General features: G+C 35.4%; 2 non-coding genes across 2 annotated transcripts; both read left to right on the top strand.

Moving 5' to 3' along the window:
- Window positions 1–41,592: 41,592 nt before the first annotated feature.
- Window positions 41,593–41,699, top strand: LOC128284643 (small nucleolar RNA R71). The gene has a single exon (XR_008275065.1). It is a non-coding gene; the product is annotated as a small nucleolar RNA R71 (small nucleolar RNA).
- A 2,154-nt stretch (window positions 41,700–43,853) lies between these two features.
- On the top strand, window positions 43,854–43,960 carry LOC128284482 (small nucleolar RNA R71). The gene has a single exon (XR_008274907.1). It is a non-coding gene; the product is annotated as a small nucleolar RNA R71 (small nucleolar RNA).
- Window positions 43,961–72,089: the final 28,129 nt, after the last annotated feature.

The raw sequence follows: 72,089 nt of genomic DNA, 5'->3' as shown, positions 1-72,089 counted from the left end.
CCCACCCTAATGCACATGGAAGATGTCATACAATCTCATACATTGTCATGAATTCATTACTTTCACATTTCTTTGGCATGATCAACATGCCCACATATTATCAAATACTTTCAGTAAATAAGATCATTTATCCAACTTTCAATTCACCACTAAGATGGTGTCGTTCAACATATCACAATCTCATATAAACTTACAATGCTTTTTTGAGTGCAAGTATAGCAATATTTCAAATATTTCATAGCAAATCATTCATACAAATATATCTTGAATAAACCTTATTCTCAATTGGAAACATGCTATACACTCAACCAACATTAATCATATCAACTAATCGCCCACAACAGTTTCAATCATTCAGTCATGCTCACATTTTAGCTAACTTGCCAAACAATTAGGGCTCAAAACATAGCTGGTTCAACTACTTACAATTTAGTTAGTTAGCCATTTAGCCAAGCCCGACCAATAAGCTTAATCAACAATTATATCATTTAAAAATAATATTAAAACATTCAAGTTAATGAGTTAGGACCCATATCTTAATTACATTCTACTATAGGACACTTGCTAATCTCACGATATCTCCTTAAGACTTTATAATGAGCCTAAATTAAAAATCTTCATTTAACTAAAATAATATACCACTTAAACAACCCCCAATCACCCTCTTATGGGTTCAATCCAACCATTACAATTATAATGATCTTTCAAATCCAAACTTGTTAGGTTTCTTACATTGGTTTGATTCGAATCGTATGCGTGAACATCTATCAGCTTCAATGTTAATTTGGGGCATTTAAGACGGCACTTAACACATATAAATACTGAAAAATCAGTAGCTAATCCAAGACTAATATTTTTATCTTGATGCAGTTGTAAATGACTGAAAAATTTCTGGTGAAATTTTAGGCTTGGATTAGCTACTGATTTTTAGTCCTCGGCAACAGTGCCAAAAACTTGATGCAGTTTTAAACCAACTATAAATCTGACTAAGGCAACTGCACATATTTGTAACAGCCCAATTTAGACCCTATTCGAAAATTTAGTTTCGAGACCATGAGTCCGAGTTAGAAAAATATTTTAAAATTATTTTTTTGTTTTTATTATGTGTGAATTTGTATGTGTGAAATTTTTGTGATTTAATTTTATCATTTGAGTGCCCGATTAAATAAAAGGGCTTAATCGCGTAAAATGTAAACTTGATAGTTTAATGTGTAAGGGTTGAATTGTTGTTGTCTTTAAAAATGGAGGCATTTATAATGCAATATTACCATGTTAGTTTAAGGTGGACGATTATAGCCATTAAATATAATGGTTTTATTTTTGTATAAAGGCTATTTATGTAATATGTGAAATAATATATGTATAATAAAACATTAAAATTAAAAAGCCATGTTAATGTTCATATTTTGACCAAAACATAAAAAAAAAAAGAAAAGAAAAGAAAGAAACAAAGCTTAGGGTTCGGCCATTGTTGGAGCTTAATCAAGGTATGTAACTAGTTCAGTTTTTTATAATTTTTACGTTTTTGAGATCGTTTCAGTGTAATGTACAAAGCCAATGCTTGAAATTTTTATTTTGATGAATATTTTGAGTTATGCCATTGATGAATATTTGAGCTTTGTGATGCTAGTTGATGAAATATGAAAGATATGTTTTAGATTAACATGTTTTGCATTGGAAATTTTGATGATTTTGAGTAATTAGGACTAAATTGCAAAAATAATAAATTGAGGGACTCAAATGTGAAATAAATGAAATGTGTTGACTTGTACGAGGAAGATGAATATTCGGCCTAAGCATGATATATTGAAATTTTGCATATTTTGTGTTTTGTGCAATAGGGACTAAATTGTAAAAAGTGTAAATGTCAGGGTAAAATAGTAATTTGCCCATTTATGTCTTTTTGGACTAAAACGAGTGAAAATATGTTTGAATGAGTTTAATTTGAATATGTTTAGATCAAGAACCAAATAAATTGAATTTGGATCGAGGGAAAACTAAAGTTGTCGATTAGCTATCCCGTTCTGATTTTCATCGTCCGAGGTAAGTTTATAAGCAAATAGTTATTGTTAATTTTAAATAAATATGAATTTTATATGCAGAAATGAACTATGTGGAAATATATATGTGTTAGCCGAATGTAAATAAGCTTGGGAGTTATGTTTACAAATTCGTTTTGACTGAGTTACGATGTCTGAAAGCCCCGTATGAACCTTGGGAATAGCTAGGATACATATGTCATGACATTGGATTTCCGATATGTTTTTCATGTACGACCACGTCTAGGACGTTGGCATCGATATATATGGTTACGTGTAAGACCATGTCTGGGACATCGGCATCGTTTTTGATTCGTGTAAGACCCTGTTTGGGACAGTGGCATCGATATGAGTTAGCGTGTAAGACCACATCTGGGACCATTGTACGATATATGTGATTATTTGTGTATCCTATTCAATTCTGAATGGTTCTACGGCCAATGATAAGTTGTGATCGAAGGTGTAAAATGAGCTAAAACGACCAGGTATGAGTTAGTTGATTACCTATTTGAAAATAAAGTAAGTTGACCATTAGATATGTGATGCAAATTATATAAGTTACTAATGTGAACATAAGTACATTTGTGAAGTATATTCGGGCATATGCTATGTATATGCATGAAATGTTATATTTGATTCATGAGTATATGTATATGTGTGTAAATGTATTTGGTTAAAATATTGTTTTGGCTTTGAAATTGAAAGATATATATATGTACATTCGGCCATGAATAAGTTTATATGTGAAAGTATATGATGTATATGAAATCGTAAGTTTGAGATTTAATGTGATTATGATAATATAGTTTGGTTTGGTATAAATGAGTTGATTATGTTATTGAGTTGTTCATTTGCTTATGACTTACAAAGCTATGATAGCTTACTCTGTGTGTGTTTATGTTTTTCTCTGTTTTATAGATTTCAGAGATTAGTTACAAGCTCAAGGATCGTTAGCAAAGTCCATCACACTATCGACTATTGTTTTGGTACATTATAAGTTTAAACTTGATATTATGGCATATATAAGCTAGGTTATGTTTGGTCAAGTTTGAAAGATGTATATATTAAGCCATGCTAAAATGGCTAATATGTTATGTGAGTATATGAAATTTTAGTTAAGTTTATATGTGTTATATGCTTTGGAAATAATAGATGATTTTGGGTGTATATGTGGTTGATTTGGCTATGGTTTATGTATAGATAAAAGTATATGTGAATTTGGTTGTTATGTTTGATTAAGGTGTTATTATGTGAATTGGCATTAAATGATATTTGGTTATGTTTGAACATGGTAGGAGTTTATTTTGATATGTTTATTATATGGTATGTAAATTTTGTGTTTTGGATATATATATATATAAATATTTGATTAATGACTTATTAATGAGAAGTATAATTTGTAATATGAATTGGTTTGGAAATTGTTTATAATGTACTTGTGTATTCGGTTATATGATGAAATTATATGTGATGGTATAATCAACTTTGTGATTCGGCAATGATGGATATGTATATGATTCAATATTTGCTTTACATGTTTGGTTGCTAAATGGTAAGTAATGAATATGTTATATAATTGTTTTGGTTGATTATATGTGTATTATTTATGTGCATTCGTTTATGTTTAGACCAAAGGTGGAAATAATGTTTCATGGCATACATGTGATGTTTTATATATGTATTTCGGTTTGAGAAATGATATAACTTGGTATAGCCATATTGAAGTTATTTTCTAATAACTGAATGTTGGACAATAGTTTGATAGTGAATATGTAATTATAAGTATATTAATAAGCATGCAAAACAAATGTATGTTTGGTTGATATTTGTACTCAAAATGGTTCCTTTTGTTTTAGTAATATATGCATGAATTATGAATTGTAAAAGAAGTGTATTTGGCTATGTTGTGATATTAGCTATTATCTTTTATGATAATGAATATTTTGCCATGTTAAAAGGTGATATGGTACAATATACATATGTATATTGATTTATGTTTTCAAAGCCAATGCCGCATACATTATTACTAAATAAATCTTGTTGTATTATATGCTTAGTTATTAAGCACATGTATGTCTTTGAGATATTAAATGTTGAATTTTTTGGTTTCTTTAATGATAATAATAAAACATGAATTTTGTATGTATTTTAAAAGTATATTATTTATGACTTGAGATTTCATTTATATTTGTATTATGATTTGAATTTTGTTTTTAATGTTTAAACAGATTTACATTTTAGTTATGCAAATATAACATATGTGTATACGTGAATGTTTGGAATTTGTGTCTCATCTGGTAATGCCTCATAACTCTAATCCGGCGACGGGTACGGGTTAAGGGTGTTATATTTGATTGGTATCAGAGCTATAGTTTTGTCAATTCTAGGACTAACATAGCGCGAGTGAGACTAGCTATACATGCCATATTTTATACTGCGATTGTGTGATGTCTTCTAACATTTGAAAATGTGCTTTTGTATAGTAAATGGATCCCGACAGAGCCGTATCTGATGATGTTGAGAGTATAGCACCTGCTTCTGCATAAGGGGCAGCGCCAGTTGATTCTCGACCGACTTCGAGTAACCAAGTGGGAGAGGCTAAACAATCCTTTTGCTAAATGATGAACGACTGGTTTACTCAGTATATCCGGACTAATCTGGCTGCACAACAACCTCCACCCCCGATTAATCCTTCTCTGATACTTATTATACCTTAGATGAGTGATCTATTGAGATTACATAAGCCTCCTGTTGATAAAATCAGAAAACACGGGGCTGAAGAATTCAGAGCTACTGATGATGATGATGCTGAGCAAGCTGAATTCTGGCTTGATAATACTGTCTGTATGTTTGATGAGCTATCTTGTATTTCAGATGAATGTTTGAAATGTGCCATATCCTTGCTTCGAGACACCGCATATCACTGGTGAAATACACTGGTATCAGTGGTTTCGAAAGAACAAGTGACCTAGGAGTTCTTTCAAACTGAGTTCCATAAGAAATATATCATTCAGAGATTTATCAACCAGAAGCGCAAAGAATTTATGGAATTGAAACAGGGTCGCATGACTGTGACAGAATATGAATAGAAATTTTTGGGACTCAGCAAATATGCCTGTAAGTGTGTTTCGCCTGAAGCTATCATGTGTAAAAGATTCAAAGACGGGTTGAACAAAGACATTAAACTGCTAGTTGGCATACTTGAAATAAAAGAGTTCGTAGTACTAGTTGAGCGAGCTTGCAAAGCCGAAGTGCTCAAGAAAGAGAAAAGAAAATTTCACTTTGAAGCTAGAGATTTGTGTAAAAGATCATCGGGTAAAACATTTCAGAAGCATCAAAGAGATTCTGGGATGATTCTAGCCGTTCAAAGGCTACTTTGGGATATCCTAGACGAGATCGGGATAGACCACCTATGAGCTCGAGAGCTACTTCAGTAGCTAGTGTTGGTAATGTTAGATCAAATCAACATGAGTGTAAACATTGTGGAAAATGGCATCCCGACAGTTGTAGATTGCATGATTGGGCCTATTTTAAATGTGGATCGACGGATCATTTCATTCCTGAATGCCCTGAGTTAGCTGAGCAAAACACAGTACAAAATGCGAGACCGAGTAACATGTCAGCTCGAGGTAGACCACCTAGAAATACGGGTAATGTGAGTAGCAGTCAAAGAGGAACTAAAGACATGATAGTTCGATCTGAGGCTCGCGCACCTGTCAGAGCTTATGCCATATGTGCTCGTGAGGAGGCTTCATCCCCAAATGTTATTACTGGTACATTCACTCTCTATGATACTAGTGTAATTGCATTGATTGATCCTGGTTTGACTCATTCTTATGTGTGTGAGACTTTAGTATTCAGTAAGACTTTGCCTGTTGAGTCTACTGAGTTTGTGATTAGAGTACCGAACCCCTTGGGCCGGTGTGTTATTGTTGATAAAGTATGTAAGGATTGTCCTTTGATGATTCGAGATTCGTGTTTTCCGACTAATTTGATGTTTTTTCCATTCGACGAGTTCGATATAATTCTGGGTATGAATTGGTAGACTTTGCACGATGCTGTTGTAAATTGCAAAAGAAAGACTATTGATTTACGATGCCAGAATGATGAGATTATTCGGATTGAACTAATGATATGAATGGTTTACCGGCAGTGATATCTTCTATGTTAACTCAAAAGTATGTGGGAAAGGGTTGTGAAGCTTACTTTGCATATGTGCTTGATAGTAAAGTGACTGAAAGAAAGATCGAATCAGTACCAATTGTATGTGAGTATCCAGATATGTTTCCTTAAGAATTACCGAGTTTGCCACCTATTTGAGAAGTAGAATTTGGTATTGAGTTAGTGCTAGGGACGACTCTGATATCTATAGCTCCGTACAGAATGGCACCTACTAAATTAAATGAATTGAAAGCTCTGTTGCAAGAGTTCATAGATAGAGGTTTCGCGCTACCGAGCTTCTCTCCCTAGGGTGCACCAGTTTTATTTCTGAAAAAGAAAGACGGAACTATGAGAATGTGTATCGACTATATACAGCTCAATAAGGTGACTATAAAGAATAAATATCTGTTGCCAATGATTGACAATCTGTTCGATCAGCTGAAAGGGGCTACAGTGTTTTCAAAGAAAGGTTTCAGATCAGGCTACTATCAGTTGCAAGTTAAAGACTCTGATGTGCCAAAGACTACTTTCCGAATGAGGTACGAGTACTATAAGTTTCTAGTTATGCCTTTCGGACTCACTAATGCACCTGTTGTTTTCATGGATTTGATGAACCGAATCTTCAGATAGTATCTGGATCGATTTGTAGTTGTGTTCATAGATGACATTTTGATTTATTCATGTGATGAAACCAAACATGCCAAACATCTGAGACTTGTGTTATAGAATTTGCTAGATAAACAGTTGTATACGAAGTTTAGTAAATGCGAGTTCTGGTTGCGTGAAGTCAGTTTTCTCGGACATGTTGTATCAGCATCGGGTATTCAGTTGATCTGAGTAAAATTTCAGCTATACTTGATTGGTAACCTCCGAGAAATGTTTCTGAAGTTTGAAGTTTTCTGGGACTTGTTAGTTATTATAGACAGTTCGTGAAAGGTTTCTCTATGATTGCAACCCCAATGACGAAGCTATTACAAAAAGATGTTAAGTTTGAGTGGTTAGAAAAGTGCCAGAAAAGTTTTGATCAGTTGAAAGCCCTTTTGACCGAAGCTCCAGTGCTAGTTCAACCAGAATCGGGTAAAGAATTTGTTATCTATAGTGATGCATCTTTAAATGGTTTTGGTTGTGTTTTGATGCATGAAGGCAAAGTTGTAGCTTATGCCTCGAGACAGTTAAAGTCGCATGAAAAGAACTATCCAACACACGACCTAGAATTGGCAGCTATTGTGTTTGCATTAAAGATATGGCGTCACTATCTATTCAGTGAGAAATGTCATGTTTATTCTGATCACAAAAGCCTGAAATATTTGATGACTCAGAAAGATCTGAATTTGAGACAATGACGATGGTTAGAGCTGTTAAAAGACTATGTGCATGTGATTGACTACCATCTGGGAAAGGCTAATGTTGTTGCTGATGCTCTAAGCTGAAAATCACTATTTGCTTTGTGTGCAATGAATGCGCATATGGCTATGTCTGATGATGGTTCGATAATAGCTGAATTAAACACAAGATCGTTATTTATTCAACAAATTTGTGGTGCTCAGCGAGTTGATAATGATTTGTTAGCAAAACAGGTCCAATGTGATTTGTTAACAAATTTGCTCAGAAAGTTTCGAGTTGATGCTGAAGGTTGTCTGAGGTTCAGAAACTGAATATGTGTTCCAAAAAATCCAGAGTTAATTCAGATGATTTTGAATGAAGCTTATAGCAGTCGGTTATCTGTTCACCGGGGTAGTACGAAGATGTATAATGATTTAAAACAACTTTACTAATGGCATGGTATGGAACAAGACATTTCTGACTTTGTTTCGAAATATTTAGTCTGTCAGCAAGCAAACGCCGAGCATCAAGTACCTTATGGATCGCTTTAACCGATTATGATACTTGAGTGGAAGTAGGACAGAGTCACAATGGATTTTGTATCCGGTTTGCCATTGACACCGAGAAAGAAAGATGCAATATGGGTTATTATGGATAGATTGACTAAATCGGCTCATTTTGCTCCAGTTCATACAGATTACTCGCTTGATAAGCTAGCTGAATTATACGTTTCTCAAATACTGAGGTTGCACGGAGTACTTATTTTTATTGTTTCAGATAGAGATCCGAGGTTTACATCACGATTTTGGAAGAAACTGCAAGATGCTCTAGGTACGAAATTACATTTCAGCACTGCTTTCCATCCGCAAACAAATGGTCACTCCGAACGAATCATTCAGATACTTGAGGATATGTTGAGATGTTGCATTCTCAAGTTCGAAGGTACGTGGGAACAATACTTACCTCTGATTGAATTTGCATACAATAATAGCTATCAATCGGGTATCAAAATGGCACCTTACGAGGCTTTGTACGGTCATAAATGTCGTACACCATTATTGTAACAGGCCAATTTAGACCCTAGTCGGAACAGTGGTTTCGGGACCACAAATCCAAGTCAAAAAAATATTTAAAAATTATTTACGATGTTTATTATGTGTGAATTTGTGTATGTGAAATTTTCGTGATTTAATTTTATCGTTTGAGTGCCCGATTAAATAAAAGGACTTAATCACGTAAAATGAAAAACTTGTATGCTAAATGTTGAAGTGTATAATTACTTTGTTCTTTTTATTTGGGGTATTTATAATGTAATTATACCATTGGTTTTATAGGTGGACGGTAATTGGCATGTTATATAAGGTTTTCTAATTAAATTTATTATGGTTATAAAGGTAAAATATGAAATAATATATGTAAAATAAAACATAAAATTTATAATATGGTTTTATATTATCATGTTCTTGACTGAAACTTAAACAAAAGAAAAGAGAAAAGAAAGCTAGGGTTCGGCACTTGCTTAAGCTCAATCAAGGTAAGTTCTAACTCGGTTTTTGATAATTTCTACGTTTTTGAGATCGTTGCTTCGAGTACTAGTAAACCCATGCTTGAATTTTTTTTTATTTTGGTGAATATTTTGAGTTATGCCATTGATGAGAGCTTGTGATTTTTGTTGTTTGATGATGAAATATGAAAGATATGTTTTGGGTTAACATGTTTTGTATTGGAATTTTTGATGATTTTGAGTAATTAGGATTTGAAGGAATAAAATGTGAAATAAATGAAATATATGGACTTGTATGAATACTAGGAACATTCGGCCAGACATGGGTATATTGAAATTTTGCATATTTTGTGTTTTGTGCAATAAGGACTAAATTGTAAAAAGTGTAAAATGTCAAGGGTAAAATGGTAATTTTTCCATTTATGTGTTTTTGGACTAAATTGAACGAAAATATGTTTGAATGAGTTTAATTTGAATATGTTTAGATAAAGAACCAAAGAAATCAGATTTGGATCAGGGGAAAATGAAAGTTGCCAACTAGTCGTCTCGTTCCGTTTTACATTGTCCAAGGTAAGTTTATAAGTAAATAGACGTACTTAATTTTAATTAAATACAAATCATATATCTTGAAATGAAATATGTGATTTTATATATACAATAGTCGAATGTTAGGAGGCTTGGCTACTATATTTCCGAATTCGTTTCGATCGAGTTACGACGTCTGAAAGCCCCGTATGAACCTTAAGAATAGCTAGGATACATAAGTCATGACATAAGATTCCGATATGTGATGTGCGAGTAAGATCATGGCATCGATATGTGATTCTGATATATGTGTACGAGTAAGACCCTATCTGGGACAATGGCATCGATATGTGATTACACGTAAGACCACATCTCGGACGTTGGCATTGTACGATATATGAGTGATAATTCGAGTGTCCTATCCAATTCCGAATGGTTCATCGGGCAAAGATAAGTTATGATCGAATGTGTAATATGAGCTAAATGACCATGTATGAATTAGATTATTGACTACTTGAAATAAGGTAAGAAAATAACTTGATATTTGTTACAAATTGTGTGTGATGAAAATAAGGAATATATATGAATTTGGTAAGTGTATTCGACCTTGTGAATATGATTGAAATGAATCTTAACTATGTGCATATATGATCATGTGTATTTGGTCACATAACTAGTATATCTACATGAAGTTATATTTTGATACATGATGTATGTATTTGAGTGTTATTGACTATTTGGCTTTGGAAGTTGAATAATAATATGTTAAATTGACTATGTGGGCATTTGGCTAAGGTAGAAATTGTGTATGAAAATGTATTATTTATGAAATTTGTAAGTTTGGGACTAAGCATGGTAACGTTAATGTAATTCGGTTTAGCTTAAAATGAGTTGATTATATCATTGGTTTGTTTATTTGCTTATGATTTACTAAGCTATGATAGCTTACTCTATGTGTTCATGTTTACTCTGTTTTATAGATTTTGGATCAAGTTACGAGCTCGGGGATTGTCAGCAAAGTTCATCACACTATCTATTGATTTGGTATTTAATAAGTTAAACTCAAATTATGGCATGTATAGGATGGATTATGTTTTGAAATGTTGAATTTGGATGTGTCTAATCTAAGCCATGCGAAAATGGCTAAACTTTTATGTTTGGATTTAGTTAGGTTAAGTATGGTTTGTGTTCATTTTGGTTATAAAGTTACGTGTTTTGAATGTACAATATTTGTGGTAAGTATTATATGTTTTGAAAACGGTTGATGACTTAGAATGTACATCTGGTTGGCTCAGCTAAGGTTTTGCATGGATAGAAGTATATGTGACTTTGAATTATCATATTGACTTACCTAGGTTGTGCCTTTATATTCGACTAGTGATAGTAAAACATATGCTCATACTTAAGATATATTGTTTGTGGTTTGGTATTTAAGGCCAAGTTGTTAGTGGAATGATTGATAATTATATATGCAATGTATGGTAGTATATTCGGCTATGGTGTATGGTTCATTTAATGGGCATGTGACCGATTGAGGTTATAAGTGATGACCGAATGAAGGATTAATTAACATATGAAATGTGAGGTTTAGACTTGATATTATATATGCAAATTAGGTATCCAATGATATGTTAATTATAATTAAAGTTGGATTGTGGCTATGGTGAAATGTGCATGAATTGAGTATTGAGTTGTCATATGTGTCAGATAATGGTTTAAGTGAGCATGGTAAATTATGCTTGAGCTTGGTAAGACATGTTTACACCTCTAATGTGTTGATCGTTTATAAAAATTGTAAACATGATTTGTTAATAAGCTTTATTCGAATATGTTTAGGTACTTATATATATATTTATATATATTCGAATAAATGTATTAAATTGTATTAAAGTATGAGGTATTTAAATTTATATTGACTAATGTAATCATGCCACATAAATGAAGTAATGGAACTTTTTTGTTTGACATGAAATTTGCACATACGTAAGTCTTTAAAATAAAAATATAATAGATCTAATATTAAATTAATAAAGTTGTTGGTTTGTTATATGTTACGTATATATATATAGTTTGTTTTATATATAGTTTGTTTTAACATATGTTGGATCATGTTTTAATTATGGCGTGTCATGAATGATATGATTTTAAGTTTGATATTAAATTAAGTTACTAGTAATAATGTCATTAAAATTTCGAGTTGTAAAATGTAATGCATAATTGTATGAACTATTACATGATCGGTAATGCCTCATAACTCTACTCCAGGGACGGATACGAGTTAGGGGTGTTACAATTATATTGGACCGAGCTTAGTGAAAACAAGATACGCGAGGTCGATTTGATTAGAGAGATTGAACATAAAATAAAAGTGATTTGTGAAAGTCTGAAAACAGCGTCAGATCGTCAGAAATCTTATGCAGACTTGAAACGAAAAGATATAGAGTTTCAGATCAGGGACAAAGTCGTTTTGAAAGTCTCACCGTGGAAGAAAAAACTCAAATTCAGTCGTAAAGTTAAATTGAGTCCGAGATTTATTGGGCCATATGAGATTATTGAGCGTATCGAGCCGGTTGCTTATAGACTGTTGTTGCCACCTGAGTTAGAAAAGATCCATAATGTATTTCATGTCTCAATGCTCCGTAGATATCAATCTAATCCCTTACATGTGATTAATTCGTCAAAGATTGAGATTATGTCTGATTTGACATATGAAGAATAACCGATTCGTATTCTGGCTCACGAAGTTAAAGAGTTTCGAAAAAAGAAAATTTCGTTAGTGAAAGTACTGTGGCATAAAAACAGAATTGAAGAGGAAACGTGGGAACCAGAGGATACGATGAAAGAACGCTATCCAAACCTATTCACCAGTAAGATTTTCGGGGACGAAAATCCCAAAGAGAGGAGAGTTGTAGTAGCCCGATTTACACCCTATTCGGAAAGGTGGTTTTAGGATCATGAATTCAAGTCAAAAAAATATTTTAAAATTATTTTCTGTGTTTATTATGTCTGAATTTGTATGTGTGAAATTTTCGTGATTTAATTTTGTCGTTTGAGTGCCTGATTAAATAAAAGGGCTTAATCGCGTAAAATGAAAACTTGACAGTTTAATGTGTAAGGGTTAAATTGTTGTTGTCTTTAAAAATGGAGGCATTTATAATGCAATATTACCATGTTAGTTTAAGGTGGACGATTATAGCCATTAAATATAATGGTTTTATAATTTTGTATAAAGCCTATTTATGTAATATGTGAAATAATATATGTATAATAAAACATTAAAATTAAAAAGCCATGTTAATGTTCATATTTTGACCAAAACATAAAAAAAAATAAAAAGAAAAGAAAGAAACAAAGCTTAGGGTTCGGCCATTGTTGGAGCTTAATCAAGGTATGTAACTAGCTCAGTTTTTTATAATTTTTACGTTTTTGAGATCGCTGCAATGTAATGTACAAAGCCAATGCTTGAATTTTTTATTTTGATGAATATTTTGAGTTATGCCATTGATGAATATTTGAGCTTTGTGATGCTAGTTAATGAAATATGAAAGATATGTTTTAGATTAACATGTTTTGCATTGGAAATTTTGATGATTTTGAGTAATTAGGGCTAAATTGCAAAAATAATAAATTGAGGGAATCAAATGTGAAATAAATGAAATGTGTGGACTTGTATGAGGAAGATGAATATTTGGCCTAAGCATGATATATTGAAATTTTGCATATTTTGTATTTTGTGCAATAGGGACTAAATTGTAAAAAGTGTAAATGTCAGGGGTAAAATAGTAATTTGCCCATTTATGTGTTTTTGGACTAAAATGAGTGAAAATATGTTTGAATGAGTTTAATTTGAATATGTTTAGATCAGGAACCAAAGAAATCAGATTTTGATCATGGGAAAACTAAAGTTATCGATTAGTCGTCCCGTTCCGATTTTCATCATCCGAGGTAAGCTTATAAGCAAATAGATATTGTTAATTTAAAATAAATATGAATTTTATATGCTGAAATGAACTATGTGGAAATATATATGTGTTAGCTAAATGTAAATAAGTTTGGGAGCTATGTTTACAAATTCGTTTCGACTGAGTTACGACGTCTGAAAGCCCCGTACGAACCTTAGGAATAACTAGGATACATATGTCATGACATAGGATTTCTGATATGTGTTTTCATGTAAGATCACGTCTGGGGTATTGGCATTGACATATGTGGCTATGTGTAAGACCATGTCTGGGACATCGGCATCGTATTTGATTCGTGTAAGACCCTGTCTGGGACAGTAGCATTGATATGAGTTAGCATGTAAAACCATGTCTGGGACGTTCATGTACGATATTTGTAATTATCTGAGTATCCTATTCAATTTCGAATGGTTCTACGGGCAATGATAAGTTGTGAGCGAAGGTGTAAAATCAGCTAAAACGACCAAGTATGAGTTAGTTGATTACCTATTTGAAAATAAGGTAAGTTGACCATTAGATATGTGATGCAAATTATATAAGTTACTAATGTGAACATATGTACATTTGTGAAGTATATTCTGCCATATGCTATGTATATGCATGTAATGTTATATTTGATTCATGAGTATATGTATATTTGTGTAAATGTATATGGTTATAATATTATTTTGGCTTTGAAATTGAAAGAAACTTTGTTAATATATATATGTACATTCGCCATGAATAAGTTTATATGTGAAAGTATATGATATATATGAAATCGTAAGTTTGATATTTAATGTGATTATAATAATATAGTTTGGTTTGGTTTAAATGAGTTGATTATGTTATTGAGTTGTTTATTTGCTTATGACTTACTAAGCTATGATAGCTTACTCTATGTGTGTTTATGTTTGTCTCTGTTTTATAGATTTCGAAGATTAGTTACAAGCTCGGGGATCATCAGCAAAGTCCATCACACTATCGACTATTGTTTTGGTACACTATAAGTTTAAACTTGATACTAAGGCATATATAAGCTAGGTTATGTTTGGTCAAGTTTGAAAAATGTATTAAGTTTATATGTGCTACATGCTTTGGAAATAATAGATGATTTTGGGTGTATATGTGGTTGATTTGGCTATGGTTTATGTATAGATAAAAGTATATGTGAATTTGGTTATTATGTTTGATTAAGGTGTTATTATGTGAATTGGCATTAAATGATATTTGGTTATGTTTGAACATGGTAGGAGTTTATTTTGATATGTTTATTATATGGTATGTAAATTTTGTGTTTTGGATATATATATATATTTGGTTAATGACTTATTGTTGAGAAGTATACTTTGTAATATGAATTGGTTTGGAAATTGTTTATAATGTACTTGTGTATTCGGTTATATGATGAAATTATATGTGATGGCATAATCAACTTTGTGATTCGGCAATGATGGATATGTATATGATTCAATATTTGCTTTATATGTTTGGTTGCTAAATGGTAAGTAATGAATATGTTATATAATTGTTTTGGTTGATTATATGTGTAATATTTATGTGCATTCGTTTTTGTTTAGACCGAAGGTGGAAATAATGTTTCATGGTATACATGTGATGTTTTATATATGTATTTCGGTTTGAGAAATGATATAACTTGGTATAGTCATATTGAAGTTATTTTCTAATAACCGAATGTTGGCTAATAGTTTGATAGTGAATATGTAATTATAAGTATATTAATAAGCATGCAAAACAAATGTACTTTTGGTTGATATTTACACTCAAAATGGTTCCTTTTGTTTTAGTAATATATGCATGAATTATGAATTGTAAAAGAAGTGTATTTGGCTATGTTGTGATATTAGCTATTATCTTTTATGATAATGAATATTTTGCCATGTTATAAGGTGATATGGTACAATATACAAATGTATATTGATTTATGTTTTCAAAGCCAATGCCGCATACATGATTACTAAATAAATCTTGTTATATGATATGCTTAGTTATTAAGCACATGTCTATCATTGAGATATTAAACGTTGAATTTTTTTGGTTTCTTTAATGATAATAATAATACATGAATTTTTGTATGTATTTAAAAGTATACTATTTATGACTTGAGATTTCATTTATATTTGTATTATGATTTGAATTTTGTTTTTCATGTTTAAACAGATTTACATTTTAGTTATGCAAATATAACATATGTGTATATGTGAATGTTTGGAATTTGTGTCTTGTCTGGTAATGCCTCATAATCCTAATCCGGCGATGGATACGGGTTAGGAGTGTTACAATAGCACTTAATAGTATAGCTACGGTAAGCAAAGATACCATTCACACAAGGACTAAAGGTACTAGTAATTATCGTCTTTCTATTATTTAATTGACAAATTAGAGTGATTGATTCAAACTAAAATTAACTAAATTAATTAACTAAAGAGCACATAAAAGAAATAATTAGAAAAATAAATTATTAACAACCAAGAAGCGAGACAATACCTGTAACACCCCAAACCCGGCCCAGACGTTACGGTCGAATCCGGCGTGTCACATTGAAGCGTTACTATAAAATTCATGTTTTATCTAAAATCTTTCTTAGTGTTTAAAGAGTATTTTTCGTTATAGATTAAAGTGAATGGAAGCTGTGCACCAGGTAGGATGCCAGAAAAGAGGAGGTGAGTCTATTAGACTGCTTAAGTACTAAGCTCTCCAAGGATCTACTCCTAGACATGCACACAACCATTGCCACACTTTAACTGAGTGATTGTTTAGGGAAAACCATTTCGTTTAAAACCATTTGGAAAGGTTATTAATTTTGAAAACGTTTTCGTTGCGGAAGCCTTTCTTTGTTATCACGATATTTTGAAAACAAGTAACCTTTTTAAAACGCACCCTAGAGCTATTCAATTTCAAACAGTTAAAACAATATCATATCTAAGCTAACAAAACATACTAAGAACAATTAAAAATGATTAAAGTGGCCTTATTACAAATTAAAACCCGAAAACATAAAGGAAATAATCTAGAATAAAAGTGAAGGCATAAACACTTATTTTAAACAGTCCACATAGCCACTCTGAATCCCTCCAGCTCCAAGTCCACCGATCTAAGGCTCACCTGCAAAGATGGGAAAAAGGGGGTGAGTTTGGAAAACTCAGTGTGTAAAGTATCCCAACCAGAGCCCAAATCAGTTCAAGCTTTACTGGGCCTAAGCCCTATTCAGAAATCAAAGTTAACTGGGCCTTAGACCATATCAATATTAATCTGGACCATAGCCCCTTATAGTATCAGAGTATACTGGGCCTAGCCCATATCAGTATCAATCTGGGTCGTAGCACTATTACAAGTCGAGATATATTGGGCCTTGCCCATATTAACACAGTTGGGCCCATTTCAATACAGTTGGCCCATAACAAAACAGTCTCATATGATTAATGCATGATAACCCCATCCAACCCTGCACTTGCCTCGGTCCATCCCTACACTTCCTGTAGGGAATAAATCACCCACGCCATCCCTACACTTACAGTATTAGCACCAGTTGCGGCACTAACTATAATCCGCAGCAAAGTTGCTTATATTAGAATATGTGGCATAGCCACCAGAACGAGTTCTTCCTCCATAACAAAACCCAACCCCATGCAGTATGACATGTATGCAGAATATATATATATAATTAACAAGGCATGCTTCAGAGAGACAGTCAGATTATAGCGTAAGAACAGTTATTTACCCTCGAGGGGCGTAATCGTAAACTTACCCCTTTAAATAAATTTGGATGAAATCGCCAGATTAGTGAAAACAGAATCGTGGGCAAATCTAAATAAAGTGCATGTTTCCAAGCAAACTAATAAGAAGACAAACAAAAATAAATAAGAAGGTAAAGAGATTACAAACTCAAAAAAAAACAACCATCAAAATAAAAAAATAACAGCAAGATTCAAAATAAAAATAAAAAGAAAAAGTATCACAAATCAAAATAAAACAACTAAAACTAAAAATAAAAGTACAACCAAAAATAACATAAATAAAACAAATAAAATGAAAACAGATCATGATCATCATCGTAAGAGGCGTTGGGATCGCACGACCAATAAGCAGAATGAGAGATATGGAGGTCTTGGTGAATTTGATGCAAAACTGCACCAATTTTGTCGAACCATGCTGACTGCTGCTCAATGTACTCATAATGTAATTGCTTGAAGCAATCTAGCTGCAGTGAAATATCATTGAGTGTGACCGAATGTGCAGGTGTAACAGCAGAGGGGCTTAGAGGAGTGGGAATGGGAAACAGTGATAGTGAGGGATCATCGTGAAGCTGCTCACCATCCTCGTGCTACTGAGTCACTCGTAGCAACACATACTAATCACTGAAAGGCCCAAGCTAACGAGCAATCATCCTCATGTGTTTCCTACTATTTAAACACTGTGGTGTCATGTCCCCAACCAAAGTAAAAGTACCAATCTGCATAGCGTGAATGTAGGGTAGAGCTGGAGGAAGGCATCAAACCTTGGACTGGCTCGAGTTATATGAAACGACAACCTTAGTGATCTCCAACTAGTAGAGAGAGGTCATGTAATTGATGTGTCGTGGGAGGAAGGAGAGCTCAGTCACTACTAAGAAATCATTAGAGTATAGGCTGAGAGCGACACCAAATCTCGCAATACTAAAGTGTCGAGCAATATTCCAAGACAGAATCATATAGCTCGTAGATCATCCTCTAATGATAGCATTGTCTGCAGAAAAAAGGTAGAGCAAAACTCCAAAGTGAGCTTAGTATACGTCGGCTCCACGATCACAAAGAACCATTCTCATGGAGTTGCAGCCAATAGAGAATGAATCAGTGTGAATAGGCCCTGTAACACCCCTAACCCGTCTCCATTATCGAATTAGGGTTATGAAGTATTATTAAGCAAAACAGGACATTTCACTTCATTTTAGAACAATTGAAAAAATAATTAATAAACTTATAACAAACCAAATCAATTCATGGTGTAAATACATTTACTAGTCTTAAATCAAGCTTATGAAGCCCTAAAAATAATTTAGGAACAATTCAGGATCAAATCAAAACAAAACAAAATAGAAAATTTCAGAAAAACTTACAAATTTTCAACACAAGGGTCACACGATCATATGAAAAAGCCCAGGCTGTGTGAACATTCAAAGTCAAGACACATGGTCGTGCCCCAACTCGTGTGTCTGCCCATGTAAGTATTCAAAATAGGGCCACACAGCCATGTCATAGGCCGAGTGCCAGACCATGTGTATATTCGAAGTTGGGTCACACGACCCTATCGCAGGCCGTGTGTCAGACCAAGCTAGACACTCACTTGGGCCACACTATAATACCCCTAACTCGTATCCGTAAGAGTGAATTTTGGCTTCGAGAAGTCAAGTTTTTGGGTCACATTGTTTCAGGCTATGGCATTAGAGTTGACCCGAGTAAGATTTTAGTTATTATTGAATGGAAACTACCGAGGAATGTAACTGAGGTTAGAAGATTTCTAGGCTTAGCAGGGTATTATAGATAGTTTGTTAAAGGATTTTCCATGATTGCTACTCTGATGACGAGGTTATTACAGAAAGATGTCAAGTTCGAATGGACAGAAAATTACCAATAGAGTTTTGAGAAACTAAAGGCATTGTTGACCGAGGCACTAGTTTTAGTGCAACCTGAACCGGGAAAAGAATTTATGGTTTTTAATGACGCGTCTTTGAATGGATTGGGTTGTGTACTTATGCAAGAAGGTAAGGTGATAGCTTATGCCTCGAGGCAATTGAAGCCACATGAGAAAATTTATCCGACCCATGATTTGAAGCTAGCCACCATTGTGTTTACATTAAAGATTTGGAGACACCATTTGTATGGTGAGAAATGTCGACTATTCACAGACCATAAGAGTCTAAGGTACTTAATGACTCAAAAGAATTTGAACCTACGACAACGAAGGTGGATAGAGTTGATAAAAGATTATGAGCTAGTGATTAACTACCACCTAGGAAAGGCAAACTTGGTTGCCGATGCTTTGAGTAGGAAGCCGTTGTTTGCTTTGAGAGTTATGAACACTCAGTTGGCCTTATCAGGTGATGGTTCGATTCTAGCCAAGTTGAGAGCTAGACTAATGTTTCTCCAAGAGATTTATGAAGCTTGAAAGGTGACAGTGAGCTGCAAGACAAAAGAGCTCAGTGTGAGTCGGGTATTGAATCAGATTTTCAGATTAGTTCTGATAGTTGCTCGATGGTCCGAGATAGGATTTGTATTCCTAAAAATACCTAGTTGATTCAGAAGATTTTGCATGAGGCACATAGTGGTTGTTTTTCTATACATCCGGGTAGTATAAAAATGTACAATGACTTGAAGAAATTGTATTGGTGGCCAGATATGAAAAGAGATGTTTCAGAGTTTGTTTCAAGATGCCTGATTTGTCAGTAAGTAAAAACCAAACACCAAGTACCTTCAGGCTTACTTCAGCCTTTAATGGTCCCCAAGTGGAAATGGGACCATATTATTATGAATTTTGTGATGGGTTTGCCTTTGACACCAAGAAAGAAAGATGTTGTATGGGTTATTGTAGATCGATTGACAAAGTCGGCTCACTTTATACCAGTACATACCGACTATTCACTTGATAAGTTAGCTGACTTGTATATTTCTAAAGTAGTAAGGTTACATGGAGTACCTTTGTCGATTATATTGGATAGAGATCCGAGGTTCACTTTACAGTTTTGGAAAAAGTTACAAGAAGCATTGGGTACGAAATTGATTTTTAGTACCGCTTTTCATCGGAAAAATGACTGACAATCCGAAAGGGTTATTCAGATTCTTAAAGATATGTTACGGTGCTGTATCCTTGAGTTCCAAGGTAGTTGGGAAAAGTACTTACCGTTGGTAAAATTATCCTACAACAACAGTTTTAAGCACAGTTTGAAAATGACACCGTATGAAGTATTGTATGGGCATAAATGCCGAACACCCTTGAATTTGACCAAACTCAGAGAGAATCAGATTTGCAGAGTTGATTTAGTCAGAGAAACCAAAGAAAAGGTAAAGATAATACGTGATTGTTTGAAAGCTGCTTCGGATAGACAGAAATCCTATGCGAATTTGAAATGGAAAGAGATTGAGTTTCAAGTCGGTGATAAGGTATTCTTGAAAGTATCTCCGTGGAAGAAAGTTTTGAGGTTTGGCCGGAAAGGCAAGTTGAGTCCATGTTTTATTGGACCATATGAGATCATCGAGAGAGTAGGGCCAGTTGCCTATCGGTTAGCCTTACCATCTGAATTAGAAAAGATTCATGATGTGTTCCATGTGTCTATGTTGCGTCGATACCCATCTAATCCTTCGCATGTGATTTCACCGACAGAGGTCGAGATCCGACCAGATATAACTTATGGTGAAGATCCGATTAAAATTTTGGCACAAGAAGTCAAACAATTGAGAAACAAAAGTATTACCCTTGTGAAATTTTTATGGCAAAGACATGGGGTTGAAGAGGCTACAAGGGAGACCGAGGGAAACATGAGAAACCAATACCCAAACCTTTTCACTGGTAAGATTTTCGGGGACGAAAATCCCTAAAGGGAAGAATTGTAACATCCCGAATTAGGGTCTAGTCAGAATAGTGGTTTTGAGACCATAAATTCAAAGAAAAAATAATTATTTTATGATTCTTACGAGGTCTATGATATGATTTCATGCTAGTGTGAAAGTTTCATGAAGAAATTCTATTGATAAAGTGTCCAATTTGACATTTAGGACTAAATTGCAAAAGTTGCAAAATGTGAGTTCTAGAAGCTTTAAGCATGAAATTGCCATGGATTATTAATTGAGGTCCTTAAATAGTAATTTTTCCAATTTCCATTTTTATGGACAAAAATGGGCATAAATAGGAAAATTTTGAAAGAAATGCCTTAAAGGCATTTTTGTCATTTGGTTAATAAAAGAATAAAAAGGGAAAAATAATTCAAAATTTTGTTCATCTTCTTCATATGTGTGACGAAAATTTGAAGATCCATAGCTAGGGTTTTTCTTCAACTTTCAAGCTCAATTGTAAGTACTCTTAGCCCCGTTATTAATGTTCTTTATGTTTTTGAGATCTTTGAAGCATGAACTAGCTATTTCTACCATTATTTTGAGCTAGTGTTCATGTTCAAAAACTTACCCATGTGTGACATGCATGTATTTTGGTGTTTAATGGAGGAATATGAAAGTTTGATGCATGATAAACATCTTTTACTAAGTGGTTTTTCATGAAAACACCTAAAAAGGACCTTTTTGTAAATTTGTAAAATAGGTGGTTAAAAATCTAATTTGAAAGAAAATGTGGGCTGATATAAGTGTGATATAAGTTTTGCTAGGCTTGGGTAGCAAAAGAAAGGTTTTTAAGATTTTCAATACCCATGTTTCCCGAAGCGACACTTTGTTTTACTCCTTTCATTTATACTTTAAGAGCGATTGCTATAATATATACTTCCTTGACCACTTCAAGACAGATCGATCTTAAGAAGATCATTGCTTACTCCTTAGTAGCCCATATGAATCTGGTGACTATTGGTATGTTTAGTCAGCCAGCGACCGTTAAGTCACCTATTTTGAGTTATGGACACACAAGGCCAAAACATGTGTGCTGGGCGTGCGACCCATCAACCTGCTAGCAATGGGGGAGAAAACATAGCATGTCACAACAAAAGTTTGATTCGAGGCGTCAACAAAACACTGTCGTCTGTTCCAAAAAAAAAAGCCCTTTAGCGCCCCGGGATGGGAGTAGGGGACGGCCCTACGCGCAGGCAACAGCAACACTGGCTCCACGAAGTCAAAATCGAATCTTTCTGTTGGCTTTCCCAATTCATTCGTAAACAAGAATTTAAGGGCTAGAAGCGAGCTTAGGGGCTAATTTGTAATTATGTAAAAGTTTAAGGGAAAAATTGTATTTTTTCCAAAGTATGATTTATGGACTATTTTGAACAATGGGAAAATTAAAGAAGTGAAACTTGCTATTATAGATCAAGAAAAATGGAGCCAGGACCTAAACCGAGGGAAGAACAAGGTTGTGGACTAAATTGAATAGTAGCCATATTTTGAGTACCGAGGTAAGTTCGTGTGTAAATAATGCAACGCTACATTTTTATGTATTTAATGCTTTAATATTGTATGAATTATATAATTGCTTTTCTGGAATTAATTAATGATGATTTGATGACGATTCGACGAAGTTCGATAACTCAAAACCCCGGTTGAACCTTAGGAATAGTTAGGATACAAATGTCATGACATTAAGGTTATGTGCGATCCCATGTAAGACCATGTTCGGGACATGGCTTTGGCATCAATATGTAATTTCATGTAAGACCATAGCTGGGCTATTGGCATCGATCTACAATCCCATGTAAGACCATGTTTGGGACATGGCATTGGCATCAATCTACAAACCCATGTAAGACCATGTCTGGGACATGGCATTCGCATCAATCTACGATCTCATGTAAGACCATATCCGGGATATGGCATTGGCATCCTACCATGTGTATGAGAGTTCTCGAGTATCCTTTAGTATTCCATGCGGTTCAACGGGACATCCAACGATTATTTCAAAGAGATGACGAGGTATGATCATGTTGAAAGAATATAGGTACGTACACAAAGCTCACAAGCATTGAGATTATGAATCGATGAGACCTCAGAAGAAGTGAATAAATGAATTATGATCATGAGTTTTACTGTACATTATGTAAATGGCATGACTTAAGGTGTACCTCTGATACTTGATGACATTGTGATAAATGTTATTATGTTATGTGTATAATATTGCATGGTTAATGTTGTTAATTATTTACATGAAAAGTTACTAAGCTTTATGCTTACTCCCCTTTCCTTTCCATTTTCTTATAGTATTGCCAAGCTAGCTCGGGGATCGAAGGACGTCGAAGTTTGATTCACACTATCCAACTAATCTTTTGGGTATAGTGAATTTAAGTATCTTAGTATGGCATGTATAAGGACTTGGTCTTTTTGTTATATGTCATATTTTTGTAGCCAAATGTGTTGGCTTATAATGATTTGATAATTCATTTTGTATATGGCCATGAGATATGGCCCATATTAATTATGGGGTTGTAATCCTATTCATACATGCATTAATGTGCTATGGTCACTCATGTTGTTGTTAAATTCATTTGGGCATGGATGAATTGTCGATATGATCATGAATGCTTGATGATGGAATTATGACTAAATGACATAATAACAACTAAGGAATGAATGTATGAAATGGAATTAAATTAATGTTTCATATTGCATGTGATTTGGTAAGCTTGGTCTAAATAAAATATGAAGTCTTAATCAAGTATAAATTGATAAAAAGTTGTTATGTATGAGCCATAATTATGAATATGTAAGTGCTCATTTATGCCATGTAGTATGTCAATGAGATATATAAGTGTGCATATGTTAATAAGGGTGACAAAAGACTTGGAAAATAGCCTCAAAGTTGTCCACACGGGTAGGTACACGGGCGTGTGTCTAGACCGTGTGTGACACACAGTCTGCCCCATGGGTGTGTGATCCAGTTGTGTGTTCCCTGCACTTTAATTAGGTAAAACGGAATACCCAATAATAAACGCACAGGCAGAGACACGGCCGTGTGTCTCAGCCGTGTAAAGGGCACAGCCTCAGGGCATGGACGTGTGCCCAAGCCGTGTGAAGTCTGCAGTTAATTATTGGAATTTAATTCGCCACACGAGTGTGTGCCTTGGCCGTGTGACCCTAATTGTGTTGATGACATCATAAACAGAGAGTTACACGAGCTGAGGACATAGGTGTGTCCCAAGCCACACTGCCATGTGTTACCATACAGCCTACCTACACGGGCGTGTGACCCTGTTTTGATGAAAAATTTTCTAAATCTTCCTAAAGTTTCCTAGGTTCTCGGTTTAGTCCTAAAGCATATTTTGGGCCTCGTAGGCCCATAATAAGAACATTATGCATATGTATGATTAGTTTTAAATTGGATAAAATTTTATTGCTCGATTTTGTATGGTTACTCATGTTTAAGCCCAGTAATTCCTTGTATCCTGTCCCGGCATCGAACATAGGTAAGGGGTGTTATAAGGAGTACCAATTAAGGCACTTAATCAGAAAGCACACTTTTGAGCCACATATCATATAATAGGATTACTTGTCCAAGCTAAATCCTGTTTCCTACATATGCTCATGAGAGCTTAATCAGGATTACCGTCGGGGCTAAATCCTATCTATAACATATGCTCAAGAGGGCTTATATCAGGGTCACCAGTCCAGTCTAAATCCTTTCTATAATGAGGTCAATAGGATTACTCATCCGAGCTAAATCTCGTCAGCAACAAATGCAAGACCTCATTCAATAAAGGAAATCCCATCTGTCCATCAAAATCCAATATTCAAACGGAACATAACCCTTTTCAAAACAATATCAAGCATGTATTCAATTCTTCTATTATAACATCCAAATTAATTTACATAAATATAAATCACATTCTATACAAATACAACATTCAATTCAATATATTTACATGCTCAATTAAGTTACACGAACTTACCTTGACACTTGTTCGCGTATATAGATTTACTAATCCGAAACTTTCTCCTTTCCTCAATCTAACTTTGAATTTGAGTTATCGAGATCTATATAAATGAATTTAATCATCAATTTATCACATTTCATATTCAATTAGACTCAATTTACATCCTAGGCAAAATTACCATTTTCCCCCTAAACTTTCCATCAATTCCAATTTCGTCCTTAGGCTTGGAAAATGAGATTCATGCAATTTAATCCCTATTCCAAGCCTAACCAAAATTTCAATATACAATTTACAGCACATGTATTCCATAAATTTTATAATTTTTCTTCAATTTTCACAACTTTACAAATTAGTCCTTAAATCATGTTTTCATGAAAAATCACTTTGTAAAAGATGTTTATCCATCAACAACCTTTCATTTTCTACCATAAATTTTAAATTTTCAACATATTCATCCATGGCATAATTTCTATACTTTGGTAACTTTTCAAATCAATCCCCCAAATAGATAGAGTGAACTATCCTGGTTTCAAAAATATAAAAATTACTAAAAAAGGGACAAGAAAACTTACCCAATTAAGCTTGATTAGTTTCTTCTCTCTCTCCTAGGGTTTCCATGAAATTTTGGGGAAGATGATATAAAATAAGATGATATTTCTATTTAATTTAATTATCATCTTTAATTTTATCACTTTCCAATCTAGTCCTTAGCCTTTTCTAATTTTTCCATGGATGAATCACCAAAAATATCTACTAAATTTTAATTAATGGTCTAATTACCATATAAAGACCTCAAGTTTTGAATTCCATAGCTATTTGATCCTTCTAGCTATTAGAATTCAACTTTTTCATTTTATGTGATTTGATCCTTTCTATAATTAAGCACTAAATCGATAAAAATTTTTTATCAAAATTTTCACATGATATTCCTATCTAAATACAAATCATGAAAAAAATATTAAAATAATTTTTTTTCCGGCTCGGATTTGTGGTGCCGAAACCACTGTTTTGATTTCACTAAAAATAGACTATTACACACACGGTCGTGTCACTGCTTGTGTACCAGGCCGTGTGGATCCTGCACCTAATTTTGAAATGGCACACGACCGTGTGACAGCCCGTGTGCAACTATATTACCCCTAAAACAAGCCAAAACAAGTCCAGATCTTGCATGCCAAGACATCCTACTTCCATAAATCTTTACATACCAAAACCATATAACAACACACTCAACATATACCGTTTCAATCCACCAACAAGACCTAACCAATGTGTCATTCAAAGACACCACATTTATTAGTCATTCAAAACAACAATTTAGCTATATAAAATACATGTAATTGTTCACTAATTCATACACAATCTACATCCAAAATGACCAAATATGATCACAGACATCAAATTTACCAACCCAGGCATTATGACCATATTCTCATCACCAAGATTACCAAGCCAAAACACTTCACTTATACATTTTCACATCATCTATTGCACTAAATATGCAAATAGCATAACCTTTACATATTGACAATAAAACACCTATTTGCATGCCACATCCCAAAACGAAAAGTACAAAAGCTACCAAAATGTCTAGATAGTGTGAGCTTTTAGTTGATCTGTCTAGTTGGTCTACAACTTTGACAACTACAAAAGAACATAAATAAATCAAGTAAGCTTAAGAAACTTAGTAAGTTCATACTTCAAATCATCAAACTCAATTTATCTTAATTGGCATCAAAGTATAAAGAGAAAAAATAAAATTCCTGATAACCAAACACACATTCATAATTCATATTAGTTCTTAATCACATAATAGCATAAATCATGATAATCATCTTCTCAAATAACTTATCAATTCCATAATATCTTTTCATCAATATAAATGTGCTCATATATAAACAAGTAATTCATTGAATATTTGATGCTTTCTAATATCTTGGATAGGCATTAACAGTTAAATTCATAGATCAACTATACATTTCATTAACATTTAGCCTGATGAACTAAGTAACTCAACTTGGATACTTGGGTAACTACATCGCACCAAAGGCATTATAGATGCATAACAGAGGCACCGAAGTACAAACAGAGGCACGAATGAGCAAGAAAAGGTACCGTAGTGTGAACAGAGACACTAAAATGTATACAGGGGCACCGAAGTGCAAACAAAGGCACCAAAGTGCAAATCTCGTACAAGCGCGCATACTAACCCTATTGGCATGCCAATTGTATCATAGCGATTACTACGTTCAACTGGGAGTTACGTATAAATTCATTACCTTTACATATATTTATTAACCAGAGGCACCTCCTCGTTGTCGTATACATAACATAAATTCAATACACTCATACTGAAATTGTGAAATCACAAAGATTGACACCATCCACTAATCATCTTCATATGAATTTGATTTCAATATTTAATATACTATAAATAACCTATGAAATTTCACATGTATTAAACAATTAGCTAGAAACAATAACATAATCTCAAGGAACCTATAATTTACATACCAAATACTCTGAACTTACCTACGATTCAATTCTAGTTAATACGCAGGGACTACTCCGCAATTTTCTCCTTTCCTTAATTATTGTCTTTTTGGTTTGGCTTTTTATCTATATAATAATTAAATACAATCTATTAATTACACATACATTTCACATCAATTCAATGCTTATGACCCTTATTTTTCATTAATTACACATTTTCCCTAGACTTTTAGATTTTTCACAATTTAGTCTCTAAACTTAAAATCTCCAAATTTAGCAAAATTTGTCAAATACCCTTGCTAGCCAAATTTATTCCCATATTAGTACAGTCTATAACTATTTAAATTCACAAGAATATCATGTAAATTTTAACATTTTATCAAATCAATCATTAACTTATAAACTAACAAAATTACTTAATAAACTAATTCAAATCAACAACTAAAGCTTCCATCTCATCAATTCACATCTATAATAACAAAAATTCATCAATGGGTACCTTTCAAAATCCTTAACAGTTTTTAAAATGAAGCTATGGGTTAATTGGACCTAGTTGCAGCGAACCCAAAAACACAAAAATCACAAGAAATAAGTTAAAAAAAACTTACATGAAAAGAAGATTATAGTCGAACCTCCCTAAGCTCTTCAATGGTGTTTTCCCTTCAAAATTTTGGTGAAAACTCCACTAAAGAAGATTATGTTTATTTTTCTTTAATTTTTTATTTAATTAAATTAACAATTTACAGATTTACCCTTTAATCAACTTATAAAATATCACATATGCTTACCCATAACTATCCATCTCAGATAGTGATGGTCTAATTACCATTTAAAGCCACCAAATTAAATTTCTAAAGCTATTGAACCCAATTTACTAATAGCAACTAACTTTCTCAACTTTTACAATTTAATCCTTTGTACTTAATTAACTATCTAAACATTGAAATTTTTCCACCAAAATTTAATACGACCCTAATCTAACTCTATAATCATTAATGAAACAATAAAACACGACCTCAAATATCGAAATTGTGGCCCTGAAACCACTATTTCTGACACCACTAAAAACCAAGATATTACAAGCCCACGGTTTGAAGGGCTTCCCAATCGATGCAATGTGCCATGCTTAATACTCTATCCTTAAGATTTTGGTACCTCTGCTCAGGGGTGGATGGTCGAAAGTGAGGTATTGGTGGTGAGTGGTTACAGTTGGAGAGGATGAATATAAGGTCCCAATGGTTTTTCTTTTCTTGAAATGAGCGGGGACCTTATTTTGTACCTGAAATAAAATATAATAAACAAAATCAACATGAAATCACATAAATGTACGAAAAACACAGAAATAATCATAAACACGATAGCGCAGTCCAATCAAATACACAACAAATAACTAAACCAAACTAAGACCTAAACTATTCAAAAGACTAAAAATATATAATAATAATACTAATAACAAAATACCTAGCAGGATAAAACAATAATATAATAGTAATAAAAAATAAAACTAAACTAAATATTCATATTAGCCATAAAAAACAAATATAATAATAAAAATAATCCTACTATGTATATTTAAAAAAAATAATACTAAAAAAATTAGAATAATAAATAATAAAATAAATAAAAAATAAAGGGAGAACAAATGGTGGCATTGGGGTTGATGATAGTGGCACGCATGGCGGCGGTAGATGGAGGTGCGTTGGTTGAAGGAGAAAGACAATGGTAGCACTAGGGTCTGTGTAACAGTGTGAGAGTATCGGTAGTGTGAGGGGACGATGGTCGATCAGAAGGAAACAGGGAAATGGGAATCTAGGGGTGGGTCGACGAGGTTGGAAAATAGGAAATGGGCGAGATGGTGGGCTGGGTGGTTGTGGTCGGGTCAGTGAGCGAGTGAGAGAGTGGGTGCATAGCTTGAATGGAAAGGCTTGATCGATGTTTGGAAAAGTGAAATGCTTGAATAGTAGTGAGGGACAACAACAGAAGACGGTGGACGAACGAAGGGGGTTTACATAAGTGGTGGTTGGTTATAGGACCAATGAAGGAGGAGAAGCGAAGAGTGAATGGGATCGACAGCAAGGCAGGTAGATCGGTGGCAAGGGTTTTACTTTGGGAGGACAGCGATTGTTTGTGGAGAGGGAATAGATGGGAAAGAAAAAAAATAGGTTTCAAAAAAAAAAGGGGGCACAGACATGTGTTGGACTCGTGTTGGGTCACACGCCCGTGTGTATGTCCCGTGTTAAACCTATCAGCCCTTGTGCCTATTTGAATTTTTAAAGAAAATTAAGCTCCAGAACTTACATGGCCTAGGACACGCCCATGTCACAGGCTATGTAGGTCATTTTAACCCGTGTTATGCTTCGAAAAGGAATAAAAATACGCCTAGCATCCATACGGCCTAAGTTCTCTATTTTTTTGGAAAATTTTTTTCAATTTTTTTAAGTAATAAATATAAAAAATGATTGTAATTTTTTTGAAGTTTTTTCAATTTTTAAAATTAAAAAAAATGATAATGAATGAAAGTTTTTTTGTTTCATTTTTTTTAAGCAAGTAAAATAAATAAATAACACAAAAATACTCGGGTTGCTTCCTGAGAAGCACTTATTTAAAGTCTAAACTCAACTTCCCTTTTTAACCTCACTATTAAGGCAAATCTTGGAGCTGAAGCTCCTCTCTCTTGTTATCAATTTTACCATGAAAATAAGGTTTGAGACGAGTATTGTTTACCTTCAACGTGCCAAATTTAGGATGTATTACCTCAATTGTACCGTATGAAAAAACAATTTTTACCAGTAATAGGTTGGACACTCTTGACTTGAATTCTGAAGGAAACATTTGTAGATCAAATTTTTCCAACAGTACTTTGCCCCCAACTTTGAATTGGTTCATTCTCTTCACATGCACATCATGGTGTCGCTTTGTTTCTTCCTTGCGTTTTCTAGGTTTCTCATCAGCCCTCGTTCGCCATTTATCTAGTTTGTCGAGCTGCGTCGTTTGCTCTTTACTTATCTCTCGAATTCTATCACTTTGAGGGATTTCCTGCAAAGAATATTGAGCCACATGATTACTAACATTAATAGAAAAATTAGTATCATCTTACTCCCTAGGGACTCTCACAAAATCACGTGCTTGAAGAGTAATCTTTTGATCACCAACACGGAGCACAAGTTCACCAATACCCACATTAATAATAGTTCTAGCAGTGGCTAAAAAAGGTCAACCTAAGATCATAGGTACCTCAATATCCTCATCCATATCAAATACAACAAATCAATAAGGAATATAAATTTATCGACTTTCACAAGTACATCCTCAATAATACCCCTAGGATATCTAATTGATCTATCTACTAATTGAATAATCATCCTAGTGGGTTTGGGTTCCCTAAGACCAAGTTGTTTGAACATCTTATATGGCATGACATTTATACTAGCCCCCAAATCAGCCAAAGGTTTTTCAACATTTAAACTACCAATGAGACAAGGAATAGTAAAACTCCCTAGATCTTTAAGTTTGTTGGGTAGTTTGTTATGGAGAATGGCCGAGCAAATTGCATTGACCACCACAGTCGACAAGTCATCTAACTTTCTTTTATTTGTTAACAGGTCTTTTAAAAATTTTACATAATTTGGCATCTGCGAAAGGGCTCTAACAAATGATAAGTTAATGTGCAATTTCTTTAAGAGTTTAAGAAATTTACCATATTGTTATTTTATATGGTATTTACCATATTTCTTTTATGTGGTCTCTCTTTAATGCTACTAGATATGAAACTCGTGATTTGCAGTCTTTGATTATTGGCTTATGCTCTTTCTTACTCTCCTCAATCTCGTCACTTTTCACAATAGCTTCCAGCTTTGACTTTTTTCTAGCTCGACTAACGCTTTCACATTTCAAATAGTGATTGCATGGATTTGCTCTTTTGGGTTAGTTTCAGTGTTGCTAGGTAAGCTACCTTGTGGTCTTTCCGAAACAAGTTTGGCAAGCTGTCCAATTTGATTTTCAAGACCATGAATCGATGCTTTTTGATTTTTCAATGTTGTTTCAATGTTTTGAAATCAAGTTTCACACACTGAAATAAATTTAGCTAACATCTCCTCAAGGTTCGGTTTCTTTTCTTATTGATAAGGTTGCTGAAAACTCAGAACTTGTTGTGACCTCAAATTTCCTTGACCACCCCAAGAGAAATTTGGATGGATCCTCCAATGTACATTATAACTGTAACACCCCAAACCCGGCCCAGACGTTATGGCCAAATCTGACGTGCCACATTGGAGTTAAAAATCCGTGTTTCGTTTTAGTGTTTTAAAAGCCATATATTTTCTTTGAGTTAACAAAGTGTATGTAAGCTAGGCACCGTGTAGGTATCTCGAGGCGGAGGAGGTGAGCCATGAAGGTCGCTTAAGTACCAAGCTCTTTGATTGGATCCAATCCTAGACATGCCCACAACCATAGCCACACTTTGTTATCTTGAGTTTAAATTTGTTTAAGTGGACGTCTTTGATAAATCAATTAATCGTGGCGTTGAGATATTTTAAAAACAATTATCGTTTTGAAAATACGTCCTAAGTCTAGCCCATTTGAATAATTATCAACCAATTTTAAAGTTATTAAAATTAAAATAATCCGAAAAGAAATAAAAGGAAAGTTAGAATGGCCTTATTACAACCCAAAATAAATAATTTTTAAAGGAAATTTAAAAAAAAAACCAACGCTTATTTAAAAGTCCAAAGACAATCACCGTGGCCACTCTGAATCCCCTCCGGCCCAAGTCCCCACATCAAGGCTCACCGCAAGGTTAAGGAAAGGGGTGAGTTTGGAAACTCAGTGTGCAACAAGCCCCTTTCGAGCCCAAAACAATAACGACTGTTGGGTCTAAGCCCAATCCAATCTCAAACATGTCTTGGGCCATAGCCCTTTTCATATTTCATATTTCATAACACTGGGCGAAGCCTTTTCAAATTTCATATTCTTGGGTCAAGCCTTTACAGAAGCAGTATGGCCCATAGGCCCATTTCAATATCACATATAATGTCAATGAAAGAATGCAAACCCATCGAGGAGACTACTCAACCCACCATCCGCTACTCTCCACCGTACCAACCAACACACCATGTGGGGATTAACTCGACCCACCCCGCCATAACTCTCCTTTGGCGACTTTTTGCTTTATCATATAACTGGAGGCCTAGCCTCTTTTAATAACTGGGGCAAAAGCCCTTTTTATAACTGGGGCATAAGCCCTTTAATAACTGGGGCGTAAGCCCTTTTGATAACTGGGGCATAAGCCCTTTTGATAACTGGGGCATAAGCCCTTTTGATAACTGGGGCATAAGCCCTTTAATAACTGGGGCATAAGCCCTTTTCACTTCCTCCATTCATATAAAAACCCAACCCAATGCATTTATGAACATCTCGTGTGCATATCATACATATCATGTGCATATCATACATGTCATGTGCATATCATACATATCATGTTTATCAAAATCCCATGCATTAAGTTCATATATAAACCCTAGGGGTATAATGGTTATTTTTACCTAGGGGCAAAACGGTCATTTTCATATTATAAGGGTAATCTTGTAATTTTACCAAAAATTAGGGTTTCCATGTTCATTATGATTTACAAACAATTCATGGGTGCATACAGTGATTCTGGCCCACTTTTAGCGAAAACAAGTTATTGGGCCAAAAAACCCCTGATGGGCCCTACTCAACTGATTTTGTCATCTAGGCCCATTTAGCCTATATCCATAATGAAGATAATGGTCTTAACATGCAATTTAACATATTTCCGTTTTCTACCAATTTTACCCAAATGGGCCCGAAAGCCCAATGGGCCCCACTTCGGCCCCTCGAGGCCCAACTTACCAAGAACGCCAAAAATCACATTCTTACTGTTTCCATCATTCTCGATCATCGTCTCATCGATTCTAACTAACTAGTGAGCGTTAAGCTTGCTCACAAGTCCTCGAAATGCCGAATTTGGCATTTGACTTTTAACATTTTATCGCTTTAAGCTATGAAAAGGGTTCGTTACACACGATTTGCGATATTCCTTGACGAGATCTCCTATGCGATTTCTCCTGTAATCAACCACTTATAGATTAGACCATGTTAATATTAAACCAAATCGAAAACTACCTATTATCATCACTTACACATTCGCCACCATCCACAATGGCCCTTGGGTTCATACCTTTGCAAGTTGATGACTAGATTTAGTCACTCCGATGATCCAAGCTTTTCACACACTCCTCGATCGGTAGCCTTTAATCCTCACTAGTACCAACAAACCAAATAACACCAAAAACCCTTTTACCCTTAGTCGACAGAAGGGTTTTCAGCTTTTCTTAAACCACAAGATACAAATGGAAAGAAGGTTCGAATACTTACCAAGAGATCTACTCATTGAAGAACGTTCCAAATACCTTCCTACCCCATATCCGTTGTGAATCCAACTTAAACGTGCGTGAAAATAGATCTAAATATTAATTCTGAATCACTAAAATATGAAGCTTTCGACTTTTCAAAGAAATATTAATCTAAGCTATTTAGAGGTTAGTACACACTGTTATGGGTTGAAGTTGAAACGTTTCCAAAATCAATCGCCACGATAACCACCACCGTCACTCAAACTTAACTAATCCAATATCAATATATGTAAATCCTAAGCACATCATCATACGGAACATAAGGGCATATTCGTCATTTTACCATATGGGGTATTTTGGTAGTTTTACAAATTGAGGGTATTGCGGTAATTTCACAAACCAAGGGTATTTTAGTAATTTTGTAAATCAAGGGTAAAACAAGAATTACGTAAATCAAGGGTGAAACAGAATTCTATAAATCGAGGTAAAATGGTAATTCGTAAATTGAGGGTAAAAGCAGTAATTACGTAAATCGAGGTAAAACGATAATTATGTAAATCGGGGTAAAAGCGGTAATTATGTAAATTGGGGTAAAAGCAGTAATTCAGTAAATCGAGGGTAAAATAGTAATTACGTAAACCGAGGGTAAAGCAGTAATTTCAGAATCGAGGTAAAATGGTAATTTTACAAATCGAGGTAAAAGCAGTAATTCTATAACCTAAGGGTAAAACAGTAATTCGTAAATCGGAGTACTTTGGTAATTTTACAAGTCGAGGGCATTTCAAGAATTGGTAAACTAAAGTATTCTAAACATGGATAACAATACGAATGGGCCTAAAGCCTATTCTCAGCCCAAATGGGCCCACACGCTCGTGTGGCCCTTTTAGCCCAAACCTAGCCATAGATATGCGATTCACCTAGCCTAGTCCAATATTTACTACACAATCAAACAACTTATCCAATTGGGCCGTGAGGCCCATTGGGCCCACATAGCCCCTTTCTACCGATCGCGACCAAGTAGCCATCCAACAACAAGAGTAGTGATAAATACACACCGATAGGAGATGGAGTTAATCCACGCTCCGAGCACTCTTAGCCGACGCCCAACCCAAACGAGCACGCCATACAATGAAAGGGATCACCAAGAAAGGTACATTTACTCTCTTCATGGTTCCTCTATTTAAAGCCGACTTCACAACCACTCTTATATTAGCTTCCGATGTGGGATCCTCTAACATTAGAGTTTAAATTCAACACCAACTCTTGCCGCCCCTGTTAGCAAAATAAATGCTCTTTGCTTGCCATGGGATTCGAACCTATGCCTCCCTTAAATGCTCCACACGCTACTTGCCACTAAGCCACAAGGCTTTTTGTGTCATATTTTATCCCCAATTAATTATAAGGTCTAAAGGCCAAAGTCCAGTTCCTTTAAAAAAACAAAATAAATTGCAAGAGCCAAGGCTTGAACCTGTGCTCCTATACAACCTTAATGACACCACAACCACTAGACTACAAGCTTCCTTGTGTCATTTATTTAACACAATAATTTAAAACCCTCATCCAAGCATCCGGTTTTTTCACTTAATACCAAAATTTTGCTAAAGCCCAAGTTTGAACCCAAGATTTCTCTAACACTTCTCAGGGCCATTAACCACCAAAGCGGACATTTAATTGTGTCATTTCATTGCACAATTAAATACCTATATACAACCTCCTTACGGACCCCCACTCAAGGCCCAATACTTCTAGGCCCAAATTCGGGGTGTTACAATAACTATTGTTATAAAGGTTATTTTGAGATCTAGAATAATTACCTATAAAGTCGACATGCTCATGCTCCATGTTAGATTTGAAGGGTGAATATTCTGAATTAATCATCCTCACTCCATTTGCTTCACACTACATCACTGGATGTTTGGAAAACTTCAAACCATCAATTTTTTTACCAAGAGCTTCAACCTGATTTTCTAACATAGAGACTACATCAATATCAAAAAATTCGGCTGCCTTGGCAGGTTTTACTTTCTTAACTTGCCACTGATAATTATTCAACGCCATCTCCTCAATGAATTTTTGATGTGATTTCTCGTGATAAGTTTTATATTTATGATTGATTGTACTTGAAAACTAACTATTATCACGATGAAGGCAAATGCACCTATCGAACAGTAGTATAGTTTATAGCAAGACCTGAATGTCGAACCCACAGGAACTAAAAGTACTAGTATTAACTTTCTTTTTATTATCTAGCCTAAAAATAAGGGAACTTGTTTTATCTAAACTAATTAACTAAATTAAGACTGCAGAGAAAGTAAATTGGGGAAATACTTTTGGGAAAACTGATTGATTTAAACAATACCTAAGGGAAAAATCCACCTAGACTTCACTTGTCATTTTACTCTGAATTAGACGATTTATTCATTTGACTTGATCCGTAGAAATCTCTAATTTATATTATTATCTCTCTCGAGACTAACAACGTCTAACCCTAGGTTGATTAATTGAAATCTCTTTCTAATTAAAACTCCTAGTGTTGTATTAACTCGATCTATGGATACCCTTATTAGGTTTGACCCTAATCCGGCAGATTTATGTCGCCCTATGTCAAGGGTTGCAATCAACTCCGCTTAATTATGCTAGATCTACTCTTAGACAGGGACTTTTTCTCTTTTGAATAAGCATATCAATACTTGAATCAATATCCTGGAATATTAAAGCAAGAATTAAGAACATATAATTAAGATCAAATCAAATATTTATCATATAATTCAGAAAATAATAAAAAGATCCGTCTTAGGTTTCATTCCCCTTAGGTATTTAGGGGACTTAGTTCATATGTGTAAAGGAAAACATCTCAGAAGAATAATGATAACAAAACATAAAGAAACCCAAAAATCCCAAAGGAAATTGAAGGGAGATCTTCAATCTTGAAGGAGAATCCAGCTTCTGAGATGGATCAATCAGCTTTCTTCGAGTAGTTCCCTGCCTCTTACTCCATGTGTCTTCTCTAGATACCTCTTGGGATGTTTATATAGGCTTTAGAATGCTTCAAAACCCTCAAGAGTGGCCTTTTCCAAATAGGACTAGACTTAGGCTCGACAGGGACACGCCCGTGTGACATGCCCGTGTGAGATGGCTTAGGTCATGTTCCAATCTGTTAAATAGGCACAGGCATGTGAACTACCCGTGTGAGGAAGTCCAGGCCGTGTTGATTTCCCATGTTGACCTATTTTCTCCATTTTTGGCCCGTTTCTTGCTCTTTTTACTCTCATATGCTCACCTAAGTATAAAACATGAAATTATAGGATTAGGAGCATCGAATTCCACAAATCTGATGATAATTCATCCAAAAATATGCTAAGCATGGGGATAAAAATATGTATAAATTGCGAGTTATCAAATACCCCCACACTTAAGCGTTTGCTTATCTTCAAGCAAAATCTTCAACTCACAATCAAAATAAAGTCATCTCAACTTATAATTCTCATCAATAGTATCTTAAAATAATTCATAAGTAATCATACACTGAAAGTTTAACTTGAAGAACATCAAAGTGTTAAACATTCCCAGTTGAGCATTTTATCACGAAAACATAGGTGTCTCCCCTCATCTAAGTAATCACCTTTGATTCGAAATATCACAGAGTTTCACATCCTCACTAAAGATTCACTCAAATCACTCAAGGTGTCTAAGGACAAGAAATTTAGCACTCAACAGTCAATATGAAAAGTTATTACCATAGGCTAGCGTGAAAATCAAATCTCCACCACTATAAATTGAGATGATACATCAATCAAAAGGTCTTGAAAGGGTTGTAATGTGGCTTTGGTTAGGGGGTCTGGTCACAAGCTGAAAGAAAAGGTTAGAATCAAGATTGAATTGAAAAATTACCTAACTAGAAAAATACTAAAACTAACAAATTACATTCCTAATTAGAAGATCCTAGAATTCAGCTTTTCTTCATGGAATATGGAATTAAATACTTAAGCTCAAAAATAAAAAATTACTACTAATATGTATGTATTTTTTTTTTTAAGATCAAATCAAATATAACATAGAACTTTACTAATTATCAAAAATAAAACATAGTTAAGCAACTTATTCAAATCAAATCTTGACAAAAATAGGGATCAAATGAGAGGATTTCAACAATAATGGGTTATGGGTTAATATTGAGGGTAAATCAATGAATAGCTTGTTAGGCTCAAGGAGGTTCACTAAGGGTTAATTATAAGGGTAGACTTTTGTGGAGTAAGTGGGTAAAACCTAAGTGCCTTTATCATCTCGACATATCAAATCAAATGGTGTGGTCTTGACATGCATAATCGAAGCAAGTTCTAGAATAACAAATCAATATTGACGCACTCATAGCAATAATAAAAGTGAGCATGAAAGAAATAATATATGCTCTAAAGGCTCAAGATCTCACAAAAATTATGGCTTTTTGATGTTAAACCTATGAATTTTAACTCCAAGATAATACCTAAACTTGAGGAAGCAACCTAAGAAAATTTTTAATTTTCAAAAATCAACTTATCATGCTTGATTCTCTAATCCCTTAAAGTTTAAACAATCGATGCATAAATGCCTATGTTTTAATTCAAGATATATCAATAAAAATCATAAATCAATCAAAATTCGTTCTAATAGTGATATGAGTGAATCACGTGAGAATAAGGCAAAATTCAGGGATTTTTCAGATAATAATAGAAATAACCCCCCACACTTCAAATGTACATTGTCCTCAATGTACAAAGATATATAATAGTGATAGAAAGATAATATCAAAAGAGAAGGAGAGAAGTGAAACTGCCCTGACATTGTAGATGAAATCCCTGGATTCGTGAGAGCGAGAATTGAAGATAAAGCTGACGGAAAGGCATGATTCTGAGGAATAAATGAGAAGACACCACTGTGAAAGAGAATTAAAGGAATAATTCGATAAGATAAGTAGAGTTTAAAAATATAAACATGAGTCTTCAAAAATAAATAGAAATAAAAGTAAAAATAAAAATAATATAAGTTTAAAAAGAGTCACGATCGTGTAGCTCAACACGGGTCGCACACGGCCATGTCACATGCCCGTGTGGCTCGCTTCCAGCCCGTGTTTATCGCGAAATGAGAAATCGACACACGAACATGCCCGTGTGTCTAAGCTGTGTGGTCACATGGCTGTATCGCACGACCGTGCGCGATGTGGTTCCCTTCTCCAACACTCGTGTAAATATGCACACGCACATGTTCTTTTGACAGTCTCGACCACGAGTGGTGGGCACAGGCGTGTCGTACGCCCATGTTAGTTTCTCAGTTTCTACCACGGCTTATAGACACGGGCGTGTCGCACGCCCGTGTTGATTTGGCAGAATTGCCCACGGCCATGTCACACGACCGTAGAAACGTATCGAATCCTGTGTTTTAGGAAAAATTTACTCTGTTTTCACATGGCCGTATCGCACAGCCGTGTCTCCTCCCATGGTATGAGCACGGCCTAAGGCACGCCCGTGTGCATGACCGTGTGGATTTGGACAATCTATGTTCAAGGACTCAGTTAATGATTTAGATGTTAAAAACTAAACTTTTAAATAAATCAACACTGTTAGTGCTTGAGTTGCCTCCCGAGAAGCACTTATTTATAGTCTAAGCTCGACTTACCTCAATTTCGTGTGATTATGGTGGATTGAGGAGTTGAAATTCCTCACCTCTGCTATCAATTTTATCAAAATAAAGTCTGAGTCAAGTATTATTTACCTTAAAAGTTCTAAATACAGTATGTGTTACCTCGACTGTACCATGTGGGAAGATGTTCATTACCGTAAAGGGAGTCTATCTATCTGTATTATGCTCTAAAGTAAAAATTCAGGGGTCATTTTCATCTAACACTACTTTGTCCCCAACTTTAATTTGCTTTGTTTCATCCCTATGTTCATTGTGGTGTCACTTCGATTTTTCGTATGCTTTTGGTTTCTCCTTGACAGGTGTTCGCCATTCATCTAGTTCATCGACCTGTAGTCTTTGTTCTTCATAGATTAGTCCTTTTTTGTTACTTGAACATAGCTCATGAATGCTCTTCGAACGTGTTTCCTGCAAATAAGGTTGCACCACAAGATTAGTTTTAAGTAGCATGATTTATATAACCACCCTCAATATTTAATGTGTTATTCAAATTACGAGCTTGAAGAGTGATTGTTTCATCATCCACACTAAGTGTGAGTTCACCTGTACCAACATCAATAATGGTTCTAGTAGTTACTAAAAAGGGTCGTCCTAAAATCAAAGGTATGTTACTATCCTCTTCCATATCTTGAACAACAAAGTCTACTAGGTATATAAATTTATCAATTTTAACAAGAACATCTTCAATGATACCCCTAGGAAATCTAATGGTTTCATCAGCCAATTGAATGCTCATCCTAGTTTGTTTGGGTTTCCCAAGACCTAACTGTTTAAACATTTTATAAGGCATAACATTAATGCTCGCCCCTAAATCAGCCAATGCATTATTCACGTTCAAACTACCAATTAAACAAGGAATCGTAAAACTCCCTGGATCTTTCAACTTGTTGGGTAGCTTATTTTGTAGAACGGCTGAGCAAATTGCGTTAAACTCTACATGCGACGCCTCATCAAACTTCCTTTTTTTTCTAAAATCTCCTTTTAAGAATTTAACTGCGTTCAGCATCTGCAAAAGAGCTTCAATAAACGGTAAGTTAATGTGTAATTTCTTTAATAGTTTAAGGAATTTACCAAATTGTTCGTCCGTGTGGTCTTTCATTGTCGCACTGGGGTATGGCACACGAGGTTTGTACTCTCTACTTACCAGTTTTTACTCATTGTGGTCCGTCTCACCATTACCTTTACTTACCATAATTCCTTGTCTCGGTTCTGGTTCAGGTTCAACTAACCCTTCCTTATCTCGAACGGTAATCGCATTGAGTTGTTCCCTTGGGTTCGATTCAGTATTACTTGGAAAGCTACCTTGTGGTCATTTAGAAATCAGTTTGGCGAGTTGGCCTATCTGGGTTTTGAGCCCCTGAATCGACGCTTGTTGATTTTTAAGTGTTGTCTCAGTATTCTGAAAACGAGTTTCTGACACCGAGATGAATTTCGTTAGCATCTCCTTAAGGTTCAGTTTCTTTTCTTGCTGGTAAGGTGGTTGTTGAAAGCCTGGGGGATGTTGTGGCCTTTGATTTCCTTGGCCACCTCATGAGAAGTTGGGATGGTTCCTCCAACCTGCATTATAAGTGTTATTGTATGGGTTATTTTGAGGTCTAGAATTATTATTACCCATATATTAAACTTGTTCCTCCTCGGTGCTAGGATTGAAAGATTGATATTATGTGTGTACTCCTCCTCCATTTGCATCGCACCTCATCACTGGATGTACCTGAGTAGAACCATATAAACCGTCAATCTTTTTATTTAAAAGTTCGACCTGATTAGATAGCATAGTAACCATGTCGAGGTTGAAAACACCGGCTGCTTTTGTTGGCTTTGTTCTCATGACTTGCTACTGATAGTTATTCAGTGACATCTCTTCAATAAATTTATAAGCCTCTTCAGGGTTGTGTTGTTTAAAGTTCCACCGGCGGCTGCGTCGATAAGTTGTCTTGTTGAGGGGTTCACACCGTTGTAAAAAGTCTAAACCTGTAACCATAAAGGTAACCCATGGTGAGGGCACCTTCTCAATAGATCCTTGTATCTCTCCCATGCATCATAGAGTGTTTCTAGATCCATCTACAAAAAAGAAGAGATATCATTCCTCAACTTAGCCATTTTAGCCGACGGAAAATATTTAAGTAAGAATTTTTCAGTCATTTGTTCCCAAGTAGTGATTGACCCTCGTGGTAAAGAGTTCAACCACTGTTTAGCTTTGTTTCTGAATTTTCCGAAGGCGAATGGCATCGTTAGAAATGCCATTGATCTTAAAAGTGTCGCAAAACTCCAGAAAACTCACTAAATGAGTGTTTGGATCCTCATCCTGCAAACCATCAAACTGAACAAACTGTTGTATCATTTAAATTGTGTTAGGTTTCAGTTCAAAATTATTTACAACAATAGCAGGTCTAGCTATACTCGATTCGGCTCCTGTTAAAGTAGGTTTAGCATAATCATACATAGTACGAGAAGCAGGATTCTAATTTATTGGATTTGCAGCAACTACAAGAGGAAGCTGATTATTCTGATATTCAGCCATCTCCTCGGTTGTGTTATGGATTTCTTCCTCTTGTCCTTCCTCTATGTTTCTTAGGTTTCACTTTACTTCTCTTTAGTTTTTGCGAGCTATGCTTTCAATCTCACTGTCAAAAAGTAATGGTCCTGACGGGTTTCTTCTAGTCACAAACTATAAAAACCTGTTAGAAGAAAACAAAAGAAAATTCAGTAAAATTAACAAAACTAAAATAAAATTTAAATTGCAATAAAATAAATGGCTAAAGTAATAAAAATTAAGCGTTCCTAATATTTTAGTTCCCCGGTAACGGCACCAAAAACTTGATGTAATTTCTTGTGATAAGTTTTATATTTATGATTGATCGTACTTGAAAACTAACTATTATCATGATGAAGGCAAGCGCACCTATCTAACAGTAGTATAGTTTATAGCAAGATCGGAATGTCGAACCCACAGGAACTAAAAGTACTAGTATTAAATTTCTTTTTATTATCTAGCCTAAAAATAAGGGAATTTGTTTTATCTAAACTATTTAACTAAACTAAGACTGCACAGAATGTAAATTTGGGAAATACTTTTGGGAAAACTGATTGATTTAGACAATACCCAAGGGAAAAATCTACCTAGACTTCACTTGTTATTTGACTCTGAATTAGACGATTTATTCATTTGACTTGATTCGTAGAAATCCCTTATTTATATTATTATCTCTCTCGAGACTAACAACGTCTAACCCTAGGTTGATTAATTGAAATCTCTTTCTAATTAAAACCCCTAGTGTTGTATTAATTATATCTATGGATTCCCTTATTAGGTTTGACCCTAATCTGGCAGATTTATGTCGCCCTATGTCTAGGGTTACAATCAACTCCGCTTAATTATGCTAGATCTACTATTAGACAGGGACTTTTGCTTCTCTGAATAAGCACATCAATACTTGAATCAATATCCTGGACTATTAAAGCAAGAATTAAGAACACATAATTAAGATCAAATCAAATATTTATCATATAATTCAGAAAATAATAGCAATATTCATCTTATGCTTAATTCCTCTTAGGTATTTAGGGGATTTAGTTCATATTTGTAAAAGAAAACATCTCAGAAGAATAATGATAACAAAACATAAAGAAACCCAAAAATCCCGCAGGAAATTGAAAGGAGATCTTCAGTCTTGAAGGAGATTCCGGCTTCTGAGATGGATCAATCAGCTTTCTTCGAGTAATTCCTTGCCTCCTACTCCATGTGTCTTCTCTAGATACCTCCTGGGGTGTTTATATAAGCTTTAGAATGCTTCAAAACCCTCAAGAGTGGCCTTTTCCAAATAGGACTAGACTTGGGCTCGACAGGGACACGCCCGTGTGAGGTGGCTTAGGTCGTGTTCCAATCTGTTAAATAGGCACAGGCGTGTGAACTACCCGTGTAAGGAAGTCCAGTCCGTGTTGATTTCCCATGTTGACCCATTTTCTCCATTTTTGGCCCGTTTCTCGCTCTTTTTACTCTCTTATGCTCACTTAAGTATAAAACATGAAATTATAGGATTAGGAGCATCGAATTCCACAAATCTGATGATAATTCATCCAAAAATATGCTAAGCATGGGATAAAAATATGTATAAATTATGACTTATCAAGTTTTAAGCTACCTCAAGTGTTTTGTTATTCAATATTCCGTCAGCTGCTGCATCAATCATCTATCTAGTCAAGGGGTTCAAACCATTGAAAAAAGTTTGAATTTGGAGCCACAAAGGTAGTTCATAGTGAGGAAACCTTTTCAACAAATCCTTAAACCTCTCACGTGTATCATAAAGTGTTCAAATATGCAACTGAACAAAAGAAGACATGTCATTCCTCAATTTTGCTATTTAGCCTGTGGAATATGAATTCAACCATATTTTGCCTTACTTCTCAAAGAGAATGGGAACAACTGTAAGCGTATGGCATCATCAGTAGCACCATTGATCTTAAATGTGTCACAAATCTCAAGAAAGTTAGCCAAATGAGTATTGGGATCTTCATCTTACAAACCATCAAACTGAACATACTGTTGTACCATCTAAATTGTGTCTGACATCAGCTCAAAATTATTTTCCCAGTAGTCGGTCTCACAATACTTGATTCAGCCCCAATCAGAGTGGGCTTAACATAATCATACATAGTACGAGGAGTAGGAGCTACCAGAAGCTGCTGATTATTTTGATTATCACTTATCTCTATAGTAATATCTTTTTCCTCTTGATCATCTACTATATTCTATTGATTTTGCCTTTCTTCTCTAACCTCCCTACGATTTCTGCAAGCAGTCTTTTCAATCTCACTGTCAAAACTAATGGACTCTACGGGTTTCCTCTAGTTATAAACAAAAAGAACCTGCCAAAAGCAAACAAATGAAAAAAATTAGAATGTAAAAATTAAATTAAAAACAAAAAAAAAATATTAAAGTAAAAATTAAAAAATGGCTAAATTAATAAAAATAAAGTTTCCCAAATATTTTAGTCTATGGAAATGGCGCCAAAAACTTGATGCAGTTGTAAACCAACTATAAATCTGACTCAGTCAACTACACCTATCAATTAATAGTATAGCTATGGTGAGCAAAGATATCGTTCCCACGAGGACAAAAAGTATTAGTAATTACCATCTTTCTATTCTTTAACCGACAAATTGGAGTGATTGATTAAAACTAAAATTAACTAAATTAATTAACTAAAGAACACGAAAAAGAACAAATCAGGAAAATAAATTATTAACAACCAAGAAGTGAGCCAATGCCCAGGAAAGAATCCACCTAGACTTCATTTGTCATTATCAATCTAAATTACGCAATTTCTTCACTTAGTAACTTGATCCATAGAAATTCCAAAATTATGCTAATATCTCTCTTCAAGACTAAGAGCAACTGACTTTAGGTTGATTAATTGAAATTTCTTTTTAATTTAAACCTCTATTATCGCATTAACTCGATCTATGGATTCCTTTATTAGACTTGACACTAATCCGGTAGATTTGTGTTGTTCTATTTCTAGGATTGCAAATCCACTTAATTACGCGAGATCTACTCTTAAACAGGGTCTATTCCTCCTTTGATTAAAGCACATCAAACATGGATTAATAGCCTAGAAATATTAAACCAAGAATTAAGCACACATAATTGAGAACAAGATCTAACTATTTATTGTGTAAAAATAGAAATCAAATAATAGAATCCATCTTAAGGTTCATCTCCCTAGGTATTTGGAAAATTAGTTCATGCTTGCAAATAAAAACATCTAAAACATATTATAACCACAAGAAATAAAGAAACTCATAATAAAATTCAAAGAAATCAAAAGGAGATCTTCAATATTGATGGAAATCTGCTTCAGGTTCAGCTTCAATGTTGTTTTTTGAGTTGTTTTCTTGAGTATTCTATGACTGCTTACTCCCATCTTCTTATTTTTGTCATATATAGGTCTTAAAATGCCTTAAAAACCCTAAAAATCATGTTTCACAATGTTTGGAGTGTAATTTGCAATTTCCACATGATATAGCACATGGTTATATGGCAGCCCATGTAGAATGGCCCAACTCGTGTGGCTCTTGAAACTTGCTCTAAGTTTCTAACTTTCACTCGTTTTTCACTCCTTTTGCTCTCAAATGCTCTCCAAAGTATAGAAACAAGAATATAAAGAATTAGGAGCATAAAGTTTGCCATTTTAAATCGAATAATCATAAAAAAAATACATTAAGAATAAGGCTAAAACATGTTACTTTTGGCATGTATCACACATACTAGGGTTTCAATGAACGTTTCACTAACACTTAAAAAAAATCAATACCTCATTTTTTCCCTAAAAACACACAGATAATCTCAACAATTAGGGCATGACTACACTCTCTCTATTCACAAATGTAACGCCCCGTACCCGAGACCGTTTCCGGAGTCGAACACGAGGTGTTAACGGACTTAATTCATTTATTTACACATTTCATTTTAAAATTTCCAGACAAGCTGGCTAACTGCGTCACAGTCACCTCAAAAATCATATCTCGAGTTCCAAAACTCAAAAACTGATTCCGTAAATATTTCCTGAAACTAGACTCATATATCCATCTAAAAATTTTTCTAGAATTTTTGGTCGTGCTAATTAGTACAGTTTATTAGTTAAAGTCTCCCTTGTTTCAGGGTTCGACTACTCTGACCTTAATGCATTACGACTTAGATATCTCCCTGTACAGGGCTTCAATACATATGCTGTTTGTTTCTAATGAAACTAGAGTCAAAAAGGAATCTGAACATATAAAGTATGACTTCTAATTATTTCTGGTTAATTTATGGTAAATTTCCAAAGTTAGAACAGGGGATCCAGTAACCGTTCTGGCCCTGTTTCACGAAAACTTAAACATCTCATAAAATACAGCTCATATGGCCGTTTCTCTTCTTCCATATGAAAATAGACTCATCAAGGTTCGATTACATAATTTATTCATTATTTAATTACATTCCTACTATTTTTAGTGAATTTTCAAACTCACATCACTGCTGCTGTCAGCATCTATTTTAAGGTAAATTTCACCTATTTCATAGTTTCCATGATTCAACTAACCATTTGACATACATAGCACCAAATATGATCGTGATTAACCATTCCAATGGCTAATCGTTGCCAAGCATTTCCACACCTCTCAATAACCATATATATACAAAATGATTTTAATACTATGCTCAAAATATTTAAGCCATTTTCGCATGGCTATCCGAATATATACACATTACCAAAGGTACTTGATTAACAACAAAGTTTAGTCCTATACATGCCATTATCAACGTGTAACTAAAAGAGTACCAAAAGGGCTTAGGTAGTGTGGACGACTTCGACTTCGACAATCCCGAGTCCGATAGCTGACAAACAAAAATCTATAAAACAGAGAATTAAAGAAACGGAATAAGCATTTAATGCTTAGTAAGTTTTGAGTAACGAAATTATTTACGACTAAAGTATAGCGTTCATATGACTAAATGAATAATTTCATATATGCACATTCTCAAAATCATAATTTCTTCACGCTTCAACCAATATATTCATACATGTGGTATCAAACCTAACTAGAGGCCTAAGCTCGTTAATCAATTGAGCGAGTACTATTTGAAAGGAATCAACCTTTCCGATGCATATCTGAAACATACCTTATCGTTTGTATTTTATGAGCGTATTAATTGAAATTATTACAGCAAGATCGCCGCTTCCAAACCCAAGTATCTTCGGATTTAGCGGATATAGCAACTCGCACAAATGCCTTCGGGTCTTAGCCCGGATATAGTCACTAGCATGAATACCTTCGGGACTTAGCCCGGATATAGTCACTAGCACAAATGCCTTCGAGACTTAGCCCGGATATAGTAACTTGCACAAATGCCTTCGGGACTTAGCCCGGATATCATCCGAATAATCAAACACATATTCCAATAAATCATGACACATCCATATTTCATTATCATAACTAGAATTCAAACACAAGACGCTTATCAACCATTACCATTTTCGGCTCAATAGCCACATACAAAGAGCATGATTTTGATTTGCTTTATAACATGATCTCTATACACATTCGGCTACCCATCATAGGTATAAACTAATCACCTCAATATACAATTCAAGTAGAATCATTATATCACTGTTTATTTGTTATGCTTATATGTCATGACTTAATCAAATCATAAACTAAGTTTCATTACTCGAAAACTTACCTCGGATGTTGTCGAAGGATTTCAATGGCTATTCGACCACTTTTTCCTTTCCCTTATCCAACTTTGATCCTCTAAGCTCTTGAGCTAAATCAAACAATTTACTTCCCAATCAAACACAATCATACGGCATCCATATACATTTTAGAACCATTCTTAACATACTTACTACTCATTTACAAAACAAAATACTCATATCACATTTATAGAACTATGTCTAATATACCTATACTTACCTTACTTAAACATCAACCCTCAATTTCTTTGACATAGCACATTCCGAAAATGATAAGGCAATATAATGACCTTTAATCCAACTTATAATTCATACATATCACATTCCAAGCATTCGCTCTATTCTATCACTTAACATACAAACATTACTCAATAACTTTCTAGTTCAAATTCAACAATTACACCAATTCACTAGATGATTTATTATTATTATTGTTCATTTATTCAAACTACTTACAAATACCTTAAACTATCTCAATTAACAACCATTTTCTACCCGTCACGTTTACTCTACTTGAACCGAATGCACATAAAGTCCTTGGCCGAAACTCACTAAACACAAATCAGCCATAATCTTGTATTTAACTTGAGCATAACCTTATTTACCTTCCAAAAATCATAAAAATATCAAACTCTTAATATTTATGTGCAAAGTCGACTCTTAATATGATCCAACCTCCAACTCATTCATTTCAATCACTCACACGGCATTTGTTCAATTCATTAGACAAATCTATGTTTGGCCATTGTACTCGTGAACATTAGAATTTATCATTTGACTAACTAAAACCATAACCCAATCTCATCCTTTAATAACTAAAACTGAATGCTCAAACCACCACCAAGATTTTCATAATTTTGACATGGGTTATGTAAGAAACTAGCTAATTAACTAGAAACAAGCTTAAAGTTTAAAGAAAATCTAACACAAATGACTAACCTCCCTTAAGCTCCAAGTGACCGAACCTCCTCTTCTTTCTTCCTTCAATTCATGGCAATGGAGGAGTATGGATGAAACAACTTTGTTTTCATCACCCCTCCCTTTTCATTACTTTATTACCAACCTTTTATTTTATTATTTTTAACATAACACATTAACACAAAATGTTTATAATATGTTTAACCCATTGCATGGCCGGCCACTACCTAAAGTTTTGGGTAATTTGACATGCAAGGACAAGCATTTTCTAACATGCATCAATAGGCCACTTTAACATTTGCCTAGCACATTTCTAAATTTTCTCACACAAATCCTATTTAATAAAATTCACTTACAATTAACAAAATTCAAACATGAAATTTTCACACATGCATATATACATATAATAAGCATCAAATATGACGATTAATTATTTTTATGACTCAGTTTTGTGGTCCCGAAACCACTTTCCGACTAGGGTCACATTTGGGCTGTCACAACAAACCCTATTCTACTAACCCTCGACTTTTGGGATATGATATTAACGCAATTCGAGAGTGTGCAGAAAGAAAAACATGTTATTATTATTCCCCATCACTCATCACTTTGATATGTCGCAAAAGTAACATATCGATGCGAAACATTGAAGAACCTTTCCACAAAGGTATAATCACTGCTTATGATATCTCAAAAGTAGTAGGTGACATCACAAGGAAAAAATAGATAGTACAGATTGATAAGGATGAGGTAGCAAAACCAGAAGTCGATCCAGCATTACAAAACCACCAGATAATCCTGTACCATCCTTTATGTCTACTCAACCTTCTACGAATTTGGTAACATTGGCAAAAATTATGAATTTATTGCATCATATGAACAAGCAGCAATGGAAGTACTAGAAGTACGCCAAGATTCGAGATTAATCGAATCAACCTGCTTTTTAGAGCTTATTTAAATCTTTTGATTACATTCCTAAGTTTCCAAATTCAATAATCAAGCCATGGAACCCAACTCATGGAACCGGTCCTGAGGATTCCACTACACCAAGGCAAGATACTAGCATGGATAGGGGGACAATGTAACACCCTGAATTTGGGCCTAGAAGTTTTGGGCCTTGAGCATGGAAGCGGTTGAAGGCAGCTTATAATATTTTGTTGTGCATGTAAATTTCGTTAATGAAGGCTTGTTTTAGTGGTTAAGTGTGCTGAGAAATATTGGAGAAGTCTTGGGTTCAAACCTGGACTCTAGCAAAAATTTTGGTTTAAGGTGAATCAAACCCTGGTGTAGTAGGTAGGCCTTAAGAATATTGTAGGAGAAATTGTGCCACAAAAAGCCTTGTGGTCTAGTGGCAAAGTAGCGCCACATAAGAGGCAGGAAGGTGGCGTCCAGGGTTCGAAACTCATGGCAATCAAAGAGCATTTATTTTGCTAATGGGGTGCAAGAGTTGGTGTTGAATTTAAACTCGATGATGGAGGATCCCACATCGAAGCTAACATAAGAGTGGATCTGGTCGGCTTTAAATCTAGAGAACCATGAGGAGAGTAAGGGTACCTTTCTTGGCTGATCCCTTTCGCTTTATGGCGTGCTCGTTTGGGTTGGGCGTCGGCTAAGAGTGCTCAGAGTGCGGATTAACTCCAGTTTCCTATCGGTGTGTATTTCTCACTACTCTAGTGTAGGATGGCTACTTGGACATGATAGGCGAAAGGGGCCATGTGGGCCTAATGGGCCCTACAGGCCCAATTGGATAAGTTGTTTGATTGTGTAGTAAATATTGGACTAGGCTAAGTGATCTCATATCTGTGGCTAGATTTGGACTAAAAGGGCCACACAAGTGTGTGGGCCCATTTAGGCCGAGAAGGGCTTTAGGCCCATTCGTATTATTATCCCTGTTTAGAATACTTTAGTTTACCAAATTACTGAAATACCCCCAGTTGTAAAATTACCAAAGTACCCCCGGTTTATAAAATTACCGAAATAGCATCGATTGTAAAATTACTGAAATACCCTCGATTTGTAAAATTAGCGAAATACCTTCAGTTTGAAAAATTACTAAAATACCCTCGATTTGTAAAATTACTGAAATACCCTCGACTTGTAAAATTACCAAAGTACCCCCGGTTTATAAAATTACCCAAATATCAAATTACCAAAATACTGTTGATTGTAAAATTACTGAAATACCCTCGATTTGTAAAATTATCGAAATACCGTTGATTGTAAAATTATTGAAATACCCTCGATTTGTAAAATTATCGAAATACCCTCAGTTTGTAAAATTACTGAAATACCTTCGATTTGTAAAATTACTAAAATACCCTTGACTTGTAAAATTATCAAAGTACCCCCAATTTACAGAATTACCGTTTTACCCTCGATTTACAAAATTATTGAAATACCCTTATAGGGTAGAATTACCGAAATACCCTTGTAGGGTAGAAATACCAAAATACCCTTGTAGGGTTGAAATTCAGAAATACCCTTGTAGGGTAGAAATACCGAAATAACCCTGTAGGGTAGAATTACTGAAATACCCTTGTAGGGTAGAATTATCGAAATACCCTTGTAGGGTAGAAATACCGAAATACCCTTGTAGGGTAGAAATACTAAAATAAGGTAGAATTACTGAAATACCCCTGTAAGGTAGAAATACCGAAATACCCCTGTAGGGTAGAAATATCGAAATACCCCTGTAGGATAGAAATATCGAAATACCCTTGTAGGGTAGAAATATCGAAATACCCTTGTAGGGTAGAATTACTGAAATATCCCTGTAGGATAGAATTACCGAAATACCCTTGTAGGGTAGAAATACCGAAATACCCCTGTAGGGTAGAATTACCGAGATACCCTTGTGGGGTAAAATTACCATTTTGCCTCTAGGGTGTTAGATGACTGTTTTGCCCTTATGGGCAAGTGACTGACTTGGACTGTGTGGTGGACGGATTTGATTGTGAATATATGTTGGTGATATGAATGACTTGACTGTGATTGTTTGATTCAAATATGGGTATGACATTCTGCACACATGACATGTTGCATGGGTTGGGATTTTGTACGGAGGAAGATCTAATCTGTTAGGATCGCATGGTTGCTTGATGACTGTGGATCCATCGAAGGCTTAAGAGTCGTATATTCGTACTGATTTGATAAGGTCGTACGAGTCGCCCGAGACGATTGTGGACCGATCGATGGCTGAGCGCCGATCATATTTACCCGAGGCTGTGTGCCGACTATATTACCGTAACTGATGGCTATGTGCCTAACATGATACAGCTACCGATGGCTTAAAGCCTTCTGATTATGGCTTTGCGCCAACCTACATATGGCTCTGTGCCAACCTGATTATGGTTGTGTGCCAAACGTATTTGCCTAAGGCTATGTGCCAACATATGATTATTGACGACTCTGTGTCGATCACATTTACCTAAGGCTGTGTGCCGATTATGTTACTCTAGTTGAGGGCTATGTGCCTAACATAATGCAGTTATCGATGGCTTTGTGCCACGTATTCTGTTAAGTGGCTTTGCCACATTATCTGTCCTGGTGGCTCTACCACAATATCTGTATCTGTTGACTCTGTCACAATATCTGTTCTGGCAGCCATGCTGCAAATTCTATGCTGTGTAGCGAATGGGTGGGTCGAGTTGTCTCCCTACATGGTGTAAGCTTGGTACGGGGGTGTATACGGCTGGATTGGGTTGGGATTGCATTCACATTCTGATTTTGATTACATTACGATCTCGATTCGATTCGATTTCATCACCGATTTTGATTCTAATTCTCATTTTGATTCTAGTTCTGATAATGTTTCTTATCTCGTAATGGGCTAAGGCCCATCTGGTACTGTCTGTTAAAATGGGCCAAGGCCCAATTGATCTTGGCCGTAAGTAGGGCTGGGGCCAAACTTTTAATTCTTTTATATGACTGACTATTCCTTTTATATAGTAGGGGATTTCACACTGAGTTTTTGTAAACTCACCCCGTTTATTAACCTTTCAGGTAATTTCCAGCCTTAGACGGATCGGAGCTGCGAGGGGCTCGGAGGAAGCCACACACACTGTTTATGTTACAGTTTTGATTATTACTTTTAAATGTTTTTATGTGGGTTGTAGTAAAGCCGTTGTAATTTTCTGGATTTCAAATTTGGAATTTTATTTATTGTTGTTATAATTGGGTATTAGAACACGGTTTTCCAAAGCAACTACTGTTGTTCAAAACATCACGTATCCGCAATTGTTTTTAAATTAAGCTTTCGCAACTGCCAAGGTTTTTAGGAAGTTGTTAAGAATGTTATTCAGCTGAGGTTTTCTAACAAGGTTTAAAAAGGGTATAAGTTTTCAATTATTAAGAAGGGTTTTTAATGGAAACATGGTTTTCGAAAAACACTTCAATGTGACACGCCAGATTCGAGCCGAACTTCCAGGTCGGGTTTGGGGTGTTACAGACAAACACAAAAAGTGATGGGTCAAAAAATAAATGAGGGGGTTTTCTTTATTTTAGGACATTGATTTTATTTTTATTTTTTAGAACATTACTTTTATTTTTATTTTGTTTTAATTTTTGTAAAAATAATTTTCTAACTACAATTACTTTTCACGTATTTGTCCTTCTTTCTATCTGATGGATGTTTTGAACAATGAGGACATTGTTCCACTTAAGTTTGGGGGGACCGTGCCTCAATTTTTTTTTTTATTTTTTCCCCAGCTTTTGTAGAAGATGAATTTGTGCAGAGAGGCGGAAAATTGGAAAAGACGCTCAACATCAATCGAGCATTGTATGTTTGTAACAACTCGGTTTTAGCTAAATCATAATAGTGGTTTTGAAACCATAAATTCAAGGTCAAAAAATTATTTTTAATATTATTTTTTTTGTTTATAGCATGTGATTAGATATGTGTGAAAGTTTCGTGGAATAATTTTAGCATTTGAATGTTTAATTTGATAAAAGGACTAAATCGCATAAAATGCAAAAGTTGCATTCTACTTGTTTAAAGTGCTTAATTGCCATGGCTTTTTAAATGAAAGGTCCTTAAGTTGATATTAGACCATTGATAGTGGAATTTTACATAAATGGCCATTAAATGAATATTTTTAAATGGTTTTAATTAAGGTTAAAATTGTAATTAGGTTATTAAGTTAATATTAAATAAAACAAAGTGAAAATAAGCTTCATTATCATCATCCTTAACCGAAAATTAAAAAGAAAAAGAAGCTTCAAATGTGTTTTAGGGTTCAGCCCTTTGAAGCTTTGATTGAGGTACGTTTCGAGCTCGATTTTTGATAATTTCTACGCTTTTGTGATCATTGCTTTGAGTACTAACTAGCCTGTACTCTAATTTCTGAATTTGTTGATGAATTCGTGAGTTTCCATTGATGATAGCTTGATTTTTTTTAATGTTGATGATGGAAAATGAATAATTGTTGATAGATTAATATGTTTTATAAAGTGATTTTTGATGAAAATGCTTAAATAGGCTTAAATTGTGAAATTTGTAAAATGTGTGGTTAAATGTGTGAAATGTTGATAAATATGGGCTACCAGGAGCTTAAGGGTAATTCGGCCAAGCATGGAATATTGAGATTTTGTGTAATTTGTGTTTTTATGAAATAAGGACTAAATTGAATAAATGTAAAAATTTAGGGGCTAAAGGTAAAAATATCCAAATATGTGTTTTTGGACTAAATTGAATGAATCAATGAATAAATGAGTTAATTTTGAATTCACATAGATTCTGAAAGAAAGAAATCAGAATTAGATCGAGGAAAATCGAAGGTTATTGAATAGTTGACCCGATACGTCAATCCCTAATACGAGGTAAGTTCATATGCAAATAAATGCCTTTAAATTGAATTATATATATGTTTCATTATCATTGAATTGCTATGAATGTTGAACGAGAAAATACGAGCAAGAATCGACAAAGTTACAATATCCTAAAGTCTCGTACGAACCTTAGGAATAGTATAGGATACGAATGTGATGACATTAGGTTACCGAGAGGTGATTACATGTAAGACTATGTCTGGGACATTGGCATTGTATTGTGATTACATGTAAGACCATGTCTGGGACATTGGCATCGTTATATGATTTCGTGTAAGACACTGTCTAGGACAGTGGCATCGATATATGATGACATGTAAGATCATATATGGGATATGGAATTGTACAAGCTTTATGTGATTTTTGAGTATCCTTAATGATTCCAATTGGTTCAATGGCCAAAGTCAAGTCGAGAAAGAATGTGTGAATGAGTTAAGTGATTCAGGTACGTACGAGATTCATACGAGTATTGAAAAGGGAAGTATTTGATGAATTCAATTATGATATTGAATATGTGTACAATGAGAAAGGTTTGTGAACTTGTAAGTGTTTAGCTATGCTTAGCATATTTGAATTGATATGCAAATATTAATATGTTGACTTTACTTGTATATGGCTTACTAAGCTTTTACAGCTTACTTTGTGTGCTCTTTTCTTGTTTTATAGATTATCAAAGCTAGCTCGAACTCAGGGATCGTTAAAAAACGTCATCACACTATCAATCATCTTGTTGGTACTTTTGAAGCTATGTATATATTTGGTATATGGCACATATAGGCTAGTGTCATCTTGGCATGTTTTGAACTTTGAATTTAGCCATGTAAGTTGGCTTGTAAATGGTGTTGTTGATGAAGTTGAATTTGGCTTATGTTATGAGTTAATATATGATATGTGATGTATTTATAATGCCTTATGTTTTGGTAGACTTGATATGGTCATTTTGATGGATTGATGGATAAGTATTTAGTAAATTGTTAATGATGTGCTATGGTTTGAGAAATAGTAAGTTTTGGTATAATTTAAGATGATGTTTGGATGCCATTTTGGTTTAGTGAATGCTTGATGATTTGGGTTATGTCTAAATGTGGATATTAGTAAAGTAATATTTGGATTTGGCATATTGATTTGGTATGTTTTGGTAATGGGTTTGAGTAGTTAAGAGGATGATTTATAAATGGCATGAAATGTGTATGAAATAGCATGTTTTGGTTGCCTATTAATGTGTTGAATTGGTACAAATGTTATGGTTTAGGTATGCTTGGGAAAGGGGTGAGAAATGTGGCTTCAACCAAGCCTATTTTCACTCCACACGACCAAGCACACGGTCGTGTGCCTTGACCATGTGTGACACATGGTCTTGGTACACGGCCGTGTGTCCCCTAAGGTAGCTCTTTGAATTAAGTCAGTATACCCTACAAGTTTGACATAGCCTAGACACACGGGCATTTCTACTGGCCGTGTGTGACACACGGGCAAGCACATAGGTGTATGGCCGACCGTGTGACCCAAGTCAGTAACCACTCCGGTGTTTCCACAGCCCTGGCCCATAAGCGTGTCTCCGATCATGTGGTGCAAGTCAATATGTATTCCCTGTTTTCACACGACTTGAGACACGAGTGTGTCAGGTAGCCGTGTGAAGCACGCGGCTTGCTCACACGGGCATGTGAACCTGTATGTATGAAAATTTTCTAAGTTTCATAAAGTTTTTAAATAGTCCTAAACCTTTTTCCAAGCATGTTTTAAGTCTAGTAGAGCCTTATTGTAACACCCTAAACCCGGCCCAGACGTTATGGCCGAATCTGACGTGCCACATTGAAGTTAAAAATCCACGTTTCATTTTAGCGCTTTAAAACCAACTTTTGTTAAGCTTAACCAAGTGAATGGAAGCTGGGCACCAGGTAGGAATCCGTAACAGAGGAGGTGAGCCATAAAGGCTGCTTAAGTACCAAGCTCTTCGATTGGATCCAATCCTAGACATGCCCACAACCATTGCCACACTAGGTTATAACGAGTTGAAATTTCTTTGAGTAGATATCTTTGATAAATCAAATAATCGTGACGTTGTGTTATTTTGAAAGCAAGTATCATTTTGAAAACGCATCCTAAGTCTAGCCCATTTGAATTATTATCAACCAGTTTAAAGTTATAAAAAAAATAAAATAATCCCAGAAAAGAAAAGAGAATAAAGTTAAAATGGCCTTATTACAACCCAAAAATAAATAATAGATAAGATAACTAAAGAAAACCAAACACTTATTTCAAAAGCCCAAAAGCGATCACCGTGGCCACTCTGAATCCCCTCCAGCTCCAAGCCCTCACATCAAGGCTCACCTGCAAGGTTAAGGAAAGGGGTGAGTTTGGAAACTCAGTGTGCAACAAGCCCCTTTCAGAGCCCAAAACAATATTAGCCTGCTGGGCCTAAGCCCAAATTCAAGCTCAGCATATACGGGGCTGAAGCCTTTACATTATTCATATCACTGGGCCGAAGCCTTTTCGTTATTCATATCACTGGGCCGAAGCCTTTTCATTATTCATATCACTGGGTCGAAGCCTTTACTGTAACAATATGGCCCATAGGCCCATTTCAATAATACATGCAACATCAATGAACATATGCAAGCCCATTTGGGGAGACTACTCAACCCACCAACCACTACTCTCCACTCGTACCAACCAAGCTCTCCATGTGGGGAATAACTCAACCCACCCAACCAAACTCTCCACTGGCAGCATAGCTGCTTTAACATATAACTGGAGGCCTAGCCTCTTTTAATAACTGGGGCAAAGCCCTTTTTAATAAACTGGGGCAAAACCCCTTTTCGGTAAACTAGGGCAAAGCCCTTTTGCACTTCCTCCATCCATATAAACCCAACCCATGCATAAATGAATACATCATGTGCATATCATACATATCATGTGCATATCGTATCAAATCATATATATATCAAAATCTCATGCATCAAACTCATAATTAAACCCTGGGGTAAAATGGTCATTTTTACCTTGGGGCAAAATAGTCATTTTCATATTATAAGGGTAATTTCATAATTTTACCAAATATTAGGGTTCTCCGTGTTCATTATCAGTTACTAACAATTTCATGTGTTTTGATAGCGATTCTAGCCCATTCTTAGCGAAACCGAGTTATTGGGCCAAAAACCCTTAATGGGCCCTACATAGCCGAATTAGTCGTCTAGGCCCATTTAGCCCATTTCTATAACGGTCTTAGCCGTATTAATGTGCAAACTGACAAGATTCCAATTTCTACCAAATTTACGCAAATGGGCCCGGAAGCCCATTGGGCTCGATTTCAGCCCCTCGAGGCCCAACTTACCATCGTGCACCAAATCGTGCCCTTACCTGTTCCAACGATCCCGATCATTGAACTTAGCAAATCTAACTAACCTATGAGCGTTCGCCTGCTCATGAGTCTTCGAAATGCCAGAATTTTGGCATTTCGACTTTTCAGCAAATATCGAGTTAAGCTATGAAAGAGGGTTCGTTACACACCTGTTTTGTAACGTTCACTAGCAAAGTCTCCCACGCCAACCTACAATTAACCATCACCATATTTAGTGTACAAATCATGCTTATCAAACCCAAAATCTACCCTACTATATTAGGCCAAAGAACCCCCTAATGGCCATAGATCACTTACCTTCACCGAGTCCGACGCTCGATCCAAGTTATCCAAATCGATACCCCAAGCCTTGCTGCTCCTCTAAAGTTATCTACTCCGCTATACAAACCATAAGAATCAAATGAAAAAGCCCAATAAGGCCTATATCTCAAATCGGCAACCTCCCTAAACTATAGGGGGTTTCAGCTTTTGTCAACAGTTACTACTGGATCGACTAGAGTATGAATACTTACCACCGTCTTCCTTTGTACCACTTAGAGTTCAACAGAAGAAGGAATTGGCCACCAAAAAGTGAAGAGAAAAGAAGGTTGCTGGTCAACAATGGAATCGGTACAACCAAGCTTCACAGGTTTCGGCTTTTGTGGCTTTTCGGCAAAGGTGAAGATAAGAAAGGGAGTAGTAGATGAAGCGAAAAGGAATAATGGACTGGTTTCCAAAAAGAAAAGAGAGAAAGATGAATGGGAAGGGTGGCAGTTTCGGTTAGAGAAGAAAATAAAAAGAAAAGAATGGCTCTACGGTGTTCAAACAGAGGAAAATCGGCACAACTATAGCCTAATGCCGAATATACAACCCTCAAATTCCCCCTAGCCGATTTCTCCTCCCTAATCCCTCCTATTCGGCCAAATCTAATCCCTCTTTCAAATCCCTAAAATCTTCCCCTTATCACTCCTTAATCCATGCGTTTGACTGATTCAAACTCTCTCCCACAGAGTTTCATTCGGCTACAACTCCTGCATGCTCAAAGCATAAAAATTAACATCACATTTACCATCACAGGGAATCAAACCCAGGTCTTCCCCCAACCACTTACACGCCACCTTTTTAGCTCCCTAGTGGCGTCACTTAGCCACTTTACCAGAGGCTCTTTTTGTGATACATTTTACCTACAATTTTTAATAAGACCACCTATCCAAATCCCCTAACTTCTTAGTCCAAAATTCAAAAATACTACCGGGTTTTGGCCAACACATGGGCCTTCCATAAGCCCATTTACACCCTCCAATTATGAATTTCACAACCAAATATCTAATTTTAAAAACTTTACCAAAATATCGAGAATCACGACAAGACCCAAAAATCAGGATATTACACTTATAAGGGACAATATGATTATGTTTGATTAGTGACTATGTGATAATGGATTCATGTATGAAAAATGTATGTTGTATGATGTAATTGATCGGTAATGCCTCGTAGCCCTATTACGGTGACGGATACGGGTTAGGGGTGTTACAATGTTAGTTCAAATTCAAGATTTTTTATGTTAAATAAATTATGAGATGAATTTTGATTTTATGAGTATGTGGATTCACCATAATTGTTTTATATACATTGAAGTTAAGCATGCATGAGGATTTAGTCTCTAGAATTGATTTGGTATTTCCTTTAAGAGGAAATCCTAGATAACAAAGTGGGTTTAAAAATGATTTAGGCATATTTTCCTTGGATTGTTTAAGCTTTCAAGCCTACCTTATAAGTTAAATCCTTTGAAAACCAATTTTGAGTTGTATGGCCTATTTTTTTGGGGGGGGAAATAACCCATGAAATATGTAGCTTATCTTAAATAATTGTTTCTGTGACCTCTTGAACCTTGAAATCTTAACCTTGCTTACTTTGGAAGTATTTTGAAGATTAATTTTGGGGGGTCCAAGAAGATCATTGGGTGTAAAACATTCAAAAATGAGTTACATATATAGGGAAATGCTCCAAAATGTACTTTTTGTTATGTTTATTAAAAAAGAGAGAGAAAATAGTACCATTAGGCACAAGTTCTGAAAAGAAAAAAGTTGGTAGGTGATTACAAACTTTTGAAGGCCAAGGTGAGCTAGGTTTAAGGTTATGGAATAAATATAAACATATACCAATGCCATAAGATTCATCAATCTATATAATCATCAACTCACAAATGAGTAATGTCATTAATGTCGCATATACTTTTCATATATAACATATTGGGATTTACAAGTCGTAATACATAATCATCAACCTTTTCAATAGATTATGAATCATTCTATTTACTTACTTTCCCTTCCAATCTAAATGCTTAGCATAAGCCAAATCAACATTATCATTTCATGAATTAGTGTATTTATCCATGATATAGGTAAACTCTTCCATATCATAAATAGACTTCTCACATATAAGTACATCATTTATCACATCAAACCTTTTGTAACATCATAATACATTCTAATTATGAACTTACCGTTTCATTCCCTTTTCTTACCCGTTTCATATGCATAGTACAAGCATAAGCATAAACATTAATCATAAAAGCAAGCTTGGCATAAGCCTAAGCACATCAATAATACATGTTAGCTCATTTAACCATAACTCAGATTTAACCATAACTCATATGAATTTAACATAGATAATCATTATACTCAAGTATTATTCAATTGGATTTATCATCCATCATAACATAACATGCTTTTCATGCATCTCACCATTTTGATATACTTCATAAATATGTATCTTGGTTCTTATTGAACACAAATTTTTCCTTTCTTATTTCATACCCGTTGAACCGTTTAGAATATCGGTGGATACACAGGATATCTCACACGAAGTGTGCTAAACATATACCTATAATATTTCCTTTCCTTTATATCATTACTCACACGAGCTATGAAATGGATCTGCTCACACGAGCTGTGAAATGGGCCTGCTCACACGAGCTGTGGGTCAGAATGTAAGCTACATGATGCCACTCACAGGAGTTGTGGAGTATCCACAACACATGCCGGACCTCAACCATCGGTAAGGCATTCAAGACCAGCACCCGAAACATGGAAACCTTAATGCACTTGTATCCTATGAATTCTTAAGGTTCAAACAAGGCTAGATAGTCGTAGAAACATCGTTAGATTCCCATTGTTTCATTACAAGATAAATGGCATAATAACATATATATATTCAGTCAATCATAATAGAACCACATATTAACATTCAATTTAATCAACATTATACAAAATACAGTTCATATGAACTTACCTGGATAAAATGCAGAAATGTCAAAGTACAAGGGCTTTTTGGTAATTTTTCATTCTCCACAATTTCCCACTCGATCTTGATCATGCTAGCTTTTTAGCTTGCCAAAACTTTAAGGTTAAATATGGCTTATTTCTCCATGAACATTCTGTGAAGAAGAAATGTAAAAGATGATGAAAGGTTTTGGTTTATTTAATTTTAAGTTTAATTGACTAATTACCATTTTACCTTTAAATTCATTGAATTACTACTTTAGGCTCTTATTACATGCTTTTATATCCATTAGATACAAATAATATTATAGCCATTAAATTTTACATCTTTACAATTTAGTCATTTGTAATTAACTAATCACTTAAACATCAAATTATCGTAACAAAACATTAATACAACCTTAATAACACTCCATTAATATTTATAAAAATAATTACGACTCGATTTATGGAAATGAGGTCTCGATACCTCATTTTCTAAAACCACTTAACCTTAGGGTCTTACCACTTGAACTTAATTAATCATTTGAGCAGCATAAATTACCATATCAAAAACTTTTTTAAAAACCATATTTGACTCATAAATATTAAATAATAGTATTTATGAATTTACTCGTCGAATTTGTGGTCTCGAAACCACTAATTTTGATATCACTAAAAAATGGGTTGCTACAACTCTCCCCCTTACAAAAATTTCGTCCTCAAAATTTTTCACCTGATAAAGGTCATCACATCAAATATTTATTTCATCTTCTTAAAGTAGTCTAAAAATAAATGAATCATAACTTATCACGATTCAAAACTCATATCAGAACTCATATTAGAACATGATACTATACTTGAACTTAAATAAACAGCTGTGATGTTCTTCTATCATAACTTTATCTTTAGCAGCACATCTATCGAGAAATTTCCAACAATCATCTATCGAAACATAACTGAAAGAAAACCTAGATTATCATATTCCAGGTACATTAGACAGTTCATAGCATTTAGCTAAAGCTCAAAATTTTTATAACAGACTATAATCGATGCCTCCGACGCATTTGCATCTGTAACTTTTAACTGATGATGTTATATTTCATGAAAAACTTCAAACAGTATCATCTGAATACAAGTGTGATAACTGTTACTATCAAGATGATTTTAACCCATAATGACATTTCCCTATTATAACTGATCTAATAAATATATTTCTGTATCATGTCTTCTAGAATATGAATCCCTCATTCTGACTATCCGTCAATTTACCTGTGAATGTGCAAAATTTATTCCCAAACCTGGTGATAAACACAAATGCATATAACTCAATTAACTTTTCAAATGAATAACCCGTCCTAATTTAAAAATATGAATCGATCTTATCAATCGAATAACAACATTTCAGAATAATTCCTTTTTCTTGTTGCCAAGACAATCTAGACATACAATCTATCGTAATTCCCTTAGAATACCAATAAAAAATAACCACTAACTGCATTAACTCAAAAGAAACATGGCACCCTATTTTGACTTGTTGACATAATTTGAGATTACCTGAATAATGAGAACTAATATGCAAGGTTGAGCTCGATCTTCCACCGTCTATACTTTTTCGTTACCTATACCCTTCATGAAAACTATAAATGGGATATAATAAAACTATTTCAATTATTAACATTGAAACTTAGAACCATACCGGAGCCACAACCATCAGATGTGTAACAGCCCAATTTTGGGGCAAGTTAGAATAGTGGTCTCGAGACCACAAATGTGAAGTTAGAGAAATTATTTTATTATTAATATAGAGTCATAGCATGTTTATATTAGTGCATGAAAAATTTAGTGAGTTAATTTTAACGTTTGTGAGCCCAATTACGAAAAAGGACTAAATGCATAAAGTGCAAAATTCCTAATTTGATAGCTAAAGGTGTTATTTTATTAAAGAATCAAAATTTGGGGATTTTAAAGGGCAATTAGACATTTTTATAGGAGCATAACCGGCCATAGAGTCAAAGAGGAGACAAAATTTTCAAATATGGTGAGTTAGGTGGCTTATTTTTTATTAAAATAGAAATAAATAAAGGAAGGATGATATCATCCCTTTTTCATCTTCTTTCTCTACCAAAAATCAGTCATTAAAGGGGGTTTGAAAGCTTAAAATTTTCAGCAACTTGAAGCACTAACAAGTAAGTGATTTCCATGTCCTTTGTTGATGAATTTTGTACTTTTGAAAACCTTGAAGCATGAGCTTTCAAATGAGGGGTCTATTTTGCAAAATGGTTGAAAGTATAGGGTTTTACCATGAGAGCATATAGGGTGTTTTCTGAAATTTTATGGAAGAATATGAGTCTTGGGTGTGACATAAACAACTTTTGTGAAAGGTGTTAGCATGAAAACACCTAAAGGGACCATTTTTCATAAGTTGTAAAATAGATGGAAAATGTGTGAAATAGTGGGAATTTGGAGTTTCTATACGAGTCAAAGAGGTTTAGGTAGTCTTGAGAAATATATAAATTCGATAAAAATCAATTTTTGGGTTGAGGGGTAAAATGGTCATTTTGCAAAAGTCTAGGGGCAAAATGGTCATTTAGCCCAATTGTGAATTGTTGAGTGCTTAGGTTGATAAAGTGACTTAATAAGTGCATCTTTTTATTATAGATCAAGAAATACCGAGTCCAAACCTAGACCGAAGGAAAGCCAAGCAAACCAACTAAATCGGCTAGCCGCCACATTTTGTAATCCAAGGTAAGTTGTATGTAATTAATACAACTACATTGTTAATTATATGTGCCTGAATTATTATAGCATAAACTGCTTGATTGTGAAATTGAGAATGTATAATGATAAATGAGATAGTAGAACTTTCTTTGGAACTTTAGGAAGTAAATCGAATATTCATGCCATGACATTTGGGTCATTCGTGTGTGACCTAGTGCAAGACATGTCTGGGAATTGATCGGCCACATTATGAGAGCCAATGTAAGACCATGTCTGGGACATGGAATTGGGATTGAGACGAGGGCTAGTGTAAGACATGTCTGGGACATGCAACGGCCTCGAGAAGTAAGCCAGTGTAAGACATGTCTGGGACATGCATCGGCTACAAGATGATAGTCAGTGTAAGACAATGTTTGGGACATGGCATCAATTTGAGATATGAGCCAGTATAAGACCGTGCTTAGGGCATGTCATCGGCACCGTATCTTATGCTTGAAGCTTATGTAATATCCGGTAGTATTCCGAATGGTTTAATGGTAAAAGTTATGTTCTTAAGCTAATGAGGAAAGTATAATAATGTTGTGGTGGTACAGGTACCTAATTGGTACGTATGAGATATGAGCTCAATATATAATATGTGACTTGTATTGATGGTAATGAGTAAGTTATGCTTATGCCCACCTTGGTGTTATGAGCATGTTGATTATTGATAAATTGTTTTTGTATACTTATTTATATGCAACTGACTAAGCTGTTATGCTTACTCCTTTCCCTTTTCATTTCCTTACAGTACCGCCTAACTAGCTCAAGGATCACCGAAAGTTAGAGATATCGATCACACTATCAACCAAAGCATTCAGTATAGCTGGATTTATATTTTTGAATATGGCATGTATAGGACTTAGACTTTATTATTTTGTGTCATTGAGGTTTGGCCATATGTATTGGCTTGGGTTGGAAACCCTTCAACTTGTATTAAGCCTCGAATGATGGCTAACATTCATTTTGAATTTATAAAAGATGCATTATCATGTTTGAATGAATGTCTATTATGGTCGATTTGGTTATAGGAACTATGCTTGTTTTGGTATTGGTTGGTATTTGTATAGAACTACATATGTAAGGGTGGCAATAGGGCTTGGTAGATAGCCTTATATTGTCCACACGGGGGTGTGTCTAGGTCGTGTGTGACACACGGTCTACCCCATGGACGTGTGATCCAGCCGTGTGTCCCCTGCACATAAAAATTTTAAGTCAATATGCATGATAATAAACACACGGGCAGAGACACGGCCATGCGTCTCATCATGTGAAGGGCACGGCCTAGCACACGTGCGTATGCCTTGGCCGTGTGACATTTTGGGGTTGCTGACGTCAAAAATAGGATGTCCATGTTTTGTACACGAGTTAGTACACGGGCATGTCGTGGTCGTGTGAATGACTCGGGACAGGCACACGGGCGTGTGCCAGGCCGCGTAAAAACCCCTTTAGGTTTACATTCAAAATAAATTCCACACGAGAGGAGGACACGGGCGTGTCCTTATTTTGCGTAGGCCGTGTGAGCCACACAGGCCATCAACACTACTATGCGGAATTGGCCACACGGGCGTGTGCCCCTTTCACATGGGCATGTTGCCCCTATGTCAAGTGAAATTTTTCTATAGTGGGCAAAGGTACCCGAGTTGGTTCCAAGTGATTTACGATATGTGTTTTAGGCTTCAATGGCCTATATTATGGATATGTTGATAAGTTTGAGAGAGTTTTAAATTTTCAAAGTCTTGGAGACTCAGAAATGGTTGTAAGCACGAGTTTAAGTGAGGTAACGCCTTGTATTCCAACACGGTGTAGGATACAGTTATGGGGTGTTACATTTAGTGGTATCAGAGCTATGATTTTGTCGATTCTAGGACTAACCTGGCGAGAGTACGGGTCTAGCTATACATGCCATAATTTTATACTGATAGTGTGACGATTTCTGACGATTGTAAATTATGTTTTTATATTGTAAATGGATCCTGATAGAGCCACGGTGGATGACATGGAGAGTAATGCGTCGGCTCCCACTGAAGGGACCGCGCTAGTTGAGAGTGAACATGGAACTATGGGCCAAGGCAGAGGGGCTAGGGAAGCCTATCTCTGAATGATGGATGCTTGGTACACGAAGTTCGTCCGTGCGACCCCGAACACTCCACCTCCCCCACCTCTTCTGATCCCTCAGTATGCCCCTGTAGCTCCGCAAGGCACGGACATGTTTAGGAGGGAGAAACCTCCAATGGATAAGATTCAGAAACAAGGGGCTGAGGAATTTTGGGCTAGTATAGATGATGACCCAGAAAGAGCAGAGTTTTGGTTGGAAAATACCATTAGGGTATTCGATGAACTATCGTGCACATCTAAAGAGTGTGTGAAGTTTGCAGTGTCACTCCTATGGGATTCGGCATATCAATGGTGGAATACTCTCGTGTCCATTGTACCGAAAGAGAGAGAATCACTTGGGAATTCTTCCAGGAGGAATTCCAGAAGAAGTATATTAGCCAGAGGTTCATAAACCAGAAAAGGAAGGAATTCCTAGAGTTGAAGCAAGACAGTAGGACAGTGACAGAGTACGAACGAGAGTTTGTGAAACTAAGTAAATACGCGCGAAAGTGCGTATCCTTAGAAGCCTCTATGTACAAAAAGTTTGAGGATGGTCTAAATAAAGATATCCGAGTGTTTGTCGGTATTTTAGAGATAAGAGAGTTTGTAGTGCTCGTTGAGAGAGCATGCAAAGCAGAGGAGCTAGTAAAAAAAAGGAGGAAAGTAGCTATTGAGTCGCGGGATTCAAAGAAGAGATAGATGGAGAAATCACATCAATCCTCGTCTAAAAGATCAAGAGAGTTTACTACCCGATCAAATGCTTCGGTGGGGTTTTCTAATAGAAACAAGAACAGGCAGAATACAACTTCTAGAGCTCAGACTACTTCTGTCGCGAGTGTCGGTAGTGCTCGGCCAAATAAGCCAGAATGTTCGCAATTTGGTAGATGCCATTTTGGCAAGTGCCAAAGTAAAGAAAGAGGGTGTTTTAAATGTGGGTCATTGGACCATTTCATCTGAGACTGTCAAAATGTAGAAGAGGGAGAGAAAAAGCAAGAAGTGAAGGCAAGTAGTGCTCCATTGAGGAGTAGACTGCAAAGGAACCCTAGAAGTGGGGCTAGTGGTAGGGGTGCGCTAAGAGATGCTACAGTGAGCTCTGAGGGAAGAGCGCCTACGAGGACTTAAGCTATTCGTGCCCGTGAAGAGGCAGAGTCTCCCGACGTGATCACGAGTACCTTTTCTATTCATGATACCTCGTATGAGCATGATAGTAGAGTCAACTGAATTTGTGATAAAAGTGTCCAACCCCTTATGAAAATATGTGTTTGTATACCAAGTGTATAGAAATTATCATTTGGAAATTAGAGGTCATTGTTTAACTTCTCATAGTGTTGTAGTGGACTATGGGAGAAAAGTTATTGAGTTGAAATGTGAAAACGGAAATGTTCTTCGGGTTGGACCAGATGAGTCAGATGGTTTGCCTGTAATAGTAACGTCTTTGACTACTAAGAAATATTTAAGAAAAGGATATGAAGCATATCTCGCCTTTGTTCTCAGGTGACTGAGTCAAAGATTGAATCGGTACTGATAGTTTGTGAATTTATAGATGTATTTCCAGAAGAATTGCTCGGATTACCTCCAATGAGGGCAGTAGAGTTTGGAATCGAGTTGGTACTGAGCACGACACCTATTTTTATTACCCCGTATAGGATGGCTCCTACAGAATTAAAAGAGTTGGAGGTATAGTTGCAAGAGTTAACGGATAAGGGCTTTGGGAGACCAAGCTATTAACTGTGGGGTGCCCCGGTACTTTTTGTAAAAAAGAAATATGGTTCAATGAGTTTATGTATCGACTATAGTCAGCTCAACAAGGTAACAGTGAAGAACAAGTATCATTTGCCAATGATAGATGATTTATTCGACCAGTTAAAGGGAGCCACGTTGTTCTCCAAGATAGACTTGAGGTTTTGGTTATTATCAGTTGAGAGTTAAAGAGCAAGATGTACCGAAGACTACTTTTTAGACGAGATACGGGCATTATGAGTTCCTCGTCATGCCCTTTGGCTTGACTAATGAGCCGGCAGTGTTTATGGATTTGATGAACCGCGTTTTTTGACCGTATTTTGATAAGTTTGTAGTCATTTTTATTGATGACATATTGATTTACTCGCGTGATGAGGGTGAACACGTAGAGCTTTAAGAATTGTGTTATAGACCTTGAGAGACAAGAAATTGTACTCCAAGTTTAGTAAGAGTGAATTTTAGCTTAAAGAGGTCGGATTTCTAGGACACATTGTGTCAGGTGATGGGACTAGAGTTGACCCAAGCAAGATCTCGGCTATTGTTGAGTGGAAACCACCGAGGAATGTGATTGAGGTTCGAAGCTTTTTAGGATTGGCCAGATATTATAGACGGTTTGTAAACAAATTCTCTATGATAGGTACATCGATGACTAGGCTGCTGCAAAAAGATGTCAAGTTTGAATGGACAGAAAAGTGCCAACAAAGTTTCGAGAAGTTAAAGGCCTTGTTGACCGAAGCCTCAATGTTAGTGCAACCAGAGTTGGGCAAGGAATTTGTAATATATAGCGACGCCTCCTTGAATGGTTTGATGTGTGTGCTTATGCAAGAAGGTAAGGTTATAACCTATGCCTCAAGACAACTAAAGCCACACGAGAGAAATTACCCGACCCATTACTTGGAACTAGCGGCTGTAGTGTTCACGTTGAAGATTTGGAGACACCATTTGTATGGTGAGAAATGTCGAGTATTTACCGATCATAAGAGTCTAAGTACTTGATGACTCAAAAGGAGTTGAACCTATGGCAATGATGATGGTTAGAGCTATTAAAGGATTATGAGTTGATTATCGACTACCACCCAGGAAAGGCGAATGTTGTCGCCGATGCATTAGTAGAAAATCATTATCTGCGTTGAGAGCAATGAACGCCAATTTGGCATTGTTAGATGATGGTTTGGTTCTGGCAGAGTTGAGAACTAGATCAATGTTTCTGTAAGAAATCCGTGAAGCCCAGAACAGTGACAAAGATTTACGAGTTAAGAGAACTCAGTGTGAGTCGAGGATTGAATCAGAGTTTTGGATTGGCACTGATGGATGTCTAATGTTCAAAGATAGAGTTTGTGTACCCAAGGACAATTAGCTTATTCAGAAGATTCTACGAGAAATGCATAGTGGTTGTTTGTCCGTCCACCTGGGTAGTGTGAAAATGTACAATGACTTTAGGAAAGTGTACTGGTGGTCGGGGATAAAAAGAGACATTTCAGAGTTCGTTTCCAAATGTCTAGTGTGTCAGCAAGTGAAGGCTGAACACCAAGTACCTTCGGGTCTACTTTAACCTATCATGATCTTCGAGTGGAAGTGGGATCGGATTACCATGATTTCATGATGGGTTTTCCATTAACCCCGAAGAAAAATGATGTTGTTTGGGTTATTGTGGATAGGCTAACAAAGTCGGCACATTTCATACCAGTGCATACTGACTACTCCCTTGAGAGATTGGCTGACTTGTATATTTCTGAGATTGTGAGACTACACGGGATACCCTTGTCGATTGTTTCGAATAAGGATTCAAGATTTACCTCGAGGTTTTGGAAAAAGTTACAATAGGCTTTGGGGACTAAGTTGAGTTTTAGCACGGCATTTCACCCGTAAACTGACGGTCAGTCGGAAAGAGTGATTCAGATTTTAGAAGATATGTTGTGGTGTTGTGTTCTCAAATTTCAAGGTAGTTAGGAAAAGTACTTGCCATTGGTTGAATTTGCTTATAACAACAGTTATCAAGCAAGTTTGAAGATGCCGCCTTATGAAGCTTTGTATAGGCGAAAGTGTCGAACACCCTTATATTGGATCGAGCTTAGAGAGAGTTAGATTCACAGGGCCAATTTAGTCAAAGAGACTGAAAAGAAAGTTAAAGTGATTCGTGACTGCTTGAAGGCCGCCTCAGATAGACAAAAATCCTACGCGGATTTGAAATGAAAGGAAATTGAGTTTCAAGTCGGTGATAAGGTATTTTTAAAAGTATCTCCGCAGAGGAAAGTCCTCAGATTTGGTAGAAAATGCAAGTTGAGTCCTCGTTTCATAGGACCTTATGTGGTTACCAAGACAGTAGGGCTAGTTGCCTACCGATTGGATTTGCCACCGGAATTAGAAAATATTCACGATGTGTTTCATGTGTCCATGCTACATCGATATAGATCAGACCTTTCACATGTGATTACGCCATCAGAGGTCGAGATTCTTCTGGACATGACTTATGGTGAAGATCGATCAAGATATTGACTCGTGAAGTCAAACAGTTGAGGAATAAGAGTATAGCGCTTGTGAAAGTTTTGTGGCATAGACATGAAGTCGAGGAAGCCACATGGGAACCTAAGGAGACTATAAGGGATCAGTACCGAAAATTATTCGCCGGTAAGATTTTTGAGAACGAAAATCCCTAAGGGGGAGAAATGTAACAGCTCGATTTTGGGGCTAGTCAGAATAGTGGTCTCAGGACCACAAATTCGAAGTTAGAGAAACTATTTTATTATTAATATAGAGTCATAGCAAGTTTATATTAGTGCATGAAAAATTTAGTGAGCTAATTTTAACGTTTGTGAGCCCAATTGGGAAAAAGGACTAAATCGCATAAAGTGAAAAAGTCCTAATTTGATAGCTAAAGGTGTTATTTTATTAGAGAATCAAAATTACGGGATTTTAAAGGGATTAGACCCTTTTATAGGAGCATAGCCGGCCATAGAGTCAAAGAGGAGACAAAATTTTCAAATTTGGTGAGTTAGGTGGCTTATTTTTTATTAAAATAGAAATAAATAAACGATGGATAATATCAACCCTTTTTAATCTTCTTTCTCTAACAAAAATCAGCCATTAAATGGGGTTTGAAAGCTTAAAATTTTCAGCAACTTGAAGCACGCACAAGTAAGTGATTTCTATGTCCATTGTTGATGAATTTTGTACTTTTGAGACCCTTGAAGCATAAGCTTTCAAATGAGGGGTCTATTTTGCAAAATGATTGAAAGTATAGGGTTTTGACATGAGAGCATCTAGGGTGTTTTCTAAAATTTTATGGAAGAATATGAGTCTTGGGTGTGACATAAACAACTTTTGTGAAAGGTGTTAGCATGAAAACACTTAAAGGGACCATTTTGCATAAGTTGTAAAATAGATGGAAAATGTGTGAAATAGTGGGAATTTAGAGTTTCTATAAGAGTCAAAGAGGTTCGGCGAGTCTAGAGGAATATATAAATTCAATAAAAATCGATTTTTGGATTGATGGGTAAAATGGTCATTTTGCAAAATTTTAGGGGCAAAATGGTCATTTAGCCCAATTATGAATTGTTGAGTGCTTAGGTTGATAAAGTGACTTAATAAGTGCATCTTTTTATTATAGATCAAGAAATACCGAGTCCAAACCTAGACCAGGGGAAAGCCAATCAAACCAACTAAATCGGCTAGCCGCCACATTTTGTAATCCAAGGTAAGTTGTATGTAATTAATACAACTACATTGTTAATTATACGTTCTTGAATTATTATAGCATAAATTGCTTGATTGTGAAATTGAGAATGTATAATGATAAATGAGATAGTAAAACTTCCGTTGGAACCTTAGAAAGCAAATCAGATATTCATGCCATGACATTTGGGTCATTCGTGTGTTAGCTAGTGCAAGACATGTCTGGGGCATGCATCGGCCACATTATGAGAGCCAATGTAAGACCATGTCTGGGACATGGAATTGGGATTGAGACAAGGGCTAGTGTAAGACATGTCTGGGACATGCAACGGCCTTGAGACGTAAGCCAGTGTAAGACATGTCTGGGACATGCATCGGCTACGAGATGATAGTCAGTGTAAGACCATGTCTGGGACATGGCATCGATTTGAGATATGAGCCAGTATAATACCGTTCCTAGGGCATGTCATCGGCACCTTACCCTATGCTTGAAGCTTATGTAATATTCAGTAGTATTCCGAAGGGTTCAACGGTAAAAGTTATGTTCTTAAGCTAACGAGGAAAGTATAATCGTGTTGTGAGTGGTACAAGTACCTAATTGGTACGTATGAGATATGAGCTCAATATATAATAT

Source organism: Gossypium arboreum, chromosome 11 (genome assembly GCF_025698485.1).
Source record: "Gossypium arboreum isolate Shixiya-1 chromosome 11, ASM2569848v2, whole genome shotgun sequence".
Classification (NCBI taxonomy): Eukaryota; Viridiplantae; Streptophyta; class Magnoliopsida; order Malvales; family Malvaceae; genus Gossypium; species Gossypium arboreum.
The sequence above is the reverse complement of the archived record's forward strand: the minus strand, read 5'-3'. Positions and strand labels throughout refer to the sequence as shown.